The 72,089-nt window shown below is 40.1% G+C and overlaps 1 protein-coding gene and 1 long non-coding RNA gene across 2 annotated transcripts in view; both read left to right on the top strand.

Annotated features, from left to right (window-relative positions):
• The first annotated feature begins 36,348 nt into the window (after positions 1-36,348).
• LOC113902493 lies at positions 36,349-52,108 on the top strand. The gene is made up of 2 exons (XR_003513844.1): positions 36,349-36,462; positions 50,316-52,108. It is a non-coding gene; the product is annotated as an uncharacterized LOC113902493 (long non-coding RNA).
• Positions 52,109-69,767: 17,659 nt separating this feature from the next.
• Positions 69,768-72,089, top strand: part of LOC113902492 (multidrug resistance-associated protein 4-like) — a 276,118-nt gene continuing 273,796 nt past the window's right edge. The window contains 1 exon segment of the mRNA XM_027557827.1: positions 69,768-70,175. Coding sequence (XP_027413628.1) covers positions 70,120-70,175 — 56 coding nt within the window. The 5' untranslated portion in view covers positions 69,768-70,119.

Below are 72,089 nucleotides of genomic sequence, written 5' to 3'. Positions count from 1 at the left end.
TAAGGTATGCATCCGTACATTGTTTTTTAGACATAAGGCTACTACATTATAGTATAAAGATAACTTTACTATGCATGGAGAAATAAAAATATTTCTATGACTCACCTTATTTTGTGATGTTCACTTTTCTGAGGTGGTCTGGAACCAAATTCACAATATCTTTGAAATCTGCCTATAAAAAGAACATATAAGTCACATATATACACATTAAAACCTCAAAATGGATTAAAGATCTAAACATAAGACCAGAAACTATAAAACTCCTAGAGGAGAACATAGGCAAAACACTCTCCGACATACATCACAGCAGGATCCTCTATGACCCACCTCCCAGAATATTGGAAATAAAAGCAAAAATATACAAATGGGACCTAATTAACCTTAAAAGCTTCTGCACAACAAAGGAAACTGTTAGCAAGGTGAAAAGGCAGCCTTCAGAATGGGAGAAAATAATAGCATATGAAGCAACTGACAAACAACTAATCTCAAAAATATACAAGCAACTCCTACAGTTCAACTCCAGAAAAATAAATGACCCAATCAAAAAATGGGCCAAAGAACTAAATAGACATTTCTCCAAAGAAGACATACAGATGGCTAACAAACACATGAAAAGATGCTCAACATCACTCAGTATCAGAGAAATGCAAATCAAAACCACTATGAGGTACCATTTCACACCAGTCAGAATGGCTGCTATCCAAAAGTCTATAAGCAATAAATGCTGGGGAGGGTGTGGAGAAAAGGGAATCCTCTTACACTGTAGGTGGGAATGCAAACTAGTACAGCCACTATGGAGACCTGTGTGGCAATTCCTTAAAAAACTGGAAATAGAACTGCCTTATGATCCAGCAATCCCATTGCTGGGCATACACACTGAGGAAAACAGAAGGGAAAGAGACACGTGTACCCCAATGTTCATCGCAGCACTGTTTATAATAGCCAGGACATGGAAGCCACCTAGATGTCCATCAGCAGATGAATGGATAAGAAAGCTGTGGTACATATACACAATGTAGTATTACTCAGCCATTAAAAAGAATACATTTGAATCAGTTCTAATGAGGTGGATGAAACTGGAACCTATTATACAGAGTGAAGTAAGCCAGAAAGAAAAACACCAATACAGTATACTAACGCATATATATGGAATTTAGAAAGATGGTAACAATAACCCTGTGTTCGAGACAGCAAAAGAGACACTGATGTATAGAACAGTCTTATGGACTCTGTGGGAGATGGAGAGGGTGGGATGATTTGGGAGAGTGGCATTGAAACATGTATAATATCATGTATGAAACGAGTCGCCAATCCAGGTTCGATGCATGATATTGGATGCTTGGGGCTGGTGCACTGGGAATGACCCAGAGGGATGGTATGGGTAGGGAGGAGGGTTCAGGATGGGGAACACATGTATACCTGTGCCAGATTCATTTCTATATTTGGCAAAACCAATACAATATTGTAAAGTTAAAAAAAAAAAAAACTTACTTGTATGGAGAAAATGGACCGTTTAATTTACGTAAATTACAGTTTACCATAAGGTACAAAGTGAAGTCAAGTGGGCCTTAGGAAGCATCACTACGAACAAAGCTAGTGGAGGTGATCAAGTACAAGTTGAGCTATTTCAAATCCTGAAAGATGATGTTGTGAAAGTGCTGCACTCAATATGCCAGCAAATTGGAAAACTCAGCAGTGGCCACAGGACTGGAAAAGGTCACTTTTCATTCTAACCCCAAAGAAATTCAATGCCAAAGAATGCTCAAACTACTGCACAATTGAACTCCTGTCTCACACTTGTACAGTAATGTTTAAATTCTCCAAGCCAGGCTTCAGCAATACATGAATTGCGAACTTCCAGATGTTCAAGCTGGTTTTAGAAAAGGCAGAGGAACCAGAGATCAAATTGCCAACATCTGCTAGATCATCAAAAAAGCAAAAGAGTTCCAAAAAAAACATCTATTTCTGCTTTATTGACTATGCCAAAGCCTTTGACTGTGTGGATCACAATAAACTGTGGAAAATTCTAAAAGAGATGGGAATACCAGATCACCTGACCTGCCTCTTGAGAAACCTATATGCAGGTCAGGAAGCAACAGTCAGAACTGGACATAGAACAACAGACTGGTTCCAAATAGGAAAAGGAGTACATCAAGGCTTTATATTGTCACCCTGCTTATTTAACTTCTATGCAGAGTACATCATGAGAAACGCTGGACTGCAGGAAGCACAAGCTGGAATCAAGATTGCTAGGAGAAATGTCAATAACCCCAGATATGCAGATGACACCACCCTTATGGCAGAAAGTGAAGAAGAATTAAAGAGCCTCTCGATGAAAGTGAAAGAGGAGAGAGAAAAAGTTGGCTTAAAGCTCAACATTCAAAAAACGAAGATCGTGGCATCTGGCCCCATCACTTCATGGCAAATAGATGGGGAAACAGTGGACACAGTGGCTGACTTTATTTTTCTGGGCTGGAAAATCACTGCATATGGCCATGAAATTAAAAGATGCTTACTCCTTGGAAGGAAAGTTATTACCAACCTAGACAGCATATTAAAAAGCAGAGACATTACTTTGCCAATAAAGGTCCATCTAGTCAAGGCTATGGTTTTTTCAGTGGTCATGTATGCATATGATATTTGGACTATAAAGAAAGCTGAGCGCTGAAGAATTGATGGTTTTGAACTGTGGTGTTGGAGAAGACTCTTGAGAGTCCCTTGGACTGCAAGGAGATCCAACCAGTCCATCCTAAAGGAGATCAGTCCTGAGTCTTCATTGGAAGGACTGATGTTGAAGCTGGAACTCTAATACTTTGGCCATCTGATGCGAAGATCTGACTCATTTGAAAAGACCCTGATGCTGGGAAAGATTGAGAGCAGGAGGAAAAGGGGATGACAGAGAATGAGATGTTTGGATGGCATCACCAACTCGATGGATATGGGTTTGGGTGAACTCTGGGAGCTGGTGATGGATAGGGAGGCCTGGCGTGCTGCTTTTCATGGGGTTGCAAAGCATCGGACAAGAGTGACCAACCGAACTGAACTGATAAGGTACAAAATGGCTACCAAAATAAATCAATTGATGCCCCTATTCTTTTTTAAAAAATTAACTAATTAATTTTATTTTACAATATTTTATTGGTTTTGCCATACATTGACTTGAATCCACCATGAGTGTACATGTGTTCCCCATCCTGAACCCCCCTCCCACCTTCCGCCCCGTACCATCCCTCTGGGTCATCCCAGTGCAGCAACCCCGAGCACTCTGTTTCATGCATCAAACCTTGACTAGTGATTCATTTCATATGATATTTTACGTGTTTCAATGCCAATCTCCCATATCATCCCACCCTCGCCCTCTCCCATAGAGTCCAAAAGACTGTTCAATACATCTGTGTCTCTTTTGCTGTCTCTCATGCAGGGTTATCATTACCTTCTTTCTAAATTCCATATATATGCATTAGTATACTGTATTGGTTTTTCTTTCTGGCTTACTTCACTCTATATAATAGGCTCCAGTTTCATCCACCTCTTTAGAATGGATTCAAATGTATTCTTTTTAATGGCTGAGTAATATTCCATTGTGTATAAGTACCACAGCTTTCTTTCTTTCATTTTTTCTTTGTAAATTAAAAAAAAAAAAATTTTAACTTTACAGTATTGTATTGGTTTTGCCATATATCAAAATGAATCCGCCACAGGTATACATGTGTTCCCCATCCTGAACCCTCCTTCCTCCTCCCATACCATCCTTCTGGGTCGTCCCAGTGCACCAGCCCCAAGCATCCAGTATCATGCATCGAATCCATTCACCTGCTGACGGACATCTAGGTCGCTTCCATGTCCTGGCTATTATAAACAGTACTGTGATGAACATTGGGGTATACGTGTCTCTTTCAATTCTGGTTTCCTCAATGTGTATGCTCAGCAGTGGGATTGCTGGGTCATATGGCAGCTCTATTTCCATTTTTTTAAGGAATCTCCACACTGTTCTCCATAGCGTCTGTACTAGTTTGCTTTCCCACCAACAGTGTAAGAGGGTTCCCTTTTCTCCACACCCTCTCCAGCATTTATTGCTTGTAGACTTTTGGATCGCAGCCATTCTGACTGGCGTGAAATGGTACCTCATAGTGGTTTTGATTTGCATTTCTCTGATAATGAGTGATGTTGAGCATCTTTTTATATGTTTATTAGCCATCCGTATGTCTTCTTTGGAGAAATGTCTGTTTAGTTCTTTGGCCCACTTTTTGATTGGGTCATTTATTTTTCTGGAATTGAGCTGCAGGTGTTGCTTGTATATTTTTGAGATTAATTCTTTGTCTGTTGTGAAGTGAAGCCCCTATTCTTATGTGTGTGTTTGTTAGCCCCTCAGTCGTCTGACTTCTATATTTAATCTCTATAAAGATAAATTCTTTTCTTAATGTCATTATTGATTTTACAGATTATATGTGAGATTCCCAACATATAATCTGTCCTCAGAAAGTTCTAAGTTCCCTGTTTAAAGGCTTGAGGTTTTAAAATTTACTGAATTAACTTACAAATGATTGAAAGCATATCTTACATCCCTCACTGATTCCAGATTCTTAAATAGAAAAGAAATTATCTCTTGGGAAGCTTCCACCAGGATTCATCAGTTGGGCAAACTCATTGATTTAAAAAAAAATTTTAAAAAGCCAGTTTCTGCATACATGCTTGAATGTAGTCAGTTAAAAGCTAGCTTTTGCAACATAGTTTCATTCCTCACCAGCATTTTACCTGCTTTCTTTTTTTTTAAATTTTATTTTTAAACTTTACATAATTGTATTAGTTTTGCCAAATATCAAAATGAATACCTGCTTTCTTATCTCTTATACCTGCCTAGTGTGTTTGACTTTTTACAACCTCAAGGACTGTAGCCTGCCAGGCTCCTCTGTCTATGCTTTATGTTGATCTTTGAATATACTGTTAGTGCACTTAATTTCTTTTTGTTTTGGTTTTAATAAATTGATACTTCACATGTGTCTTTCTAAGATATGATTGTAGGTATCAACTGGTTTTTAAAATCCCTTTTGAAGTGCTGAGATGAAAGTTTCCATATAAATAGCAAATGTTAATTGTATTATTAATCTCATTATGTGAATTTTGCCTATTGGCTGATGCCCATTAAGACAATGAGACCCACGTTTTACAATTGTAAGATGTTTTATTCAAGGACAGAACATAATTAAGGCATTTAATGTTAGGAAATGACTTAGTTTTTCTACCAAAAACATTCCTCTCAAATAATAGAACCCTCAAAAAATGAATAGCTATTTGTGTATAACACTTCTGACTTGTTGACATTGCTGTAAAATTATCCACATAATTCTCAATGTAGAAATACCCCAGCATTAGGAATAAAGATAATTTAAACTTAATTTTTATGAATCACTTAGGAAACTGCTGGCTTTTCACTGCCTATAGATTGATTCTATTATTTTTAACTCTTCTTTGAACCATGGGGTCTCAACTAGGGGACATTTGTCAATGTCTGACATTTTTGATTGCCACAATGTGGGGAATGTTTCTGGTTTCTAGTGGTTAGGCTCTGACATACTACTGAAAATCCTACAATATACAGGATATTGGGCATATATCCAGACAAAACCAACTATAATTAATCATCCCCCAATAATGAATTATCTGGCCCCAAATTTCAACAGTTGCCATGACTGAGAAATGTTTAGACTGCATTCTACGTAGAACCTTTAAAATTCTTCCTCAACTGGCAGGGTTTCTCCTAGGTTTGTTGCATGTCGTTAATTCTTAATCCCTTCTGGATCTCATTACAGGTTGGCATTGTGGGAAGAACAGGAGCCAGAAAAAGTTCTATTTTTTCCTGCAGTTTTTCGATTGTCAGAACCTGAAGGCTCACTTTATGTTGATCGTTGTTGGATAGGAGATGCTGGACTTCACAATTTAAGGAAGAAAATGTCAATCATATTACAGGTTTGCACATCAGAGCATTCTCACATGTTATTTTTATAAGCACCTGTTTGATTGATTTTAATTTGATTTTTTGTTTGTTTTCAAATTGGATGAAAATGTTAATCCTTTTGCCCCCAATAGAGCATATTTTTAGCAGCAGGTATTTTCAACAGATATTCTCATCACATACAAGATTTTGTTTTAATTATTTTATATTGAAATATAGTTGATGTACAATGTTGTGTTAGTTTCTGGTGTATAGCAAAGTGACTCAGTTGATTTAGTTGATATATCTATATATGTATATACATATATATACATTTTCATATTCTTTTCCATTATGAGTTATTTCAGTTTACAGTTCAGTTCAGTCACCCAGTTATGTCCAACTCTTTGTGACCCTAAGGACTGCCACATGCCAGGCTTCCCTGTCCATCACCAACTCCCAGAGCTTGGTCAAACTCATATCCATCGAGTCGGTGATGCCATCCACCCATCTCATCTTCTGTCATCCCTTCTCTTCCTGCCTTCAATCTTTCCCAGTCTCACATCCATACATGACTACTGGAAAACTATAGCTCTGACTATACAGAACAGACCTTTGTTGGCAAAGCAATGTCTCTACTTTTTAATATGCTGTCTAGGTTGGTAATAACTTTTCTTTAAAGGAGCAAATGTCTTTTAATTTCATGGCTGTAGTCACTATGTGCAGTGATTTTGGAGACCAAAAAGATAAAATCTGTCACTGTTTCCATTGTTTCCCCATCTGTTTGGGGACTAGAAGCCATGATCTTAGTTTTCTGAATGTTGAGTTTTAAGTCAACTTTGTCACTCTCTTCTTTCACTTTCATCAAAAGGCTCTTTAGTTCCTCTTCAATTTCTGCCATAAGGGTGGTGTCATCTGCATATCTAAGGTGACTGATATTTCTCCTGGAAATCTTGATTCCAGCTTGTGCTTCATCCAGCCCTGCCTTTTGCATGATGTACTCTGCATATAAGTTATATAAGCAGGGTGACAATATACAGCCTTGATGTACTCCTTTCCTGATTTAGAACCAGTCTTTATTTTCCATGTCCAGTTCTAACTGTGGCAAATAGATGGGGAAACAGTGGAAACAGTGACTGACTTTATTATTTGGGGCTCCAAAATCACTGTAGATGGTGATTGCAGCTATGAAATTAAAAGATGCTTACTCCTTAGAAGGAAAGTTATGACCAACCTAGACAACATATTAAAAAGCAGAGACATTACTTTGTCAATAAAGGTCCATACTTGTCAATACTAATCAAGGCTATGGGTTTTCCAGTAGTCATGTATGGATGTGAGAGTTAGACTATAAAGAAAGCTGAGCACAGAAGAATTGATGCTTTTGAACTGTGGTGTTGAAGAAAACTCTTGAGAGTCCCTTGGACTGCAAGGACATCCAAACAGTGCATCCTAAAGGAGATCAGTCCTGGGTGTTCATTGGAAGGACTGATGACCTAGAGGGATGGTATGGGGAGGGAGGTGGGAGAGGGGTTCAGGACGGGGAACACGTGTACACCCGTGGAGGATTCATGTTGATGTATGGCAAAACCAATACAATATTGTAAAGTAATTAGCCTCCAATTAAATAAATTTATATTTAAAAAAAAGAAACTGAAACTCCAATATTTTGGCCACCAGATGCGAAGATCTGAGTCTTTTGAAAAGACCCTAATGTTTGGAAAGTTTGAAGGGAGGATGAGAAGGGGACGACAGAGGATGAGATGGTTGGATGGCATCACCTACTCAATGGTCATGAGTTTGGGTAAACTCTGGAAGTTGGTGATGGACAGGGAGGCCTGGCATGCTGCGGTTCATGGGGTCACAAAGAGTCAGACACGAGTTAGCGACTGAATTGATACTGGGTATTAGATTCATAACTTAGTGATTATAGTAGGAAATAATAGATGATCAAAACCATGCACAGGAAAAAGAAATACAAAAAAGCAAAATGGTTGTCGGAGGAGGCCTTACAAATAACTGAGAAAAGAAGAGAAGCTAAAAGCAAAGGAGAAAAGGAAAGATATACCCATTTTATTGCAGAGTTCCAGAGCATAGCAAGGAGAGATAAGAGAGCCTTTTTAAGAACACATTGCAAAGAAATAGAGGAAAACAACAGAATGGGAAAGACTAGATATCTCTTCAAGAAAATTAGAGATATCAAGGGAATATTTCATGCAAAGATAGGCACAATAAAGGATAGAAATCGTATGGACCTAACAGAAGCAAAAGATATTAAGAAGAGGTGGCAAGAATACACAGAAGAATGGACCTAACAGAAGCAAAAGATATTAAGAAGAAGTGGCAAGAATACACAGAAGAATGGACCTAACAGAAGCAAAAGATATTAAGAAGAAGTGGCAAGAATACACAGAAGAACTATACAAAAAAGACCTTAATTACCTGGATAATTGTGATGATATGATCACTCACCTAGAGCCAGAAATCCTGAAGTGTGAAGTCAAGTGAGCCTTAGGAAGAATCACTATGAAAAAAAGTAGTGGAGGTGATGGAATTCCAGCTGAGCTATATCAAAGCCTCAAAGACAATGCTGTAAAAGTGCGACACTCAATATGCCAGCAAATTTGGAAACTCAGCAGTGGCCACAGGACTGGAAAAGGTCAGTTTTCATTCCAATCACAAAGAAGGGCAATGCCAAGAAATGTTCAAACTAATGCACAATTTTACTCGTTTCACATGCTAGCAAAATAATGCTCAAAACCCTTCAAGTACATGAACCAAAACCTTCTATATGTCCAAGCTGGATTTAGAAAAGGCGAGTAACCAGAGATCAAATTGCTAACATCCATTGGATCATAGAGAAGCAAGAGAATTCCAGGGAAACATCTGCTTCACTGATGATACTAAAGACTATGTAGATCACAACAAACTGTGGAAAATTCTTAAGGAGACGGGAATGCCAGGCCACCTTACCTGCCACCTGAGAAACCTATATGCAGGTCCAGAAGCAACAGTTAGAACTGGACATGGAACAACAGACTGGTTCCAAATAGGAAAAGGAGTATGTCAAGGCTGTATATTGTCACCCTGCTTATTCAACTTATATAAAGGGTACATCATGTGAAATGCCAGACTGGATGAAGCACAAGCTGACATCAAGATTGCTAGGAGAAATATCAATAATCTCTGATATGCAGGTGACACCACCCTTATGGTAGAAAGCGAAGAGGAACTAAAGAGCCTCTTGATGAAGCCAAGAGTGGAAGTGAAAGAGGAGAGTGAAAAAGCTGGCTTAAAACTCAACATTCAAAACACAAAGATCATGGCATCTGGTCCCATCACTTCATGGCAAATAGATAGGGAAACAATGGAAACAGTGACAGGCTTTAGTTTTTTGGGCTCCAAAATCACTGCAGATGGTGACTGCAGCCATGAAATTAAAAGAAGTTTGCTCCTTGGAAGAAAAGCTATGACTAACCTAGACAGCATATTAAAAAGCAGAGACATTGTCTACAAAGGTCTGTGTAGTCAAAGCTCTAATTTCTCCAGTAGTCATGTATGGATGTGAGAGCTGAACAGCAAAAAACGCTGAGCACCAAATAACTAATGCCTTCCAACTGTGGAGGTAGAGAAGACTGTTGAGAGTCCCTTGAACAGCAAGGAGATCAAACCAGTCAATCCTAAAGGCAATCGGTCCTTAATATTCATTGGAAGGACTAATGCTGAAGCTGAAGCTACAGTACTTTGGCCACCGAATGCGAAGAGCTGACTCATTGGAAAAGACCCTGATGCTGAGAAAGATTGAAGACAGAAGGAGAAGGAGACAACAGAGGATGAGATGGTTGGATAACATCACCGACTCAGTGGAGTTTGAGCAAACTCTGGGAGATGGTGAAGGACAGGGAAAGATGGCATGCTGCAGTCCATGGGGTGGCAGAATCAGACATGACTGCATGACTGAAGAATAACAAGAGAAAAATGAAGTTAAATTCCCAAGATTTATGTTTTGATTGTACCCATCTCTGAAATGGGCCAGATGAAATTAGTTTTAGAAATAATTAGCATGTCTGCAAATTACTTTTATGTCCATGGATGAAAGTATCTATAAATGTGCCCTGTTAATGCTTCTTGATAAGAAAACGTTGTGTGCTTGTGTACGTAAAAGTACTCTCTATATAAAGATATAACACTGGATGATTCTTGGCTCTGCATGTAATGTTTTGGCAGTACATCTGAGCAAAGACTAAACATCCCTTGACATCACCAGGTTTTGGATTTGCCCTATCAGTTTCCATTCTACCTTTGTGCCTGCTTTATGTACACACTCCAGAGAGTTTACTTACAGAACATTATTAAGCTTTGTATCCATGTAGATAATAATCGCCAACCATTGTAAATACAGAACCTTTATTTATTTTTGTCTCACTTTATATGCACTTTATATTCACTCCAATGCACAGTATTGGTTGACTCAAGAGAGAGAGTCTGAAGAGATCCTGCAATATGTAAAAGGTCCAAGGAAGTCATTCAGGAGGCAGCCAGTGATTGAATGTTTAAGAGTGGAGACCAAGTATCAACATGACTCACATTTTTATTTCTACTCTGCCTCATCTGACTATGGGGCCTTGGTGAAGTCATTGAGCTTCTAAGGTTCATAGTCCTGGTCCTTAAACAAGTTCTAGAGATTACTGCTGCACAGATTTGTTGTGAAGATATAACTGGATAAGAAAACAGTTGTGGCCCATTTCTAGTTCTTAGGAATCCTCACTCAGTAGTTGCTATTACTATCCTTAAGGATCAGGGCTTTGACCTTTCCAGTAACTTCTAGTTAAGTAGAAAGAGTAACACATTCTGCACTGATTTTGCTGTTTAATTTCTGTTTATATTTTTGTGGTTTTGGGTGATTTTCTTTACCTGTATTTTTTATATTGTAAAGCACATTGTTTATATAAATTTAAAGAGTGAAGGGAAAACAGATTAGCAAATTAGGAGTTTTAAGGAAAGGCAAGACAGAAAAATCTGTCTTTCCAATACGAAACAACAGGAGAGAATATCACTTCCCTTTTATCTTTTGATATCTGGCTCCCATCCCATAACGTTCTTTCCAGCCCCTCACTCTGTACCCACTAATACTTTCCAGCCCTCCATGAAGATTTCTGGCATTTTTTTGCCCTCCCCACATTCTTGACTATTTTCTTCCTCTCCTTGAGGACAGGGCCTTTGTGTCTCATTTCTGTTTCTCTAGTGTTTGTTGAAGGCCCTGACAAGTTACACAGGTATTAATAATAATCCCTAACATTTGTGGAATCCTTAGCTCTGGGAGTTGGTGATGGACAGGGAAGCCTGGTGTGATGCAGTCCATGGAGTCACAAAGAGTTGGACATGACTGAGTGACTGAACTGAACTGTACTGAACTAACACGTTTTAACATGTTCCCTGGTTCTCAGTTGGTAAATAATCTGCCTACAGTGTGGGATACCTGGGTTCTATCCCTGGGTTGGGAAGATTCCCCTGGAGAAGGGAAAGGCTACTTACTCCTGTATTCTGACCTGAAGAATTCCATGGACTTCTCCATGGGGTCACAAAGAGTTGGATACAACTGAGTGATTTTCACTTTAACATGTTTTACCCTCTTACCATCTCCCACTTTTTGCTCACAAGAATTCTATGGTTATCTCATCTTACAGATTTAAAAACTGGGGTAATAGAAACTTAACTTACCACGGGGCAAAGCCTGGACTTTAATTTAGAGAGATTCCCAACTCCAGAATCCAGCAGGAGAAAATCTGATACTGTATTTACTTGAAGTTACTTGTCTCAGAGTAGAAAACTTAGAATCCTCTTTCCCCAAACAAATAGGAAGCAGTGATGCTTGTTTTCTCAACACGTTGATTTAGGAGTCCTAGGAAGCTGAGCTCAGGCTCTGCCAAGGGGGAGCCTAGTGCTGTTTCTTTGAGTTGCCCCACTTAGGTGATCCAGGTCTGCATCAACTTCCCTGACTCCCTCTGCCCCATGATCCTGTCAGCAGCAGCAGCTTCCAGGATGGTCTCTCTCTCCCCCATCACTATTGACCCCACCATGAACAGGTCAGAAATGGGGAGATGTGATAGCAAGAAGGACTTGCCTAGGAACCAGAGGCAGGGGAGTGGTGACATAGACCATCAGTCCTGGAGTCCTAGGGGGAACTTTCAAAGACAAATACTATATAATCTTAGGAAGGTACTCCTCAATTGGTGTTCAAACTTTCAGGAAAAAGCAAAATACAAAAGTACTTCCTAGATAATTTCCTTAAGTGGAACAGGTATCTGAAGTCTGTGCATCCTTTGTGCTCAGAATGTGAAGTAGTTAAGTATATTCCCCAGAAAGAACACCAAGGTGAGATTATATTCAGGGAGTAGCTGCTTATCTGAAAGGACCTGGAAAATGAATTTCAAAACTTCTTTAGATGATACTCTACGCATAGAACCCTTTATTCTATTGGCACAAAGAAGATGTTTTCAATTGAAGAGAGATTGCATGTGAATTCAATATTTATGATTGTAGTCTAAAGGTTGGCACAGATCAACAGCATCTTTATCATGGTTAAATAGATTCATTTTTATATTTGGTAGTTTTTTTTTTTTTTTTCTTTTTCTTTTAAATCAAAGCAAAAGCTAAGTATTTTTTACACAGCCCATTCTGCTCTTTGGTATTTCCATTCTCTGAGTTTTTTCCAGTTGTTGAAGAAGGTGAACCAGAGCTGTTCTGACTTCTCTGATATATTCTTGATATGCTTTAGTGGAGGGCATTTTCTTGCTTTGGGACTGAAATGATGAGGATAAAGATTGTGCTTTATCTGCCTCGTTTGTAATCCCTTGTATGGTTTTTGTCTTGGTCCTGAAAAACCAGGAAAGAAAACCTGGTTTTCTTTCTGTTTTTTGTTGTTGGTAAGAACAAATCTCAAAGAGAGAAGAGGTAGATGTGCTGTTACCAGTAAAGAAATGCAACTAGATTCTAGCCTAATGCAATTTGCCCTTTGTTTCCAACACTGAAATCTTAGTTAAAAATCCCTGAAACTGTTCTCTGGAGCTCTTGAGGATTTTACAAGGCTTAAATTCCTTATCCTTTGTTAGTTAACAGTGTGCTTTTCTTCTGAATATGGAAGTTCATTGAGAGGCTAAGGGATTAAAAATGAAAGGTGGTTGGGGGAAACCAAGATTTAAAGTGACGTTAGGTTATCCTCTTTTGCTTGAAACAGGGAGATGAGCTGCTTCTTAAGAAAGGTCCCCAGATTAGAAATGAGAACATAGCCCTTAGGACGTGGGGAAATGCCGGAGTCCAGCTCCAGCAGCCAGGGATTCAACCTGAAGAGATGAATGGTGTTGGCGATGAGACAGCCTCTCAGTTTTCTTGGACTGCCAATTTATTTCAAGTTTAAGATTTTCTTTTATACTTTTTTTTTTTTTTTTTTTACTTTTACAAAAGCATTAGGTTAGAGGTTTGACATTTTCAGTTCCCCCTCACCCAGATTTATTATGTCCATAAATCATTGTTGCTCTTCAAACAGAGTTCCTGCTTCAGTGATTCTCTCTGAATCAGCCTTACCATCTATTATCTACTTCCTCTAATGTGTCCTATAGTTAACCTGTGATTACTTTGTAACTCGTGCTACATTCCTCAGTTTACTACTTATCTTCCTAAATCTTGTTTGCCCCTAACATCCTGAGCTCACTATCTCTTAAAAAGGCTTCTAGCTATAGTATCTCTAAAATTCCTAACCTCTGTAAGCTATAGTAAAATATGCTAACATTACAACATTCCTTAAATCTTTAACTTCTATTTTAATTATTTCTGAGCTCTAAATTCAGGAAACTCCTTTGCCATAAACATTTTCCTCACAAATAGACTTCAGATAGCAATCCCTCCCATGGTCGCAAGCTGCAGCCTATGTGCTCATTCTGGAACACTCTTTTGTAAAAGTCCTTAAACAAATGTCAATGATTAACTTTATGAATTATTCTCTTAGCACAGCTGCAGAAGGCTTTGTGCCTTCTCATGCTCCTCTCAAGAACAATAAGCACCTTAATATTCCTTTTCAGTCAACTCAGCTGAGGAGAGGAAAAAACAAGTCAGAATTACAAGACCTAACTCCTTCATCCCAGGTCCGTGCCTGTGGGACAAGGAAAGGGAGTTGGGGCCATGCCTCCATTTTGTCAGTAATGCCTAACGTGGCTCCCAACAGGGAAACATCAGCAGTAGCTACTCTTTGTATACTTTAGCTGAGGGCAGGTTCTTGCTTTGGGATCGAAATGAGGATAAAGATTGTGCTTTACCTGCCTCATTTGTAACCACTTGTATGGTTTTTGTCTTGGTCCTGGGTCATTTTAAGCTTCAGTTAGTGGGTAGGGTTTCTTTTCAACCTAGTTTATAGTCTTTCTTCCAGCAGCATATGCAAAAGTCCAGTAAGATTGCAGTTTTCAGTCTGCAGTTGTGCTGAAGGTTTATCAATTTATTGCCCTAAATTCTCTGATTCAGAGTGGCTATTTTTGGGTCACACACCTAAAATGACCTTGTATTATGTTTGTAACAAAGGAAAAATCAATACTGAATATGACACAATGAATTACATTTTTAAAAATATAATCTTTAAACTATGATGAAAAAATAGTTTGGAAACTAATGTTTCATTTAAATTGTTACATTGAATAAGCATGCTTATTCCTGACTGTTGTGCCAGGCAACTCCTATTCATTGAGGTTTATTTGTACTGTCAGAAAAAATATACATGGGCCAATAAATGTAGTGTATATTTCCATGAAGGTTGTATGTCCTACTATTGCAGGAAGGTGAACCCCTTCCAGGGCCTGAAACTGGGCTCTTGTCTAACACTCGGAAATGAATTGTCCGAGGAGACACATGTGCTGACAAAGCAAGAGATTTTATTGGGAAAGGGCGCCTGGGTGGAGAGCAGTAAGGTAAGGGAACCCAGGAGAACTGCTCTGCCATGTGGCTTGCAGTCTCGGGTTTTATGGTGATGGGGGATTAGTTTCCAGGTTGTATTTAGCCAATCATTCTGACTCAGAGTCCTTCCTGGTGGTGCACGCCTTGTTCAGCCAAGATGGATGCTAGAGAGAAGAATTCTGGGAGGTGGTCAGACATGTGGTGTCTCCTTTTGACCTTTCCTGAACTCGTCCATTTGGAGGTGGCTTATTAGTTCCATGTTCCTTACCAGAACCTCATGCAAATGGTTACTATGGTGCTCATCCAGGGTAGGCGGTTTCAGTCAGTGTGCTTCCCTTAACACTACCATAAATCTCTACACTGCCGTGTCCTTCAGTATAAACATTTGTACACTTATTTCTAAAATTAGTTTATTTATATGATTACTTATAGGTAGGTACTTTAAATAATATCTACTGAGAAATGATCATTGGGAATTAATTCCCAGGTGCTCCAGTGGTTAGAACTCCATGCTCTCACTGCTGTGGCCCTGGTTCAATCCCTGATTGGGAAACTAGGATCCCACAAGCTACATGGTGCCGCCAACAGAAACAAAAAAGAGCATTAATTTGACCCTTATCTGCCCTTGCAGTATGTGTCTACTGTGAGTATGTGTCTACTTATTAGCTTTTATCTGGTAAGCGATGAATGAAGAATGAGTGGAAACCAAAGTGAACACCACGCATAAAACACATTCACATATTCAAATAAATATTGTTCACAAATGGCCTGCTGATTTCAAGCAAAATAGAGCTTCAATCAGTTACCATTTTTATAAATCATTCTTTTCATTCAACACATTTTCATTAAAGTTTTGTTGATTTTTGAGATATACATTTGGCATGTCACAACAAAGAGAAATACTCTTCCATCTAATAATGCTAAGTAAGCCCACATAATTGCCAAATATATCCTTTTAGACTGACAGTGTAGACTTAAGTGAGAACATGTATTGCAATGGGAAATTGCTGAAGCAGTTTTTTTTTTGTTTTTGTTTTTTTTGAAATGTGTGCCAGTCAGCAGTGGTTTGGTGATAATTAGCAGAATGTGTTTAAGGCCTACAGAGTGTCTAGGGGCTCTGTTTAAAGCTCAGCATGAAGCAGCTGCAGATGCTGGTCAGGGGCTCAGAAGTGAGGGACTCCCTCTGCTGCAAAGAATCCAATTTTAGTCTCCTAGTCTTTGATGAGCTTCGTCTGCTTCAAGGAGTTTCCTAAAGAGAAGGTGAAGGAGGTGAAAATAGAGAGAGACCCTGATTACAAAATAGACCTGATTATAAAATAGACCCTGATTACAAACTAGACCCTGATTGAACTTTTTAAAAGTCTTTATTAAATTTGTTGCTATATTGTTTCTGGTTTATGTTCCTGTTTTTGGCCACAAGGCAAATGGAATCTTAGCTCCCTCACCAGGGATCAAATCTGCAACCCTTGCATTAAAAGGTGAAGTCTTAACCACGGGACCACCAGGGAAGTCCCCCTTATTGAACTTTGAGTGGGGTCTTTATGTCTGTTCTCTTGAACCACCAAATGTATTAATGTGTTGTTGTTGTTCAGTCACTCAGTCATGTCCAGCTTTTTGTGACCCCATGGGCTGTAGCAGGCCAGACTCCTCTGTCCATGAGATTTCCTAAGCAAGAATACAAGAATACTGCCATTTCCTTCTCCAGGGGATCTTCCCAACCCAGGGATCAAATGCTCTCCTGCACTGGAAGGTGGATTCTTTACCACTGAGCAACCAACCTTTTATTATATATTTTTTTAATTTTATTTTATTTTTAAACTTTACAATAATGTATTAGTTTTGGAAAATATTGAAATGGATCTGCCACAGGTATACATGTGTTCCCCATCCTGAACCCTCCTCCCTCCCCATACCATCCCTCTGGGTCATCCCAGTGCACCAGCCCCAAGCTGGATCGTGCATCGAACCTGGACTGGCAACTCATTTCATACATGATACTATACATGTTTCAATGCCATTCTCTCAAATCTTCCTACCCTCTCCATCTCCCACAGAGTCCATAAGACTGTTCTATACATCAGTGTCTCTTCTGCTGTCTCGTACACAGGGTTATTGTTACCATCTTTCTAAATTCCATATATATGCGTTAGTATACTGTATTGGTGTTTTCCCTTCTGGCTTACTTCACTCTGTATAATAGGCTCCAGTTTCATCCACCTCATTAGAACTGATTCAAATGTATTCTTTTTAATGGCTGAGTAATACTCCATTGTGTATATGTACTACAGCTTTCTTATCCATTCATCTGCTGATGGGCATCTAGGTTGCTTCCATGTCCTGGCTATTATAAACAGTGCTGCGATGAACATTGGGGTACACATGTCTCTTTCCTTTCTGGTTTCCTCAGTGTGTATGCCCAGCAGTGGGATTGCTGGATCATAAGGCAGTTCTATTTCCAGTTTTTTAAGGAATCTCCACACTGTTCTCCATAGTGGCTGTACTAGTTTGCATTCCCACCAACAGTGTAAGAGGGTTCCCTTTTCTCCATACCCTCTCCAGCATTTATTGCTTGTAGACTTTTGGATCACAGCCATTCTGACTGGCATGAAATGGTACCTCATAGTGGTTTTGATTTGCATTTCTCTGATACTGAGTGATGTTGAGCATCTTTTCATGTGTTTGTTAGCCATCTGTATGTCTTCTTTGGAGAAATGCCTATTTAGTTCTTTGGCCCATTTTTTGATTGGGTCATTTATTTTTCTGGAGTTGAGCTGTAGGAGTTGCTTGTATATTTTTGAGATTAGTTGTTTGTCAGTTGCTTCATTTGCTATTATTTTCTCCCATTCTGAAGGCTGCCTTTTCACCTTGCTAATAGTTTCCTTTGATGTGCAGAAGCTTTTAAGATTAATTAGGTCCCATTTGTTTATTTTTGCTTTTATTTCCAATATTCTGGGAGGTGGGTCATAGAGGATCCTGCTGTGATGTATGTCAGAGAGTGTTTTGCCTATGTTCTCCTCTAGGAGTTTTATAGTTTCTGGTCTTAGGTTTAGATCTTTAATCCATTTTGAGTTTATTTTTGTGTATGGTGTTAGAAAGTGTTCTAGTTTCATTCTTTTACAAGTGGTTGACCAGAGACATCTCATAACTCATTATTGGACACTTCATTGCACTCCAGAGAGAAGAAATACAGCTCCACCCACCAGAACACCGACACAAGCTTCCCTAACCAGGAAACCTTGACAAGCCACCAACCTTTTAAAAAACAAAGCAATTTAATATTTTTCATAAATTAGCTTAGGTAACACCTCTCTCAGAGAAGGCAATGGCACCCCACTCCAGTACTCTTGCCTAGAAAATCCCATGGATGGAGGAGCCTGGTGGGCTGCAGTCCATGGGGTCGTGAAGAGTCAGACACTACTGAGTGACTTCACTTTCCCTTTTCACTTTCAAGCATTGGAAAAGGAAATGACAACCCAGTCCAGTGTTCTTGCCTGGAGAATCCCAGGGATGGGGGAGCCTGGCAGGCTGCCGTCTCTGGGGTCACACAGAGTTGGACACGACTGAAGCGACTTAGCAGCAGCAACACCTCTCTAGAGTGTGCTTTGAAAACCAGATGGCACTTTATCAAACCCTAGACCTCTTATGGGATGTGAATTTGCCCTTTGAAAGGAGCCTGAAGAAAAAAATGTTCAGGTCACATAAGCTGTGATGGGCAAAGAAACATTCTTGTAGTTATAATCCAAAAGGCCTGGTCTCTCTTCTCCTGACTGGGCTCAAAGCTGGTTCCTTTAGGTGACCTCTTTCAGTCCCTTTCTCTCCTCAAACACTAGTTTTCAGAGAGTCTCTCATCTTGAGCCCAGAGCAGAATACTGTCCATAGTTTAGGTTCCTGGGACAAAGTAGGGGAGAGTCAGAAAAGAGGGATGAATATTGGGCACCAGCCTCCCCTTGTTTGGCCATGTCATTTGTGTAAACCTCATGGAAATAGCTAAAAGAAGAGAAATCATCTGCTTGTTACAATCTTAGAGTTGAAAATTAGAAAGAGTAACAACTTGTTGTTTTTTAAATCTGAGGCAGAATGGTATTCCTCTGATCAGGAACTCTTAGCATGCTTAGACGGTTGTTTATACTTTGACCCTAAATTCAGGTTTTAAAGAAACCTTACATTTGGTCTCAGGATTTTTCAGTTCAAGTCACTAATTTTGACATGTCACATGGCCACTGATTTTCATTGCTTTTTGGGGTATATCAGCCACTTAATCAACCTTCTGTAAATGAAGGTTAAAGTTAAATGTCTTTTTAATATCTTAGATTTTGCTTAGGGATGCATCTTTTTTTTTTGGCGGCACACGGTATGTTTTCTGCATCCATTTCTCTCTCACTAGACTTGAAACAAAGACAACAGGGAAGGAAGGTAGAGGAGGCTATGTCATTCTTCTTCATGGCTGGGGAAAAGAAGTCTGTCTTCTTCATGTTTCTTCTCAGGCTTTTATAAAGTGAGGAGGAACAGTGCAGTTTGAGGCTGGTGATTGTGAGCAGTTCCAGGCACTTGTGGAAGAGTCAGATTTCCTCTTGTTCTCACACCCCCTTGTTCTGTGTCATTCACTGAAAGGAGCCAATTGCACTCTTCTCTGTTGCTTGTATTCTGTGGCCTGGCTTATTAGAGCCTTCCAGAAGAAAACTTAAATGGCTTACATGAGCTTATGTATAAGATTCTCTCCTGAAACCCAGAAAGATATTTTATTCCCAGAGTAATTTACTGATGGCTCCTCCTCCTAAAGTAGATGAATAGGAAGAACTATTTACATTAAAATAATTTTATTATGACACAGGTCACAATAGGTTTCAGGTCATCCTGACCTTGCAGTTAGTAATGAGGTTCTGTGAGGCAGGTCATCTGACACATAGGTGAGAGAAGTGGGGACCAGCTGAAGCAGACTCAAAGGTGATCTCTACATGGACAGAGGAGCCTTCAGTTCAGTTCAGTTGCTCAGTTGTGTCTGCCTCTTTGAGACCCCATGGACTGCAGCACACCAGGTTTCCCTGTCCATCACCAACTTCTGAAGCTTGCTCAAACTCATGTCCATTGAGCTGGTGATGCCCTCCAACCATCTGATCCTCTGTCATCTCCTTCTCCTCTTGCCTTCAATCTTTCCCAGCTCTTTTCCCAGATCTTTTCCAAGGAGATCTTCGCATCAGGTGGCCAAAATATTGGTTTCAGTTTCAGCATCGGTACTTCCAATGAACATTCAGGACTGATTTCCCTTAGGATGGACTGGTTTGATCTCCTTGCAGTCCAAAGGACTCTCAAGAGTCTTCTCTAACACCACAGTTCAAAAGCATCAATTCTTTGGCCCTAAGAGAAGACTTGTTGCTGCTGCTGCTGCTGCTAAGTCGCTTCAGTCGTGTCCGACTCTGTGTGACCCCCATAGACGGCAGCAATCCCAGGGGCAGGAACCCCTGTCCCTGGGATTCTCCAGGCAAGAACACTGGAATGGGTTGCCATTTCCTTTTCCAAAGCATGAAAGTGAAAAGTGAAAGTGAAGGCACTCAGTCATGTCTGACTCTGTGTGACCCCATTGGCAGCAGCCCACCAGGCTCCCCCGTCCATGGGATTTTCCAGGCAAGAACACTGGAGTGGGGTGCCATTGCCTTCTCCAAAGAGAAGCTTTAGGCCCCAGTAATTGACATTCTCTTTGCATGTGTGGAGATGTTTCATTCACAGATGTGGAAAGATTCCTGATCCTGGAAAGACTGTTTACCAGTAGAGAAAATAGCCTGATCTTTATTCTTCAGTGCCAATGTGAAACTATTTAATAGTTCTGCTTTGAGACACAAACCTGAAAGGTTATGGCTGTGAGCTGTGAACAGTGCCAGTATTCTTGGTCTCCAGAGGAGAGAATTTCAATCCAGGACCAAAGACGACCACTTTTGACCACTGTGAGCTTTTGTGTAGCAAAGTTGTTTTTCTTTTTTTTTTTTTTTAACATAACAGGGATAGAGAAAGCTTCCAGCAAAAGTTGCTGGAAGGGCGGGCCTAGGAGAGTAAGTACGCCCTTGCTAGTATTTAGCAAGGCATTATATATTGTTCAGTTGAGTTCAGTTCAGTCACTCAGTCATGTCCGACTCTTTGCGACCCCATGAATCGTGGCACACCAGGCCTCCCTGTCCATCACCAACTCCCGGAATTCACTCAGACTCACGTCCATCGAGTCAGTGATGCCATCCAGTCATCTCATCCTCTGTTGTCCCCTTCTCCTCCTGCCCCCAATCCCTCCCAGCATCAGAGTCTTTTCCAATGAGTCAACTCTTCTCATGAGGTAGCCAAAGTACTGGAGTTTCAGCTTTAGCATCATTCCTTCCAAAGAAATCCCAGGGCTGATTTCCTTCAGAATGGACTGGTTGGATCTCCTTGCAGTCCAAGGGACTCTCAAGAGTCTTCTCCAACACCACAGTTCAAAAGCATCAATTCTTCGGCACTCAGCCTTCTTCACAGTCCAACTCTCACATCCATACATGACCACAGGAAAAACCATGAGATGCTAATCATAGATAAAAGAAACACAAGGCTGGCTGATAGAACTGCACCAGGCTCCTCTCCCATAACATACATTCTGAGATAGCATCTGCAGGAGGGGAGCAGTGTCCCACTGAAGTATATCTGGGTGAGATAAATTATATCCATAAATCAGCTGACATTAGTTTTTAAAGAAAAGCAGGTTTCTGAGAAAGATAGATTGTCTCATTAACATAGCTTAAGACAGGATATTTCCTTGAGCAAGATATGCAGTTTTGCTGAGCAGATATTAGCTGGAGGTTTGAGAAAGTAAGTTTCCAATAGTCCCCATAGCAACACAGGATGTGAGAAATCTTCTGCTATGCCAAGGAATGTGCCTTTTTGCCTTCTCCCCATCTTTGGGGACCCTGACCTCCATACCTGCCTGACTATTAACCCTTTCAAACCTCAACTAATCATGCTCTTTGTATTTCCTAGTATCACACCAGAATTGACAATTTATCTAGTGCTGTTGGTATAAAATTTCTCAAATAATTATATCCTCATTTTTTTAAAAATTAAGCAGGTATTACCAGTGAGACATTAAAAAAGTCAAATCTTCCTTTCTGTTCTTCAGGTTTTTCTTAAGGTGACACACCTCAGCACTTTCTTTTGTTAGTGTTCAATGGTCCAGAGGATATTTTGCAGCACAGTTTATACAACTGAAAATTATTTTAGAGATACTGTTTTTGTAAATGGGCATTTACAACCTTATTATTAAAGATTACAGTGAATTTTGATTTTGTTCATTTTAATTCTGTAAGTACTGGAATAAAATGGATAAAGTTGACTGATAACATTACTATTTTGGGTTATTTAGGAACCTGTTTTATTCACGGGAACAATGAAGAAAAATCTGGATCCTTTAAATGAACATACAGATAAGGAACTGTGGAATACTTTAGAAGAGGTAATTTGTTAAATGTTATTAGTTTGTTAGCATCAGTATATTTGTGTGTAGATTTATAGCACTGCAGGCAATTAAAGGGGAGCTTATCCATGTAACTGATTTTGTTTACCTCCTAACAGAACATTGATGATCTGTGTATTGATTTTGATGAAAAGCGAGAATATAATGCCTCATATTTCCACTGTAGCTTTTTCCTTAGAATCCAAAGCAACTAAACACATTACTTTGTCTTTGTGTTGTGTTGTGTTCAGTTCCAAAGCCGTGTTTGACTCTTTGGGACTTCATGGACTCCAACATGCTAGGCCTCCCTGTCCTACACTATCTTCCAAAGTTTGTCCAAGTTCATGTCCATTGCATCAATGATGCCATCCAGCCATCTCATCCTCTGATGCCCTCTTCTGCTCTCAGTCTTTCCCAGCATCAGGGACTTTTCCAATGAGTTGGCTGTTTGCATCAAGTGCCCAAAATACTGGGGCATCATCTTCAGCATCAGTCCTTCCAATGAGTATTCAGGGTTGATTTCCCTTAAGATTGACTGGTTTGATCTCCTTGCTGTCCAAGGAGTCTTCTCTAGTACCACAGTTTGAAGACATTGATTCTTTGGTGCTCTGCTTTCCTTACAGTCCAGCTCTCACAACCATATGTGACCACTGGGAAGACCATAGCTTTGACTATAGCAGAGCACTAAACTAGATTTTTAAATTATGGGTTCAAATTCTATTGGTTACCTTGTGAATTTATTACCCTAATTACCCTGTAATATTCATTTTATTCCTCAGATATTAGTGAACATCTACTAAGTAAACACAATAATAGCTTTTCATGATTAACTGAGAGATAAATGAGATCATACTACTAAAATAGTGTGATGTTTCATAAGTGTTTATAAGGGTAAATTATACAGTTGGAATGTGATAATAATTATATATTGACAGCTATTTTAACCCTGCAGAGTAAATGCAAGTAACAGAACCCTGGAGATTTTGTGACATTTTTTATAGTTTTAAGTTCATTTCTAGAAGATGTTCTGTTTGTGTAGTGCTTTCCTTTGGACTACTTCTTGGAATCTCCTCACCATTTCATGAAATGGATTTTGAGTGTTAAGATGTTGCTAGTTGGTATATATATTTTTTAATGGTATATTTCTCCATCTATTAGTGTCCTCTTTGATTTCTTTCACCAGTGTTTTATAGTTTTCTATATATAGGTCTTTAGTTTCTTTAGGTAGATATATTCCTAAGTATTTTATTCTTTTCGTTGCAATGGTGAATGGAATTGTTTCCTTAATTTCTCTTTCTGTTTTCTCATTATTAGTGTATAGGAATGCAAGGGATTTCTGTGTGTTGATTTTATATCCTGAAACTTTACTATAATCGTTGATTAGTTCTAGTAATTTTCTGGTGGAGTCTTTAGGGTTTTCTATGTAGAGGATCATGTCATCTGCAAATAGAGTTTTACTTCTTCTTTTCCAATTTGGATTCCTTTTATTTCTTTTTCTGCTCTGATTGCTGTGGCCAAAACTTCCAAAACTATGTTGAATAGTAATGGTGAAAGTGGGCACCCTTGTCTTGTTCCTGACTTTAGAGGAAATGCTTTCAATTTTTCACCATTGAGGATAATGTTTGCTGTGGGTTTGTCATATATAGCTTTTATTATGTTAAGGTATGTTCCTTCTATTCCTGCTTTCTGGAGAGTTTTTATCATAAATGGGTGTTGAATTTTGTCAAAGGCTTTCTCTGCATCTATTGAGATAATCATATGGTTTTTGTTTTTCAATTTGTTAATGTGGTGTATTACATTGATTGATTTGCAGATATTGAAGAATCCTTGCATCCCTGGGATAAAGCCCACTTGGTCATGGTGTATGATCTTTTTAATGTGTTGTTGGATTCTGATTGCTAGAATTTTGTATAGTCTAAACTATAGACAGATTTTAAACCCTCATAGGACTTAGCTCAGTCTTCTGCTTTTAAAAAGTAAGCACTTAATAAATACTTAATGTTTGATTGATCTCTTCAGTTCAGAGAAGCATGGCTTATTTCTCTCAAAACAAAAATGTTTTTTGTTTTATTCCCACAAATCCCAATGACACAGTGTTGTTTTGAATTGGTACTTTTTGTCATTTCGTGTCACCCTTTCAGGGGTAGCTCTCAAATCTGTAGTACACAGATGAATTTGACTGTGAGCAAGCCGACTTGAAGGCCTGACAATCTCCTGCCAATATTTCTGGTTTCTGAAGGATGTCAGCACTGAGTCTCACACACCCACCCTGCTTTCCAGCAACTGTGAGGATTTTATGCTCTTAAATCAGGTCGATTGCTTCACCTTCTACTTGAGAAGCAGTGGACCTCTGATTTCATTTAAATCAGTGAGTCTTTCTACAGTGAAATTCTAGAAGAGAAGAGGTAGAGAAGTTAACCATCAAATGTAAAGAAAGATGGAAGGATCCACTTCTACTGGACTCAGAGGAAAGATTTAATAATGAAATTAGTACACACCTTTCAAAATACTAGAAGTATTGGTAACTTATTTTCCAATTTGTTTCCAAGCCTGAGATCTCTCTTCACAGATCCTCCAGTAGTAAAATTACTATAGAATTTTAGAACACATTGTTCCATGGACAGTGAAGAAACATTAATTGGGAAATAAATCCTTTGAAAAGCTATCTTAGAACTTGGCTCTAGCTTATATTTAATTCATCTGTAGGAGTCAAAATCAAAATAAAATGTAGTGGCCTCTGAATTCTAATAATGATGAAGCACTGGAAGTGGTAGACAATACTAAGATCTACCTTTAAATAAAGTACATTTGGAAATTTCTATAATTGGAAATAAATATGAGTTTATTTCACAAAGTGAAGTGTGTGGTTTCCATATGCCACTTCCAGAAGTGGTCCTGTTACTTTAGTGGTATCTCTTAGGGAGGAATCATCCCATCTTTGTATTTCTCTAGGAATTGTTCCTTTATGACTTTTATGTGATATTCTAATTTTTAGAATATCACTAAATCTTTCATTGATAAACATGCAAATGTCATAAAGAAATACTTCCTATAGTAACAGAGTGATGAGATGATTTGTCAGTCTAAGAAGTATAACTCAAGCAAAGAGATCAATTTTTAGGTGGATTAACACCCCCCAGCTACTGGTTTATAAGTGATGCCAAACAAATGGAAAATGTGAACCCTAACTCAGAGTCTTCCTGAGAGTAGGAGGCACCACTACGTTTTCTTCTTTAAGAACTTCAGTTAAAAGTAAAAGAAGATTTTTAAATTTATTTTTAAATCCTTAGTTTTGTCTACTCCTTCCTCCTTGACTGATTTGGACACTCAGAAGGGAGACAGTTTTATGAATGCTGCCCAACTCATCTTAGTTATTTTTTTCAAGGTATTCTGAAAATAAATTTTTTCATGTAATGATAAATAGCTTACTGTAAATTGAGGAAAATTCATCAGAAATTAATGCTGACTGGGACACCTAAAAAGCAAGGGCAGCTCTACCAATATAACATGAGTAGTGCCTGAAGATGAAGCATTTTATCTCTCAAAGGTTAAGGAATCATGGTAAATAAAACTCTGGAAAAGAAAGGAATATATATATATATATATATTTAATATACATATATATTTAAAATAGTGACCAATTCACATTGATGCATCAAAGAGACAACTGCAACATTATAAAACAATTATCCTCCAGTTAAAAAAAAAAAAAAACAACCAAGAACTCTTGAAAATAATCAGCAATATGTTGCTTCTGTTAAAAAAAGAAAACAGCTTTAATCCTAGAATAGACAACTAAGGATGGTGTGCCTTATGAAAACTGTGAAGAAATAACCCAGTTATGTTAGATGTTGATAGTATCTCTATTCGGACACAAGTGTGTCTCATCACACAGGAAACCAAGATTCAGAAATCTGGGTGTCAGCAACCTGTACATCAGGAATCACGTGATTCAATCCTGGCTGTGGAGACAGCTCATATGTCCATTTCCCAGGACCTTGTATTTAGGTGAACGGGCTCCCCGCTTACTTCCTTAACTGCTGGTCCTGCTCTAGTAAAAGCTCTTCTCCATCTGTTGATTGCATTTCAGTGTCTCTTCCAGCCCACACCAGCCTTTCTTTTTGAAAAGTAGGAAGGTTCTACAAAATATGGAGACCATCTGACATTTCACAATCTCCTGTGAGAGGCATTGGCACCTAGCTAGTAGATACAGTATATATAGTAGGTTACTCTGAAATCATGATAATAGAAATGGTTGTCTTATAAATTCAGATTATTACTTTCAGTTTTGCTGTAGCTTATTACTTTCCCAAGCTCAAAAACAATCTCAAGCATTTTATACTGAGATATATAGTTTTCAATAGTATTATTCTCTCTGTTTTCCTTAAATTATACCTTTTAAAATGCCTTCCACAGTTTACATTATGATGTTATGGTATCTTGGAGCCAGTTAATTGTTAGAAGAATATATTTTTTTACACTTCCATTTAGTAAGAAAATAGTACTATATATAAATTATCTGTATGAATTTGTTTCCTAATTTATAGGAACAGATGTCACAAGATAAGATGCACTTATAGCTTCATTCATACATCCAACAAATATTTATTGAGAGACCTTTAGACAGACATAGTTGCAGATTCTAGGATCATCACAGTCATAAAAATTGATCAAGTCTCTACCATTTAGCTTAAACTCTTGTGGAGAAGATGGAAAACCAGTCAATGCATGTGTAATAAATTCTCAGTGCTGATACATGTGAAGAAGAAAATAAAGCAGAACATGAAGAGAGGCTAGCTGACAGCATTATTAATAATGGGCAATATCTGTTGATTTCTTTGTATCAACCACTACAAACTCTACACATACTGACTCATTTTATACTCTGATGATGTTAGCAACTACATACCTTTATTATTTCATCTTCATGTTAGTCTCATTCTCACAGTCTCACAAAGCAGTGTTTACTGGAAAACATTGCCACCTCACAAAAGCCTCAGTCCTTGTAGGCCAAAGTGGAAAACCTGAAGGAAAGTAAAAACAAACAAACAAACAAAAACAACAACAAACAAAAAACAGCTTAGTGATGAGATATCATCCAAATTGAGAGCAAGTGTGAGATTATTTCTTTAAAGTTAAGACATCAGTCTTATGAAAGACCAATTTGATGTACAAAGATTACAATGTCAGCTCAGAAGGAAAAGTGATAAAAGCTTTGCCGCTGTCACACCTTGGATTAGTCCCATCACTGGGTGCAGATGTCTGAATTTGTTTCATAGATATAACACTAAGTCCTCTTCCTTGTAATGGAGGAAAGTGGGTGACTAAGCTGACATCTTCCATTTTATAATTTTCACCACAAGCACTTGCATCACAATCCAAATCTTACCCTTTAGATTCTGGAAATATCAATACCATACTTAATCCTAAATCAGAATTCCCTCTTTCTGAGCTTGAACACCATCAGGAGCATAATTCAGGATCATGTTCATAGAAATACTCCAGCATTTAGGATACCATGAAAATGTTGCCCTTTCACCCCTGGTGTTTTGTTATTTGACACTGTAATTCTGGGTCCCTGCTCACTGGCCATCACTCATCAATCTGTTAGTCTCTTAATCTGAAGTATATTGACTTTTTGTTCTTTAACTTCAAGCATAGTATGGGTTTGTTCTTATTCCATAATATTTCTCCAAAACAAATATTCATTGAAATGACTCCTACCAACCAGTGACTTTCAGATTATCTCTGGCAGTTAACAGTTTGTTTTATTTAATCTTATGATTACAGTTTAAAAATTTTTTTTTTTTTTTTTACTGAAGGATAATTGCTTTACAGAATTTTGTGGTTTTCTGTCATACATCTACAAGAATCAGCCATAGGCACACTCATGTCCCCTCCCTCTGGAACCTCTCTCCCATCTCCCTCCCCAACCCACCCTTCAGCCTATTACAGAACCCCTGTTTGAGTTCCCTGAGTCATACAGCAAATTCCTGTTGGTTATCTATTTTACATATGGTATTGCAAACTTCTATGTTACTCTCTCCATACAACTCCCCTTCTGCTTCCTCCCCTCCCGCCATGTCCATAGGTCTGTTCTCTATGTCTGTTTCTCTGAAACTGGAGCCTATTACACAGAATGATTGCAATTTTTTCAGAGTAGATTCATATAAACACCACCCATACCCATGGTCTGGGGGAAATAAGATGTTATGTTGTGTGCTCGTTTTCCTGAGTTTTCTCACTGCAAAACATTTATGATATTGAAGAAAATCCAGTTGACTGGTAAAACAGATATGGGATTAAGTTTGGGAAGGAACCAAAGCCAAAGTAGGTTCCAGGTTTAATAATATATGAGGTACAGTTTTCCATTGTTTGAATTTGTATTTTTTTAAACCTTTAGCTCGTCCAAAATGGTAAAGTATTAATAAGATTATATCTTTAGAGAACCATACTTCCTACAATAATGTTGTTAAAAATTTTTTTTCCCTTAGTGTAGTAACACCTAGGCAAAATATACTTTGGGAAAACTGTAAAGATCCTTTTAACTTTTCTGTTTAGATCAGATTGGGAGAAATAGCTTAATTTCTTGAGAGACTTCTTTAACTAATCCCTGGTGGGGTTTCTGGTGGATGTCCTATGGCAGGGATAGGGAACACTGAGATCTTTCTGTCCTGAGTTGACTCCACCATCTTAGCGAACACTCCTTGGAAGGAGCTCTCCCCATCAGGCTGAACATGTAAGAGACATAAGAAGTCCTGAGGATGTCAAAACTCTAATGTATGAGGTTTATATCCTTCAGCAGAAATTTGTGTAGGAAAATGTTCTTCTTTCTGTATCCACAGGTACAACTTAAAGAAACCATCGAAGGTCTTCCTGGTAAAATGGATGCTGCCTTAGCAGAAACAGGATCAAATTTGAGTGTTGGACAGAGACAACTGGTGTGTCTTGCCAGGGTTATTCTCAAGAAAAATCATATATTGTTTATTGACAAAGCCATATCGAATGTGGATCCAAGGTAAGGGGCTGAGGTCCATGAAACCTGGAATCTGAATTTTAAATGTGGTAAATGGAAAATGCTTGATGATGCTTAAAAACGTCTTCAAGTGTTCTTTTTGTCCCAAAGATATCTCTTGATAATATTAATCCTAGAAACTAATGTTATATGGTATTAATATTGTTATGAGATGTACTAAGAGAGCAAAATTTCTAAATCTAGCTTTTGATAATTTCAAGCTTTCAAGGGAAGAATATTTCCCATTGCTATATGAAAAATGATAAATTTGTAAGTAGACTTTTTTTTTTTTTTTTAGGATGAAAATTTAAGTTTATTTATTTATTTATTTTTTTTGGCGTTTGAACCTTACTTTTAATTAGTGAATATAAGGAAAATAATACAAGTGTTATTCACGGAAGAACCCTTATTTCAATACCAGCTTTCAGTAAGTCCACACATCTAAGATATTCACCTTTCTCATGTTTTATCCCTTTAAAGATACTCTTTGTCATCATCATTTAGTCACTAAATCATGCCTGACTCTTTGTGACTCCATGGACTGCAGTCCACCAGGCTCCTGCATCCGTGTATTTCTCCAGGCAAGAATACTGGAGTGGGCTGCCACCTCCTTCTCCAAAAGATGCTCTTATGGGTGGATATATATTTATAATTGTTATATCTTCTTCTTGGATTGATCCTTTGATCATTATGTAGTGACCTTCTTTGTCTCTTTTCACAGCCTTTGTTTTAAAGTCTAATTTATCTGATACGAGTATTGTGACTCCTGCTTTCTTTTGGTCCCAATTTGCATGGAAAATCTTTTTCCAGTCCTTCACTTTCAGTCTGTATGTGTCCCCTGTTTTGAGGTGGGTCTCTTGTAGACAACATATGTAGGGGTCTTGTTTTTGTATCCATTCAGCCAGTCTTTGTCTTTTGGTTGGGGCATTCAACCCATTTACGTTTAAGGTAATTACTGATAAGTATGATCCCGTTGCCATTTACTTTATTGTTTTGGGTTCGAGTTTATACACCATTTTTGTGTTTCCTGTCTAGAGAATATCCTTTAGTATTTTTGGAGAGCTGGTTTGGTGGTGCAGAATTCTCTCAGCTTTTGCTTGTCTGAAAAGCTTTTGATTTCTCCTTCATACTTGAATGAGATCCTTGCTGGGTACAATAATCTGGGCTGTAGGTTATTTTCTTTCATCATTTTAAGTATGTCTTGCCATTCCCTCCTGGCTTGAAGAGTTTCTATTGAAAAATCAGCAGTTATCCTTATGGGAATTCCCTTGTGTGTTATTTGTTGTTTTTCCCTTGCTGCTTTTAATATTTGTTCTTTGTGTTTGATCTTTGTTAATTTGATTAATATGTGTCTTGGGGTGTTTCTCCTTGGGTTTATCCTGTTTGGGACTCTCTGAGTTTCTTGAACTTGGGTGATTATTTCCTTCCCCATTTTAGGGAAGTTTTCAACTATTATCTCCTCAAGTATTTTCTCATGGTCTTTCTTTTTGTCTTGTTCTTCTGGAACCCCTATGATTCGAATGTTGTAGCGTTTAATATTGTCCTGGAGGTCTCTGAGATTGTCCTCATTTTTTTTAATTCGTTTTTCTTTTATCCTCTCTGATTCATTTATTTCTACCATTCTATCTTCTAATTCACTAATCCTATCTTCTGCCTCTGTTATTCTACTATTTGTTGGCTCCAGAGTGTTTTTAATTTCGTTTATTGCATTATTCATTATATATTGACTCTTTTTTATTTCTTCTAGGTCCTTGTTAAACTTTTCTTGCATCTTCTCAATCCTTGTCTCCAGGCTATTTATCTGTGATTCCATTTTAATTTCAAGATTTTGGATCAATTTCACTATCATTATTTGGAATTCTTTATCAGATAGATTCCCTGTCTCTTCCTCTTTTGTTTGGTTTGGTGGGCATTTATCCTGTTCCGTTATCTGCTGGGTATTCCTCTGTCTCTTCATCTTGTTTAAATTGCTGAGTTTGGGAGTCCTTTCTGTATTCTGGCAGTTTGTGGAGTTCTCTTTATTGCGGCGTTTCCTCGCTGTGTGTGGGTATGTAGAGGTGGCTTGTCAAGGTTTCCTGGTTAGGGAAGCTTGTGTCGGTGTTCTGGTGGGTGGAGCTGTATTTCTTCTCTTTGTTCAGTCGCGCTATGGGGAGGGAGGGAGGGATGCTGCAAACAAATGACACTGGCGTGCGCTCGCAGTGCCTCAGCCACACTGGGTCTGCCCCCGCTCATGGCACGTGTAGCCTCCCTGCCCACACTGCTCAGGCTCTAGGTTGTTCCGCCGGGAACAATCCGAGGCTGGCCCTGGGTTGCATGCACCTCCCAGGTCCAAGCAGCTCAGGTTCAGGCACTCAGGTAGTCCTCAGAGGCGCAGACTCAGTTGGGGCTGCGTTTTGTGCTCTTCCCAGGTCCGAGCAGCTCAGGTGATGAGGTGTTTGGCGAGCGCCAGTGCTGCGACTTATCGCCTCCCCGCCACTTGGTTATCTGGGTGTAAAACCGGCGCACCTTCTCAGGCATATGTTGACCGTCCAGACCCCCAAGAAGTTTTAGTTAGCAAAGAAGCCAGTTTTATAGATAATGTCTCTCTGGGGCTGCGATTGCCCCCTTCCGGCTCTGGCTGCCTGTCACCGGAGGGGGAAGGTTTGCAGCCGGCTACCTCTGTTTAGTCCTTTGTTCCGTGTGCGGGCTGGCGGTGTCTTAAGTTAGGGCTGGCTTTTCGCATGGTAGATATCCCACAGTCTGGTTTGCTAGCCCAAATTATTTCGCTCAGATAGTGCTCAGGGTATTCAGGCCAGATTCTTACTCTCAGCGATGCAGCCCGCGCCGCGCCTCCCTGCCCAGCCCCCGCTTGCTAATGGCGGATGCAGGCGTCTACGCTGCTTCTCCGCTGGAGGAGTTACCGTAGGGCTCGCAATCTGCGAGTTTTAATTGTTTATTTATTTTTTCTCCCTGTTATGTTGTCCTCTGTGCTTCCAAAGCTCGGCACGGATTCGGCAGTGAGAAGGTTTCCTGGTGTTTGGAAACTTCTCTCTTTTTAAGACTCCCTTCCCGGGACGGAACTCCGTCCCTCCCTCTTTTGTCTCTTTTATTGTCTTTAATATTTTTTCCTACCTCCTTTCGAGGAGTTGGGTTGCTTTTCTGGGTGCCTGATGTCCTCTGCCGGCATTCAGAAGTTGTTTTGTGGAATTTACTCGACGTTTAAATGCTCTTTTGATGAATTTGTGGGGGAGAAAGTGTTTTCCCCGTCCTACTCCTCCGCCATCTTGGTGCCTTCCCTCAAATTTGAATAAAGTAGAAAGTTGCACAAGGACAAAATACTAATAATATTTTCATTAAAATATATAAAGTCTTTATAGTCAGAGAACTCATTTTCACCAACTCTGAAGTGGTGATTTTTAAAAGTTGTTGTTTTTGCAGAATGTAAAGTTGTTCATTGTATGAAGTTATGAACCTTTTGATCTCAGGCAACTCAGCCTGCAGCAGCTTAGGATTTTGGTTCCCTGGACAGAGATTGAAGTCAGGCTGAGGCATAGAAAGCTCTGAATCCAAGGCACCAGGCCTCAAGGGTCAGTAGCCAGTGACAAGGCCCTGGACTTCTGACTTTGTATAAATGGATTTACACAAGCAGATGGACAGTAGTGAAACAAAGTGCTCGGTAGGAGGGAAAATGATAACGTGTAGATAGTCACATGGGCAGGCTCAGAAAAAGAGTGGTACACTTGTGATAGGTAAAATCACTTATATGGGGCATTTTTTTCTGGGTTTCCTTTGGACAATCATCTTGTTTTATCTGACTCGGAGTCTGTACTTGGTTTATCTCAAGGTCCTCCCATGTGTGTGCATACATCCCTTAGGCAAGATGGATCCTAGAGAAGAGACTTATGGGTAGGTTGACATCACCTACAGTGGCGTGGTGACCCCTCCCTTTTTGACCCTCAAGGAACATTTCTGCACACGTGTAGGTAGGAAGGTCTTCTTAACCTTGAGAATGAGAAAATGTGGCCTGTTTATCTTTTATCTGGGCAGAGCTCAGCTTCTCCTCCCTCCTGCTATTGTCTTCTTCTTGGAGTATCTGTCCAGAGAGGACAAACTCCAGCTGGGCAGCCTGGGGCCCATCTGTCTGCTGCCCCAATTTCATACTTATTTACTTAGTCTTTGGCATGGGATAGACCTGTGTTTTAAAATTGTGTGTGTGTGTGTGTGTGTTTTTTTTTCTTCTTCAAAGTCAAGAGGAATAGTTATATGTTCTATGTTTAAGTAAAATTGCACATTGAGGGCATCTAAATTGGCATGCCAAATTATAGGACATTTTAATAATTAGGTGGATGTGACAGATTCAATTATTCTTCAATTCTTTTGAGAAAGATGCCTTTAGCAGTGATGCACAGTAGTTAAAAAAGGTTAGTGGGAAAATGGCCTTTATGAGACTTGATGAACAATTCCCACTAAATGACATAGGATGGATTAAGTACAATACCTAGATGTGAAACACAACCTGTGCCTTGCTTAGAGTTTCAGGGTATTTTCTTAAGATACATTTACTCTAGTAGTGGTAGTGGTAGTAGTCACTCAGTCATGCCTGATTCTTTGCAACCACATGGACTGTAGCTCGCCAGGTTCCTCTGTCCATGGGATTTCTCCAAGCAAGAATACTGGAGTGGGTAGGTATTCTCTTCTCTGGGGGATCTTCTTAACCCAGGGATGGAACCTGGGTCTCCTACATTGGAAGCATTTTCTTTACTGTCTAAGCTACCAGGAAACCACTTCACATCAAAACTGTTTTCCTGGGTACATCATGTAGGTCAATTGTTTCAGACTCTTCCTTCCCTTTGAAACTATTAAGCAAAGCCACCAACAGTTAGAAAGGCAGAGTTAAGAGCCCCCTCCTCTTCCTTTCAGCATCCAATTAGTGCACATATTAATGAGCAATAAAGTGGCTGAAAAGTAGGCAGTTGGATAAAGGAAAGAAACAAGGAAAGATAATTTGTGACAAAAGAGATTTAGAGCCTCAGCAATTCAGACTGGGCTTCCCTGTGTGCTATGCCAGGCTGTGATCACTGGAATTTGGAGCCCAATTTCTTTCTTGCTTCTTTGGTCTTATCCAAAGAGAAAACTGGATTTCTACAAATTTATTCTATACAAAGCAGCTCTGCTAAAGCTGCTTAAGTAGGAGCTCTTTTTGCCAGCCTTTCACTCTCAGAATAATAAACTACAACCACAGCCAAATTCAAGAAGCATCTTAACCTCTCTGACAAGAGATTCAGTGCTCTTTTCAGTTCAGTTCAGTCCAACTCTTTGCAATACCATGAACTGCAGCACGCAGGCCTCCTTGTGCATCACCAACTCCCGGAGTTTACTCAAACTCTTGTCCATTGAGTCAGTGATGCCATCCAACCATCCCATCCTCTGTCATCCCCTTCTAATTCCACGTTCAATCTTTCCCAGCATCAGGGTCTTTTCAAATGAGTCAGTTCTTTGCATCAGATAGCCGAAGTTCAACTTCAGCATCAGTCCTTCCAATGAATATTCAGGGCTTATTTCCTTTAGGTTGGACTTGTTGGAGCTCCTTGCAGTCCCAAGGGACTCTCAAAAGTCTCCTCCAACAACACAGTTCAAAAGCATCGATTCTTTGGCGCTTAGCTTTCTTTATAGTCCAACTCTCACATCCATACATGACTACTGGGAAAACAGTATCTTGGACTAGATGGACCTTTGTTGCAAAGTAATATCTCTGCTTTTAAATATGCTGTCAAGATTGCCCATAACTTTTATTCCAAGGAGCAAGTGTCTTTTAATTTCATGGCTGCAGTCACCATCTGCAGTGATTTTGGAGGCCCCCAAAATTAAGTCTGTCACAATTTCCATTGTTTCCCCATCTATTTGCCATGAAGTGATGGGACCAGATGCTATGATCTTAATTTTATGAATGTTGGGTTTTAAGTCAACTTTTTCACTCTTCTCATTCACTTTCATCAAGAAGCTCTTTAGGTCTTCATTTACTGCCACAAGGGTGGTGTCATCTGCATATCTGAGGTTATTGATATTTCTCTCAGCAATCTTGACAACAGCTTGTGCTTCATCCATCCCAGCATTTCTCATGATGTATACTGCATATAAGTTAAATAATCAGAGGCCTCTCACCTTCTGAGATGATCCACACTCTGTCCCTTGAGTGTGTTTCTGCTATAGCCACTCTTGCCTTTTGAGATGGCCTGCAGTCTGTCTATAGAATCTGTATGTGTGTGTTCAGTCGCTCAGTCATGTCCAACTCTTTCTGACCCCAAGGACTGTGGCCTGCCAGGCTCCTCTGTCCATGGGATTTTCCAGGCAAGAATACTGGAGTGGGTTGTCATTTCCTTCTCCAGGGAAACAAAACATAGTAATAGCTAAATCAGTGAATTCTTTGAAAATGAGGACTTCATAACATTTAGCTGAAATAGAAGAATCTGTCATGAAAACACTGTAAGAAGGTAGTTTTCCTAAGATTTTGTGATTCTTGCTACAGTAAGGTGAAGAAATCTGGGGACCAATATTCTAGAACATATTCTTAAGGCTTCCATACCATATAAGTAGTGAGAGTGAAGTTTTTGACTAATAACTGTTTTATTGGAACACATTCTTATCAAGTATACAACAAAGATACAATAGAATCTTTATCTCTCTAAATAAATCCACTTCTTCACCATCACTTTGTCTCTCACTGAATTCTTTCTGAGCTGAGACATAAAGCAGCTGAACTTCGGTACGTTCAGACACCAGGTGAGTGATTCTAATTTAAAGACCATGGATTCAAGTCCCAGTCGGAGGTTGCACAGTTTTATTAGGATTTTGCCTGGTAAAACAAGGTAATCAAACCATTTACACACCACAAGGCCTACCACCTAAATAGATTCTCTCCATTTTTCTCCTCCTGCCCCTTTCCAAAATATTGTGTGAGTTACGATATGTTACTGGGATACATTGCATGCTGCTAATGGGTTTCTTTCAGGGACAGTGAAAGAATACAGTCCACCACATGATTTGCTGCAAAACAGTAAGAGCCTATTTTACAAGATGATGCAACAACTGGGTGAGGCTGAGGCCACTGCCCACACTGAAAGAGCCAAACAGGTGAGGCTGCTGCAGGGAGTTGTAATTGAAGTTTGTCTCCGGGGTTCACACTCTTCACCTGATCTCCAACAGGCATCTGGTAACAAGCACTCAGTGCCTTTTTCAGTCAGAAGCCTCTGGAGACTAAGCATCATGACTGAGTCTTAATAATACTTTGCAGGCTGAAGGCAGGTCTGCTGAGAATCTGAAGCAGTGCTGGGGGTGGGGTCAGAATGTGTGCAGTCATGTGTGCATGAGAGAGATTTTGTATTGCAGAGTACAGGTGGTTGAACTCTGGCTTTAGATTCTTACAGAGTATAGAACACTCTGCAGATCCTTTACATATCATTCTGATAGGTGTTCAGTACATTTTTTTCAAATTTAAATTTATTTTTAATTGGATGATAATTGCTTTACAATATTGTGTTGATTTCTGCTGTATATCAACATGAATCAGCCATGGTATGCATATGTTCCCTCTCTCTTGAATCTCCCTCCCACCACATTCCATCATGCTAAGTTGTCACAGAGCAGCGGATTTGAGCTCCCTGCATGATAGTGCAAATTTCCACTGGCTATGTCTGCATCTCCATTGCTGCTCTGCAGATAGGTTTATCAATACCATCTTTATAGAGTCCATATATATGCACTAATATATATTTGTTTTTCTCTTTCTGACTTACTTCACTCTGTTTAATGTTCTTGGTTCATCCACCTCATTAGAACTGAGTCAAATGCATTCTTTTTATGGCTGAGTAATATTGTGTATTACTCACACATCATGAGAGTACATCATGAGAAACACCGGGCTTGAACAAGAAGCACAAGCTGGAATCAAGATTGCCGGGAGAGATATCAATAACCTCAGATATACAGATGACACCACCCTTACGGTAGAAAGTGAAGAGGAACTAAAAAGCCTCTTGATGAAAGTGAAAGAGGAGAGTGAAAAAGTTGGCTTAAAGCTCAACATTCAGAAAACTAAGATCATGGCATCCGGTCCCATCTCTGCATGGGAAATGGATGGGGAAACAGAGGAAACAGTATCAGACTTTATTTTTTTGGGCTCCAAAATCACTGAAGATGGTGATTGCAGCCATGAAATTAAAAGACACTTACTCCTTGGAAGGAAAGTTATGACCAACCTAGACAGCATATTAAAAGCAGAGACCTTACTTTGTCAACAAAGTTCCGTCTAGTCAAGGCTATGGTTTTTCTAGTAGTCGTGTATGGGTGTGAGATTTGGACTGTGAAGAAAGCTGAGTGCTGAAGAATTGATGCTTTTGAACTGTGGTGTTGGAGAGGACTCTTGAGAGTCCCTTGGACTGCAAGGAGATCCAACCAGTCCATCCTGAAGGAGATCAGTCCAGGGTGTTCATTGGAAGGACTGATGTTGAAGTTGAAACTCCAGTACTTTGGCTACCTCATGCGAAGAGTTGACTCATTGGAAAAGACCCTGATGCTGGGAGGGATTGAGAGCAGGAGGTGAAGGGGACGACAGAGGATGCGATGGCTGGATGGCATCACTGACTCGATGGACATGAGTTTCAGTAAACTCCTGGAGTTGGTGATGGACATGGAGGCCTGGCGTGCTGCAGTTTATAGGGTTGCAAAGAGTCAGACATGACTGAGCAACTAAACTGAACTGAATATTGTGTATATGTACCACAATCTCTGTATTCATTCATCTGTATTCATTCATTCATTCATCTGTTGACATCTAGGTTGCTTTCATGTCCTAGCTATTGTAAATAGTGCTGCAGTGAACATTGGGGTACATGTGTCTTTTTCAATGATGAAACCATACCTCAGGGTGTATATCCAGTGGTGGGATTGTTGGGTCATATGGTAGTTTATTCCTAGTTTTTGAGGAATCTCCATACTGTTCTCCATAGTGGCCATATCAGTTTACATTCCCACCAAGAGTACAAGAGAGTTCTCTTTGGTTCACACCTTCTCCAGCATTTGTTTGTAGATTTTTTGATGCTGGCCATTCTGAACAGTATGATGTGATACCTGATTGTACTTTTGATTTGCATTTCTCTAATAATGAGAGATGTTAAGCATCTCTTTATATGTTTATTAGCCATTTGTATATCTTCTTAGGGAAGTGTCTGTTGAGGTTTTCTGCCCAATTTTTGATTGGGTAGTTTATTTTTTTGTTATTGAGCTGAATGAGCTGCTTATATATTTTGGAGGATAATCCTTTGTTAGTTGTTTCATTTGTTATTATTTTCTCCCATTCTGAGGGTTGTCTTTTCACCTTGCTTATAGTTTTCTTCACTGTGCAAAAGCTTTTAAGTAGGTGCCATTTGTTTATTTTTGCTTTTATTTCCATTACTCGAAGAGGCAGGTCATAGAGGATCTTGTCAAAGAGTGTTCTGCCTATGTTTTTCTCTAAGAGTTTTTATAGTTTCTGGTCCTACATTTAGATCTTTAATCCAATTTGAGTTTCTTTTTAATGTATGGTGTTAGGGAGTGTTCTAATTTCATTCTTTTATACGTAGATGTCCAGTTTTCCCAGCACCACTTATTGAAGAAACTGTCTCTTCTCCACTGTATGTTCCTGACTCCTTTGTTAAAAATAAAGTGCCCACAGGTGCCTGGGTTTATCTCTGAGCTTTCTATCCTCTTCCACTGGTCTGCATTTCTGTTTTTGTGCCAGTACTCTGCTGTCTGAAGACTTTAGCTTTATAGACTGAAGTCAGGAAGGTTGATCCCTCCAGTTTCATTCTTCTTTCTCAAGATTGTTTTGGCTTTCAGTACATTTTGGATGTAAGTGCTATCAAGGAACAGCTAGTTGACAAGTCTAGACAGCATATGGAAAAACAGAGACATCTTTTTGCCCACAAAAATCCATATAGTCAAAGTGATAGCTTTTCCAATTGTCATGTATGGATGTGAGAGTTAGTCTATAAAGAAGGCTGAGCCTTAAAGAATTAATGCTTTTGAACTGTGGTGCTGGAGAAGACTTTAGAGAGCTCCTTGGCCTACAAAGAGATTAAACCAGTCAATCCTAAAGGAGATCAATCCTGAATATTCATTGGAAAGACTGATGTTGAAGCTGAAGCTCCAATAATTTGGCCATCTGATGTGAAGATCCAACTCTTTGGAAAAGACTGATGCTGGGAAAGATTGAATGCAAGAGGAGAAGAGAGGAAGATTACATGATGGTTAGATAGCATCACTGACACAATTGATTGAGCAAACTCCAGGAGATAGTGGACAGAGGAGCCTGGCATGCTATAGTCCATGCGGTCACAAAGAGTCAGACATAACCTAGCAACTGAACAACAACAACACACAAATGTAGCTCACCAATAAATATTGTTAAATTAGTTGCAAGATTGTTAGGCCAGGAATCAACAAGCTTTCTAATTCTATGACCTATGCCTCTTTCTACACGAATATTACAGTTGATTTTAAACATTTACTGAAAGAACAGATTTCTAATTCTGTGTCTGCTACAAACTAGCATAACATTAATTATGTGTATAGAGCCACTATATATGTGACTTTTGTGGGCAAAGTGATGTCTCTGCTTTTCCATATGCTGTCTAGGTTTGTCATATCTTTCCTTCCAAGGAGCAAGCATCTTTTAATTTCCTGGGTGTAGTCACTGTCCACAGTGATTTTTGAGCCTAAGAAAATAAAGTCTGTCACTGCTTCCACTTTTACTCTTTCTATTTGCAATGAAGTGATGGGACAGGATGCTATGATCTTAGTGTTTTAATGATGAGTGGCAATGTATATGGTTATGTATATAGGGCCACCTTCCTCTTAAGGGACTTACTCATCTATTAAATATGGGTGTTGAAGCCAATATCTTACGATATCTGGACCCATCTAGAATTCAGTAATCTATTTCTCACTACTCAATGTTTGATTATATGTAATGAAAACACATTTTTAAATTGAGGATTTTGACACATAGTTGGGGATATATCCCTCTGATGTGAAATGCCTAAGGTCAAAAGAACAAAAGGGTTTGTGGGATTTCTGGCTGTTTTGTGACTAGCTTTACAGGGTCTCACAAATGCTTGTCATATCTTAGGAGGGAAGATCTAAATGGGAGACACTATAGTGGATGAAAGTGCTCTGTGAATTTCAGGCATAAAAAATATAGGGCTCCAAGTGCAGTTTCCCTACATTTGCATAAAATGTAAGTACTTCCAAAAAGCTCAGAACACAACTTTATTGTCCCCAGTCTAGGCTTGAACAAGCCAAATTTGTCAACTCTTCCAACAGCTCTGTGATCATGGACAATTTCCTACCCTCTGAACAGTGGAAAGTACAGGTCTTCTTCTAAGGAGAAAGAATAAGAAGAAACATTGACAGAGGGAATATAGGCCATTTTCTATTTATTTTTGTGTTTTTAGGCTGTCACCTCAGTTATCACATTTGTACAGTGAGACCTCAGTTATCACATTTGTACAGTCAATTACTATCACCTCACCTTTGCTAGAAAGATTCTACGTGACCTGAATGTTACTCTTTGAGTACCTTTCTCACATCATATACAGTACTTAGTGCTCTCACACACCTCATCTCTGAGAAAATGCTTTGTATACCTTTAAACACCACCCAGACTATAGAATTAAGGTATTGTGAATTCATGACTTATTCTCGTGACAACTTCCATCTTCCAGAAGATACGAGAAGCATAAGGGGGTAACTGGAACTAATTCTTTTTGTTTGTTTTGGGAGTTGAATCTGAACTTTACTGGTGGGACACAAATTTAAAATCAGAGCAGCACATTTGAGGAACAAGTCACTGTATACAATGTTAAAGAGTAGAAATGCAATTGTAGAGGCATTTCACACGCAGAAAGTAATAAAGCAAAGACTGAGCAAGCAGATGGTATCATCACAGGAAAGGAGATCTCTAGAGTGCTAAATTGAGGTTTTGGTAGAGCAAACAGACCAACGCTCTAACTGGACGTAATACTAAACAACAAAGACTTATGGAGAACATGATATTAGTATCATGTAGGATTTTTCTTCACAAATTAGAAAACAGAGGTGACCTACATTTTTTCTCAGTAGATCTTTCTAGATCCAATGAACAATATTCCACCTTTTTCCCCTCCAACTCTCATATTTCATAGCTTTCCTTCCAAGGAGCAAGCGTCTTAATTTCTTGACTGTAGTCATTGTCCACAGTGAATTTGAAACTCAAGAAAATCTGTCACTGCTTCCACTGTTACCCTGTCTATTTGCAATGAAGTGATGGGACAGGATGTAATTATCTTACTGTTTTTAATGTTGAGTGGCAAGCCAGGTTTTCACTCTCCTTTTTCACCCTTATCAAGAGGCTCTTTTAGCTTCTCTCCGCTTACTACCATTAGACTGGTATCATCTGCCTATCTGAGATTGTTGTTATTTTTCCTGGCATTCTTGATTCCAACTCGTGACTCACCCAACCTGGCATTTCACATGATCTACCCTGCATTTAAGTTAAATAAACAGAGTGACAATATACAGCCTTGATGTACTCCTTTCCCAGTTTTGAACCAGTCCATTTTTCCATGTCTGGTTCTAACTGATTCTTCTGGACCTGCCTACAGGTTTCTCAGGAGGCAGGTAAAGTGGATTGGTACTTCCATCTTTTAAAGAATTTTCTACAGTTTGTTGTGATCCACACAGTCAAAGGCTTTAGCGTAGTCAATGAAGCAGAAGTAGATGTTTTACTGGGACCCCTTGCTTTCTCCATGATCCAACAAATATTGGCAATTTGATCTCCGGTTCCTCTGCCTTTTCTAAACTCATCTTGTATGTCTGTAAGTTCTTGGTTTATGTACTGCAGAAGCCTAGCTTAAAGGATTTTGAACATAACCTCGCTAGCATGGGAAATGAGCGCAACTGTGCATTAATTTGAACATTCTTTGGCATTGCTGTACTTTGGAATTAGAATGAAAATTGACCTTTCCAAGTCCTGTGGCAGCTGCTGTTTTCCAAATTTGCTCTATTGAGTGCAGTACTTTAGCAGCAGTATCTTTTAAGATTTTAAATAGCTCAGCTGGAATTCCATCACCTTCACTGGTTTTGGTCATAGTAATGCTTCCTAAAACCTACCGACTTCACACTCTAGGATATCCAGTTCTAGGTGAGTGACCACATCATTGTGATTATCTGGATTGTTAAGACCTTTCTTGTATAGTTCTTCTGTGTATTCTTGCCACTTCTTAATCTCTTCTGCTTCTGTTAGGTCCTTGAGTTTTCTGTCCCTTATCATGCCCATCCTTGCATGAAATGTTTCCTTGATAGCTCCAGTTTTCTTTTTTCTTTTTTTATGTCCCAGTGCCTTAATTTTTTTTCTTTTTTTTAAATTTTATTTTATTTTTAAACTTTACAATATTGTATTAGTTTTGCCAAATATCGAAATGAATCCGCCACAGGTATACCTAGGCTCCCCATCCTGAACCCTCCTCCCTCCTCCCTGATGGTCACTACATAATGACCAATTTTCTTGAAAGAGATCTCTAGTCTTTCCCATTCTATTCTTTTCCTCCATTTCTTTGCATTGTTCATTTAAGAAGACCTTCTTTTCTCTCCTTGTTATTCTGTGGAAACTCTGCATTCAGTTATGTATATCTTTCCCTTTCTCCTTTGCCTTTTGCTTCTCTTCTTTCCTTGGATATTTGTGAAGCCTCCTCAGACAACCACTTTGCCTTCTTGCATTTCTTTTTCTTTGGGATGGTTTTGGTCACTGCCTCCCATACACTGTTACAGACTTCCGTTCATAGTTCTTCAGATGCTCTGTCTACCAGATCTTATCCTTGGAATCTATTCATCACCTCCACTTATAATTATAAGAGATTTGCTTTAGGTCATAGCTGAATTGCCTAGTGACTTTCTCTATTTCCTTCTATTTAAGTTTGAATTTTGCAATAAGCAGCTGATGACCTGGGTCACAGTCAGCTCCAGTTCTTGTTTTGCTGACCATGTAGAGTTTCTCCATCTTTGGCTGCAAAGAACATAATCATCTGATTTCAATTTTGACCAGCTGGTGATGTCCATGTGCACAGTCATCTGCTGGGCTGTTGGAAAAGGATGTTTGCTATGACCAATATGTTCTCTTGGCAAAACTTTGTTAGCCTTTGTCCTGCTTCATTTTGTACTCCAAGGCCAAACTTGGCTATTACTTTAGGTATCTCTTGACTTCCTATCTTTGCATTCCAATCCCCTATGATGAAAAGGATATATATATATATATATATATATATATATATATATATTTTTTTTCTTTTAATGTTAGTTCTAGGTCTTGTAGGTCTTCATAGAACCAGTCAGCTTCAGCTTCTTTGGCATCAGTGGTTGGGTCATAGACTTGGATTACATGTTGAATGGTTTGCTTTGGAAATGAACCAAGATCATTGTTATTTTTGAGATTGCACCCAAGTACTACATTTTGGACTCTTCTGTTGACCACGAGGGCTACTATATTTCTTTTAAGGGATTCTTGTCCACAGTTGTAGATATAGTGGTCATCTGAGTTAGATTCACCTGTTCCTTTCCAGTTTAGTTCACTGACTTCTAAAATGTTGATGTTCACTCTTGCCATCTCCTGTTTGGTCACTTTGAATTTACCTTGATTTTTGGACCTAACATGCCAGGTTCCTATGCAATATTGTTCTTTATAGCATCAAACTTCACTTTCCCCAGCAGATGCATCCACTACTGAGCATCGTTTCCACTTTGGCCCAGTACTTAATTCATTCTGGAGCTATTAGCAATTGTCTTCCCCTCTTCCCCAGTAGCTTATTGGACAGCTTCCAACCTGAGGGGCTCATCTTCTGGTGTCATACTTTTTGCCTCTTCGTACTGTTCATGAGGTTCTCCAGGCAAGAATATTGGAGTGGGTTGCCATTTCCTTCTCCAGGAAATATACACAAACTACATTTGTGTGTTGTTGTTGTTGTTCAATCAATCAGTCATGACCGACTATTTGTGTAGTTCTTTATAATTTATTTTACATAGTTCTTACATGTATGATTTCACTTTATTCTCATGATGGTCTTTTATTTTAAGCCCACATCATGGATGAGGTGATTGGGTCAAGGGTTCACTGACGGTCAGAGAGCTGGTCCAGGGAGCATATTATTTGTGTATTTTATAGATCCTATACTACTTTATTATTATTGTTATTCCTTCTGCTTTCCTTTGGATTAAGTGATTTTTTTCTAGGTCATATATTAATATTTGCAGGGCATCACTTCAAGCTAGAGGGGATTCACTCTATTTAGTACAGAAGCTTCTTATAACCAAAAGAGAGAGAGAGAGACAGAGAGGATAAGCAAGCTAGGGAGAAATTGAGAATGAATATTCCCTAGCCTGCAGAGATGGGTGGTTACAATGATGCTTGCGTTTCAGAATTTCTCTTCTCCAAGGTCCTTGACAGTGTATATGCATCACACAAACACAGTGGTTTTTATGATACCTCATTAAATACCTTAGAATTCACCAGTTAGTTGGAGAACTGCTCACTCATGATAGCTGAGATCTGTTTCCCTTAGGTAGCCTCTGTTTGTCTTGCCACAGCTGATTGTATCCTGTTGTCTAAGGCAGCCTATTGAGATTTTTTTGTCTTTTGAAGTTTCAAATAACTCCTGATTTCATCAAGGATTACCCTTATTTTTTATCTACCAATATTCTTGCTGTTTAGGGTGATTTCTGAGAGGATAAGGGGAGAGAAAATTCACTATTCAGTTAATCAAAAAGCAGAAATCTTAACTCTCTAGTACTCTTTAACTTTGATAATATACCTGCCAATATGTACACAAAGTTGCATGCATATTAAGTTGCTTCAGTTGTGTCCAACTCTTTGTAATGCCATGGACTATAATCGGCCAGGCTCCTCTGTCTATGGGATTTTCCAGGCAAGACTACTGGAGTGGATTGCCATTTCCTTCTACAGGGGAATTTTCCAGACTCAAGGATTGAACCCACATCTCCTGAGGCTCCTGCATTGGCAGCAGATTCTTTATCATTAGCGATACCAGGGAAGACTGTACACAAAGTTAGACTTGCTTTAAAGATGAGAAATTTAACCTAGAGTAATGGAAGCAAAAGTAAAAAAGTGAGACCTAAGCAACTTAAAAACTTTTGCAGAGCAAAGGAAACCATAAACAGAGTGAAGAGACAATCTGTGGAGTGGGAGAAAATAGTTGTAAACTATGAGACTGACGAAAGCTTAATTTCCAAAATATATGAAAAGTTCTTACAACTCATAAACAAACAAACAAAAAAAAAATACAACTCGATAGAAAAACGGGCATAAGAACTAAACAGACATTTCTTCAAAGAAGACGTACAGATGGCCAACAGCCACATGAAAAGATGCTCAATATCATTAATGATTAGGAAATCCAGTTCAAAACTATAATGAGGTATCACCTCACACTGGTCAGAATGGACATCATTTAGAAGTCTACAAATAATAAATGATGAAGAGGGTATGGAAACAAAGGTACCTCCTTATATTGTTGATGTGATTACAAATTGGTGCAGTCACAGTATGGAATTGCAGAACAGTATGGAAATTCCTCAAAAAAACTAAAAATAGAGTTGCCATTTTATCCAGCAATCCCATTCCTGGGAATATCCCCAGACAAAACTATAATTCAAAAAGATACATGCATCCTTGTGTTCATAGCAGCAGTACTAAGAATAGCCAAGATGTGAAAGCAACCTAAATGCCTGCTGGCAGATGAACGGGTAAAGAAGATACAGTATGTGTATATACATATACATACATCTTCTTTATCCATTCATCTAGGTTTGTGATACATACATATATAGACACATGCATATACTGTATATACACATACAATGGAATATTATTCAGCCATGAAAGAGAATGAAATAATGCCATTTGCAGTAACATGGATGGACCTAGAGATTATCATACTGTGTGAAGCAGAGAAAGACAAAAATCATATAGCACTTATATGTGGAATTAATAAAAAAAATGAACTTATTTATAAAACTCACAGAAATAGAAAACAAACTTAAGGTTAATAAAAGGGAAAGGAGAGGGAGGGATAAATTAGAAGTTTAGGATTATCAAATACATACTTTCACATATAAAAGAGACAATGACCTACTGTATAACATCAGGAACTATATTCAATATGTTGTAATAACGTACAATGGAAAAAGAATCTGAAAAAGAATGTGTGTGTATAACTGAATCACTTTGCTGTACGCTAGAAACTGCTACTGCTGCTGCTGCTGCTGCTGCTGCTAAGTCGCTTCAGTCGTGTCCGACTCTGTGCGACCCAATGGACGGCAGCTCACCAGGCATCCCCGTCCCTGGTATTCTCCAGGCAAGAACACTGGAGTGGGTTGCCATTTCCTTCTTCAATGCATGAAAGTGAAAAGTGAAAGTGAAGTCGCTCAGTCGTTTCCGACTCTAGCGACCCCATGGACTGCAGCCCACCAGGCTCCTCCGTCCATGGGATTTTCCAGGCAAAAGTATTGGAGTGGGGTGCCATTGCCTTCTCCGACGCTAGAAACTAAAACACTCTAAATCAGCTATATACTTCAATGAAATAATTATTTAGCCAATTAATTAAAAGGAGAGGAGTTTGAGGATTATTGGGATTGAACTAGGGCCATGTGGCTCAGTAAGAATGAACGGTCAGAGTCTTGAGCCATAATTCTCTATATATTGAACCACTGATTCAGTATATTCAATATATTGATTCCTTTATCCATGCAGGAAAGCTTTTATTGCTCTATTGCTTTTAGTGATATCTAATTCCATGATGGTAGCTTTGTTTACAAGCTGGAGTATAAATACTTAATTTCAACCTATACTGGAGGAACTATAATGAACTAAACCCAAAAGAAGAACCGAAAATGACTCAAGAAACCCAATATTGGGTCCTTTGATATACTTGCCTTGAATTTGAACTTTTTTGACATCATCTTTTTTAATCTTCACAACCATGCTGAGCTGCCAGTATTATCCTTTAGATGGAGAAACTGAGGTAGGAGAACCTAAATGACTTCTTAAAGTCCCATGTTAGAAAGTGTTAGTAATCTTTTACCATATTAAGTGAATTAATTGTGTCTTAACTTCTACTCTGGGCTTCTGTAAAGATAAAATCAAATGATTAACAAAGGGCTTCCCAGATGTTTTCCTTTCATGCCATAAATCATGTGATATTGCTACGTTCTGTGGACTAAGGGGCCACATCTCTGAGCAGCATTGTAATCACACCCAACCCTTAGCTCAGCCTGTTTTCAACCTGCAGTTTGTAGCCATCTCTTAGTTCCTATGAGGTAGGTCACTGTCTTGTTTCACCAATGAGGCAGCTGGTGCAGAGTGAGCTTAAGTGATCTTTCTAGGGTCAGCAGTGGTCCCAGGGAGAGAGGTGAGACTGGGCTTCTCCATCCCAGGCTCAGCAGAGACCATGAGGTCTCTGCTAACAAGTGTTCAGTCGCCTCAACTCCCTTCATAACCTGCTCTTGGAAAAGATGCCTTCTCTCACTCCTGCTGTCAGCCAGAGTGTGGTCTACACCAGGACAACAGATGGGAGAGAGGAAGATCAAATCAAGGATTTTATGCACAGGAAGCTTGTTTTCATTATTTAGTTTCAAGTATTTTAGACCATGAAGTGAAGATCATTTTGGTTAAAAGTTGCTGCTGATAACATTTTTTAAAATAAAAAATTATGTTGAGAAGGGCTATAGGGAAAGGAGCCAGCCAATTTTGGGAGGACTGTCAACCGGGAGAAAATGAATTATATTTCCATGTGTTCTTTTGGCTGTTTTTAGTTTCACAAAGACAGTACATAAATATATAACCATACAAGCATGGCTAGCTTAAAAAAATCAAGGCGAGAGATGATATGCAATTAGCCCCCAAAAGCCTGACTTTTAAATCCTTGCATTTTGAATCAATATAGTCTCAGATTTTACCCAGTGGAATCCAAGTACTTTTGGAGAATTTTATTTTTCTCCTTAAGTGGTCTTTTAATATATAGACCACTTAAGTGGTCTTTTAATATATAATTTCATATACAGTTCTGTTTTGAGGATAGCAAGTATGCAAGCAAGAAGTGGAAAAGAAAGTACACCTAATATGAAGGTAGGGGTTTCAGAACTTTTGTATTCATGTATGAAGTCCATTATCTCTCATGATAACTTTGTTAACAACATCCACAAATGAACTTGGAGTCCTCTTTTGTAAAACAGATCTGGAATCATATGACAAGAATGAGTCTCACATAGATGGTATATTTTCTGCTTTAAAGACAAAAGTTTTCACATTCTTCTTTGGAGAAAAATTACTTTTGAAATCTTTTCTTCACCCAGACACTTTTAGAGATAAGAGCTCACAAGTCTTGATATTATTTCATTTTTGTTATGTGCATTTGTCAAGAAACTGAGATAGGATACAGCTACTCACAAGTGATGGTTGTGAAACAGTGAAACTTGACAGCATTTCATTTCCTTTGTGTTCTGATTATACATTCATCAGAAAGCCTGTCTCTTCAAGTTCAGCTAGAAATTGGTAGAATTCAAAAAATCAAGCTGGCAAAGAACTGTCCTATTTTGGGTATCATCTTACATTTTAGAGAAGTTGCTTGGTTGAGTCATTGTTAAAGCTTTAGATTCTTCTTTCATTCTTGGGACCAATTATTCACAGATCACATTTCTATAGGCCCTCTAATAGCTTTTGCCACACAAATTAAATGCCAGGATATTTCATATATATATGTGTCAATATATTTCATATATATGTATAAATATATTTCATATATCAGAGAAGGCAATGGTGACCCAACTCCAGTGCTCTTGCCTGGAAAATCCCATGGACAGAGGAGCCTGGTAAGCTGCAGTCCATGGGGTTGCTGAGTCAGACACGACTTAACGACTTCACTTTCACTTTTCACTTTCATGCACTGGAGAAGGAAACGGCAACCCACTCCAGTATTCTTGCCTGGAGAATCCCAGGGTTTGGAGAGCCTGGTGGGCTGCCGTCTATGGGGTCGCACAGAGTTGGACACAACTGAAACAACTCAGCAGCAGCAGCATATTTCATATATATAAATTCTGATTGACAAACATTGAAATGCTGGATATGTATATATATATATATTTATTTATATATATATTTATATATATATATATTTCATATATATAAATTCTGATTGACAAACATTGAAATGCTGGATATATCAGAATTTATAAAATACAGAGATTACAACTGGATGCTAACATCCAGATTTATTGAGCTCATTTTATGTGTGAAAATGAGAAACCCTTGTGCAGATGCTGGATTTCCTAGCGTCTTTGTCACTCTGTTTTTAATTTATCTCCAGGTTTTGAGTCAGTAAAATGATTTTGCTTTTTAATTTACTATAGTAACAAAGCATATCTGTGAATTAGAATGATCAGAACTCTAGTGAATCTACAGGTTATTTGGCATTAAGCCCAGCCCCACTGAGGATTCTAATGGGACTACTTCCTCCATAGAATAAGCACATCCCTGGTTTTTAAAATTTTGCCTCCAGTAGCTATGTGATTGTTTAATATGAAGATGCGGACATCTTCCACATGTATTCCAAATGTGTTGCCTTAGAAAGGAAGAATTAAAAAAAATTTTTTTTTTAACTTGTTCTTTTCCCCCTTCAGGCACGTCCCTGGTGGCTCAGATGGTAAAGCGTCTGTCTACAATGTGAGAGACCTGGGTTCGATCCCTGGGTTGGGAAGATTCCCTGGAGAAGGAAATGGCAACTCACTCCAGTACTCTTGCCTTGAAAATCCCATGGATGGGGGAGCTTGGTGCAGGTTACTATCCATGGGGTAACAAAGAGTCAGGCACAACTAATCGACTTCACTTCACTTCACTTCCCCTTCAGGCACACACCAAAAAGAAATAACCAGATGTTACTCACAGTGGCCATGTGGTTATGAATGTTTCCAATGGACAGCCCTCAGCCTTAATGATTGTTGAGTCAGCACTGTGATTCTACCATGATGTCAAGTCTATTCCAAAGGTGTTTTTCCAATAGTTTTTGTACTGCAAAAACTATATTATACTTTTTTTACACTAGTCCCAAATATTTACACATAGATGATAGTTTATTTGGACTTCTTTTCTCCAATTTTACCCAATGGTTTCAAGCTCTAACAAAATGATTTATTATTTTTATTTATATATTATACTATTTTTTCTTATCCAAATCAGAGGTGAAGTCCACCAGTGAAAGCTGTCTACAAGGTTTAGTGCCTTGAAAGACTCCAGAACCAAAACTCATTTTATGAGGTATAAAGAAAGTTGTCACAGATGTCTTTTACTGTTCCTAAAATTACATATTACTTTCCAATTTTATCAGGGGTTCTATTTACTTGAAGACCATATGAAGTCATTATTTGTTTTACCACTTTCTTTAACAGTGCTAGGATCCATTATTGCACATAAATATCTCTGATTAAAATAGAGATATACAAAAGAAAAAACAAAAAATATATACTTTAGTTTATGTGAGATAGGAAAGAAAGGTATCCTCTGCCCAAATTTAAAAGACACTTGATTTAAAATATGTAAAGATAATATTTGATTATATGTTCTAAAACAGAAGGAACAGAAAATATGCTTTCTCAAAATAGGAGCCCTTCTAGGTGATCACTGTCTTCTACATGGAGAATTGTATTGTATTCTATATTTTACACTTTTTAAATTTATAGCATAAAATTTTCTATGATAACCATTTTAACATACAATTCACTGCATTAGCCACATTCACAGTGTCATGAAACCATCGCCATCTAGTTTATTTTTAGTGATTATTTTAGACCACTCAGTATTAGACCACTATTATTTCTACAGTCATTTTTGGTAAGTTTCATTCTTTATGAATTAGTCTATTTCATATGAGTTTTCAGCTTGATTGGCTTAAAATTATTCATAAAATCTTATATGTTTAATATCTAAGTAGCTATAATTGGGTTCTATTTTGCTTTTTAATTTTCTTTGAGCCTTGTTTTTTTTCTTGAATAATCTTGCTTGATTTTTTCCTATTAATTTTCAAAGAATCAAATTCTGTGCTTGATTGATTCTGATTTTATGTTTTCTAGCTCATCATATTCTTCCATTCCTTCAACTTCATTTGAGTTTTTTTTTCTCTAAATTCTTCAATTGGAAACATATTAATTTTTAAACTTTTTTCCCCCTATGCAAGTACATAAAACCTACTTTTTTATTCCACCTAAAGGCCCACTTTAGCTGTAGCCTACATGTTTTGGTACTGAGCACTGATCAATAATCATAGTGTTATGTATTTTCCAATTATTAATTTGATTCATTATTATATATTTCACTCATGAGTTATTCATCAGTGTAATCTTCTCTAAACTCCAAATACTAATAGCTATTTTTCTCTTATATTAGCCATGTAAATTGCTAACAGTCAACCTGTATTAGCTCATAAAAATAGCAGTTTCTTATGATTTGATGTAATAGTTTTCTTTTGATATTAATATATAACTTAACTTCATTTTGGTCAGAGAACATTAGAGTGAGATTTTAAACCAAAGGTTTAAGATATTGACACACAAAGTCCTTGTTTCCACCATTTTTGTTTTCTATTTGTGGGATTTTAAAATGTTATGTGTATAACCAGAAATTTTCAAATAAAAATCCTTCTCAAATTCTGGAATGTTTTTGATGTATGTTACAGATTGGTTCTTTGAGATATAGACTCAGATGGAGTTTAGTGTTGGGATGTTTATTAGGGGTGTTGTTGGAATTAGCACTCATGGAATTAAGAGTGAAGAAACTGGATAGAGCAGAGGGAAAAAACAAAGCTGGATCATGGGCCAGATGACCTTAGCTGACCCTTGAGGGCTCTGGAGTGAAGATGGCCCTTCAGGGTTGTCCTGACATGTCCACTGGCCAGGCCTTTTTGCCTCCACCTGGATGGGTTATTGCTCACAGGCTGCCCCCCAGAAGCTCTGGAGGCTGAAGATTGCCCACTAGCAGCACTTCCAGCAACTAGGGGGAGAGTCCTTGAAGAGAGGTCAGGACAGCACATCTCCAGGTCTTCATGGCCTGTGTCACAGCTCCAGAGGTAGGTGATGAGGATGTACTGTGGGCGAAACTCTTGGTGACTGATGTGTAAGTCAGAATGATGACTTGGTGATTCTCCTCAGTGCCCTGTGGTGTGAAAAAGAGCAGGAGCCCCATGTAGGGGAGATACTTCATTCTCTAGGATCAAACCAGTTGTTATTTCTCTGGAAATCTCTGTCCTCATCCTAGCTAACTCATATTTCTCTAATACCCTCTCATAGGTGGTCGGTTTTCTTAGTAAATCATGAGCTTCTCAAGACTTGGAACTAGATCCTATTCACTTTTTAGTTACATCCTCCAGCACGGTGTCTGTTACATAAAGGTGCTCAGTAAATGTTTTCTGAATGAATGATGACAAAGAAGAAACCTTCTTTCTAAACATTATAATTCTGAAATGTTAAGAGGTAGCCTAGGATAACACAAAACCCCACTTTTGGAGTCAGTCACACTGATCTGCATGCCAGTTCTTTCTGTGCCACGCACTAGAAATGTGAGTGCCCAAAGAATGTACTGTCCAGAGTGGGATAATTGAGAGTGAAAGGAAAGAAATAACCAGCAAGATGCCAGAACAATACACTGGTATCGTCCTTCACAAAATGGGCTACGGTCCCCTTAGTTACTTGCCTTTGTGTCTCAACCTCTGAATCTTAGCTTCTTCATCTGGAAAATGAATATAATTCCTGCCCTTGAACCATTGCTTTGGTTGGGATGATGGATGGACTTTGGGTGTCTTTCCACCCAAAGTCCCAGGGTGGAATCATTGACCTTGGTGATTCTTAAACACCAGGAAAGGAAAGCAGGATAGGCATGGATAAAGGAAGGTTGGCCACCTGACACGAAGAGCTGATTTATTAGAAAAGACTCTGATGCTGGGAAAGATTGAAGGCAGGAGGAGAAGGGGACGACGATGGGAAGATGGTTGGATGGCATCACCGACTCAGTGGACGTGACTTTGAGCAAACTCCAGAAAATGTTGAAGAGCAGGGAAGCCTGTAGTTCTTCAGTCCATGGTGTCACAAAGAGTGGGACACAACTGAGCAACTGAACAACAACAGCAACAACAACAAAGGTAGGTTGGAGACTGTAGAAGGTGTATTTGAGAAGGTCCTCATCCAATGGCCTAAACTGTTCTTCCTTCACATGTGGTTAAAATGACACAAGCATAGAGGGTGGAGTTCAAGCTCTGGAAGAACCAAGATGAAGACTTTGATACACATAGAATGTTTTACAGAAAGCTTACATTGGACAGTTCTAACTAAAATCACTCTTTCACTCAGCAACCATGCTCATAAACCAACTCAGAATTATCTACCCTGATAGGTAGAAGCTTTGGGTATTCCAAAACACTGCTTGATCCAAAGCTAATCATATTTAATTTTGGGAAATGCTACATGAAAAACATTTTTAAAATTAAATTTTGCAGACTAGACAAAAAAGAAAAAAATGAAACAGACTTTATATCTTAGCTTCCACCTATTGAGGTAGATAATTATGAGCATGGTTGCTTATCTCAGTTAAATCAGAATCTTGGGGAAGGGGAGGCAGGAGTCAACACTTTTTAACACCCCACAGGTGATTCCACCCTGCAGCCAAGTGAGAACCACTCTTGGAGGCAAAAGATCTCATTTCTTCATAAGTTTCAGCTTCTTTCATTGCTAGAGGCTTCCTCCAAGAAGCCCTCCTAACTAATTACATATTCTCTTCCATCTGTCCATAGGTCTTTCTGTAGCTGGGGTCGGCACTTTCCATATTTGATCGTGCCTACAGGTCACCTGCTGCTGCTAAATTGCTTCAGTCGTGTCCGACTCTGTGCGACCCCATAGACGGCAGCCCACCAGGCTCTCCAGACCCTGGGATTCTCCAGGCAAGAACACTGGAGTGAGTTGCCATTTCCTTCTCCAATATGTGTAAGTGAAAATTGAAAATGAAGTCGCTCAGTCGTCTCTGACTCTTAGCGACCCCATGGACCGCAGCCTACCAGGCTCCTCCGTCCAGGGATTTTCTAGGCAAGAGTACTGGAGTGGCTTGCCATTGCCTTCTCCGCAGGTCACCTGGGGACACTGTTAACCTGCAGATTCAGACTCAAGAGGTCCAGGTGGGCGGAAGTCCCGCATCACTAGGACGCTCCCAGGTGCTGCCCCCTGCTGGTGGGGGCCCCACGTGCAGGGTCTACAGGAGAGGCTCATCTGTGCAGGCGCATTTGAGATTGTCCTGATGCTGTTCAGGCTCCTTTTCTGCCTTTCCTGCACAAGAGGGAGGGCGGCTGGTCTCCAGCTCCTTCTTGTCCTGGCTCTCATCCCACTCGGTCCTCACTACACTGCCCACGGTGTGGACACAGACCTATACACGCAGAAAGCTCCCCAATGAGTAAATGAACAACTGTGGTGAGAACCTCTATGGTGTTGTTAACATACATGATAGTCTTAGGAAGGTCGAGAGGAGAAACTCAATATCCAGGGAGCCCTGGATTCCAAGCACCGTGTGCAGTCAGGCTCCACACTGTGGTTGTGGTACCCAAGTCTAAAGACTAAAACATTTTATTGAAAACAAACAAACGAAAAACCTCAGCAAAACCTAATTCATAGATACAAAGAACAGATTGGTGGTTCCAAAGGCAGGGGGTGGGTGGTGGGTGAAATTGAAGAGGGTGGTGGAAAGGTACAAACTTCCTGTTAATAAGGTCTGAGGCCAAGAGAAGCCCTTGGACTTCCCCCAACCTCTATTCAGGACTCCCCAGAGTTCTGTCTCAGAACTGAAATCTTTCTCCAGCTAACTTCCCAGCTGTTTAAAAGCTTATCTCTTGATATTTGAGCGGCCTCACTCAGAAGGACAAAGTGGGAGGGTGAGGGTAGAAAAGGCCAGAGGGTCTGAGGTGCTGATTGGTTTCTTCTCTTGGCTTTTAAACTAGGGTGTGGGCATGTAAAAGGCAGCCGAGGCAAACATCACAGCATTTTCACCAAAACCAGGTCCCTTAGCAACTGTGATAGGGAGGAAAAGTTATCTTTGTTAGCCATGACCTCTATGTGGCAGCACCTCCCGCCACTCCAGGCCTTTGGTAAATTCCTACCTCTCCTCAGAATAATTTTTAATTTCTGACTCCACTTCTTGGGTGGAAAATTATCTCATTAGGTTATTATACTATAATGATGAAAGAGAAGGAGTGGTATCAAGATGAGATGGAATCTTTTTATCCAAATATTTCAAAGGGAAGAAATGAATCATTCCAGAAACTGCTGCCATGTAAAATTCCAAAGTGCAGTATTAAATTGATGGTTTGTAATGATTTAGAAAAGGAATCAGTGGTCACTAGGACAACCTCTAAGATTGTTAAGTAAAGAAATGTAATGCCGAATTAAATGCGTATACTTATAATGACTGAAGGAACAGAAGAAAACTCCAGTGAAATCCTAATATTAAAATTTTAGCAGGCATCTGACAAAGTTTCTCAAGATGCTCTTGAGATGTAGTACTGAATGTGAGCATATATATATATATATATACACAAACATACACATATATGTAGACACACACACATATATATATGTTAATGTTAAGGTGGTTATTAAATGGAAATGGACTGTGTTTATCTTTCTTAAGTCTTTATCTCTCAGAGGTGTGTACTGGAGTATCTATGGGTGAAATTGTATGTATTTAGGAGTTGTGTTAAATGCTGGAAGTACCCCAGCTTAATGAACCAAGATGTACATGTTAATAATTGTGCAGATCCCCCCACCAACAAAGAATTATCTAATCCTAGATGTCAGTAGGCCTGAGGTTGAGAAAGCCTGCTTCCAGTCCCCCTGCAGCTCCTTAAATACATATCCATGCTTAAAACCAGTCTCCAAGTCTCAAGTCTAAATCATTCTGTTGAACAAGGACCTATGGTATAGCACAGGGAACTCTTCTCAATGTTATGTGGCAGCCTGGATGGGAGAGGAATTTGGGGGAGAATGGATACCTGTATATGTATGGCTACGTCCCTTTGCCATGCACCTCAATTATCACAACATTGTTGATTGGCTATACTCAAATATAGAATAAAAAGATAAATAAATCACTCACTTGATTTATAGGGGTGTTTCTTGCTTCCCTGGTGGCTCAGAGGTTAAAGCATCTGCTTGCAATGCAGGAGACCCAGGTTAGATCCCTGGGTTGGGAAGATCCCCTGGAGAAGGAAATGGCAACCCACTCCAGTACTCTTGCCTGGAGAATCCCATGGATGGAGGAGCCTGGCAGGCTACAGTCCATGGGGTCGCAAAGAGTTGGACAAGACTTAGCAACTTCACCCACTCACTTGGGGCTCTGGTCAGAAGGGTGGGTATGACTAAAGGAGAAAATGCTCAGTATTGTTGGCTTCTGGCTCTAGCATGAGCCTGAGCCTCCCAGACAATGGATTTCCTTCAAGAATCCCACTCTGAGAGGTTAAGTCTTTGACCTGATAGAACAAGTAGGCCTACAAACCTCACCTGGGTGGGGTGGGGGGTGGGAGGGACAATGAATTTCCTAGGCTAAACATCACTTTTCATCACTAGTGATGCAGATCACACTAGTATTTAAGAATCAAATAATTTTGTAGGCTAGTCTAGTGCTTCTCCCTTATCTAGGTTTCTAGGAGAATCATACTCCATTGTTGGGCAGAAGAGTGTTTGATTTCTTCCTGTTTGGTTACCTAGACTCCCGAGTCAGACTCCAGCAAGGGTCCTTCTGCCAAGTGTCCCTTGCACCCATAGAAGGAGAAATTTGATTCAGAATGAGAGGAGAGCTTTATTCCCATTAAAATGTGAGAGGTAGAAGCTTGTGGTCTAGAACACATGCTCTCCCCGACACCAGCAGGACTGTTTTATATGATTTATATGATATAAGTATAAATTTATATGATTTATATGACAGCAGGGCTGTCATCTGGGAGGGGGGGAGATTCTCATGGGAGGGCTTAGCTGTGCTGCTTGTAGCTCCAGATCACAGTGCTGGGTGCTGTGTCTCTGCACACGACCCTTTGAACTGAGGTGTGGCCATTTTGCACCAGGGACTCTGGTCTGCACCAGACCTTTGCACAACAAACACTGTGAGCAAATGAAACTCTACCGAACACAAAGGAAAAAAAAGGCTTAGACTTTATGAGCAGATTCGATGTTTCACCCCCGGGAACTGTTGATGGGCTTTGTGGGTGACACACCCCTCCCCTGTCCCTATCCTGCTCCTCATCCTGAGGGTGCTGAGGGCATAGGCTCAGCTCCTGGAGCTGCTTCCTGCTGAGTGTGGGGTCCTCAGGCCCTGGGGAGGAGCAGGACTTCTCCTGCTGCCTGTGGACATGTCTGGTGCTCCCGGGCCTCGGCCTTAACTGCTCTGCCTCTGGGCCACCACTGTCTGGAGTTTTCCAGATTCTGAGGGTCATGAAGGGGCCCAGGAAAGCACAAACCCAGGGGTGCTCCAGTGGCCCCATCACCCCGGCCTCAAATTGTTTCCTGGATCAGGCGGCCTGGTGTATGCAGTCCAGCGGCTCTCTCAGTGGTCCGTCTGCACCTTCTTATTTTTCTTTTCTTTTCTTTTCTTTTTTTTGACTTTTATGTATGTTTATTTTTTTAAATTTTATTTTATTTTTTAACTTTACAATATTGTATTGGTTTTGCCATATATCAACATGAATCCACTACAGGTATACACGTGTTCCCCATCCTGAACCCTCCTTTCTCCTCCCTCCCTGTACCATCCCTCTGGGTCGTCCCAGTGCACCAGCCCCAAGCATCCAGTATCGTGCATCGAACCTGGACTGGCAACTTGTTTCATATATGATATTATACATGTTTCAATGCCACGCCTTTTTCTGTGACACCACATGCATCCATGTGAAAACATCTCCACATGCCGCCCGGTGCATAGACCCCTCCCTGGGCATGAACGGGTGTTCAAGGTTAACTTGGTGCCCCAGGATCATCCCGGTCTGGGAGGCAGTGGGCTTGCGTCACAGTTGGAAGCCCCGGCTGTTCTGGTTGGTCACTGTTGCAAGGGTGACTGTTCCCTTTTTTATGGTGACAGGGTTGTATTTGTTCCCCCAACCAAGGTCACTAGCTCTCCTCTGAACACAGTGATTACCCAAATTAGTCATTTGCTCTTTGGGGACACACTTTTGTTGTTTTTTGGAAGAGAAACTTCAGGTCAGAGAGAGGTTCACATGAGTACTCAAGGGGATCTGTTGACCTAGGTTGTCTTTCCAAAGGATGGGGCTCAAGGCCCCCTTCACTTGAGTGTGATGTCCCCACGGAGTGACCCCTTGCAACTTTGGGGCAGATGGGTGGTTGGCATCACCAAGTGGGGTCCATTCCTCTCAGGAGTGACTGGGATTGAGGGCTGCTGTTTTCCATGTTTTCAGAGCCACCTGGGCCTCTGGCTGGAAAGAGTGGCAGGTAAGTCAGTAGGTACAGGCATCAACTGGTTACCTTGGTTTCTCCTACAGTGAGGGCACACTTGAGTTGTCCCACTTTAAGGGAACTAAAGGGTCCCTTCTCTTGGCTTAGGAGTGGGCCTACCATGAGCTCAAACACACTTGACTCTAACTTACCCTTGGGGCTAACAGCATGCAGATCAGGGCAAGTGGGAGTAATGTAACATTTTCTCCTGGCATAGCTTGGCTAAGGTGTCTTTGAAGGTGTGATTGGATCTCTCTTCTTTCCCTCATGATTGGGTCTCCAGGCTTAGTGAAAAGTCCATTTTATGTCTAGGGCACTTGTTATCCCCTTTGTCACTTGAGATGCTAATGCTATGCCATTATCACTTTATAAGGATCCTGGGAGCCCAAACCTGGGAATTATGTCTCTTTAGCCACTTTGTCTGCCATTTTAGTTCTAGTGTGGAGCCTTTCTACCCACCTTGAAAATATGTCCACTAGTACCTAGAGATACTTGAAGTTTCCCTGTGCTGTTGGCATGACAGTAAAGTCTATCTACCAGTCTTCTCCAGGATATATCCCTCTGGTCTGAATGGGTTTTGTCTGGAGGACTTGGGGGTCTGGTGTTGGGGGTGTTCACTATGTAGATGGTACATGTCTCCACTATTGGACTGGCTATACTTTCATGCCACAAGTTATTCTGAGCTCAACTAACCAATTATACAGAGCTTCCCTCCTGTAGTGAGTTCCTATAAGTCTGCCTAGTGGCTTGACAAACTGAAGTTTGGAGAAAAAACTATTGCTCATGTTCATTAACTAGCCTTCCATGACCTCCTTGGAATAGGAAATGGCAACCCACTGCAATATTCTTGCCTGTAGAATTCCAAGGACAGAGGATCCTGATGGATTACTGTCTATGGAGTCGCAAAGAGTTACAACTATTGTCCATGGGGTCACTTAGTTACAACTGGTAACTGAGCATTCATGCACCTACACATGGCCTCGTAGGTGTCTGTCTGTTACCAAACTGACTTAGGGTCAGCTTACCCTCTCATGTTGGGCTTCCCTGATAGCTCAGCTGGTAAAGAATCCATCTGCAATACAGGAAACCCTGGTTCAATTCCTGGGTCAGGAAGATTCACTGAAGAAGAGATAGGCTCCCCACTCCAGCGTTCTTGGGCTTCCTTTGTGGTTGAGCTGGTAAAGGATCTGCCTGCAATGCAGGAGACCTGGGTTCAATCCCTGGGTTGGGAAGATCCCCTGGAGAAGGGAAAGGCTACCCACTCCAGTATTCTTGCCTGGAGAATCACATGGACAGAGGAGCCTGGCAGGCTACAGTCCATGGGGTTACAAAGAGTTGGACATAACTGAGCAATTTTGGCATAAACAGGTTGCCAAAGAAACCCAGGACAGCAGCTCCTCACCTGTGTGCCTGCTCTTCCTCTGGGAGGGTATTCTTGCTTAAATAAACTCTGTAGGAATTACAGGCAGGGTGTAGGAATTAGGGACAACTGGATGTGTGTCCTTGGCTTTGTTGACTGCCCTGAGGTCCTGGACCATTTGGGTTTCTCTCTCTCTCTTTAAAATGCTGCATTTACTAAGTTATCACAAACCTCTGCTTTGCCAGATCCAATCATTACTGTTTCGTCTTCATCTTACCCACCTCTCAGAAGCATGGTCTCCAGCTTCTCCTTCTAGAGACATTTTCTTCACTTCTGTGACTGCTCATTCTCTCCCACCTCAGTCTCCTTGGGTGAGCCTTTACCTGTGAATGTTGGAGGGCTGCAGGGCTCAGTCTGACTTCTCTCACTCTTGATGGTACTTCCTCTTTTTCATTTCCATAAGTCTTATTTCTTTAACAAAAATTCTTAAATAAGTAGGCAAATATCAGTATTTTATGTAATCTGCTTGGGATGTATATACTGCTAAAATATAAAAATTTGTATTTTTAGAAATCTTTAAATATTTCATATTAAAGAAAATAGAAATTTACTAACCATTTGGGGACACTATAAAACCATTAGCAAAGCAGAGCATCCGATAACAGTCACTTCTCCAGCTATCATTCTCTAGACAGTTTCAGTCTCATAGAAGACAACTGAGACCAAGAGGCATCTAGGTCTTCATTTGTCAACGAAGTTGACAAAATTATATGTCCAAAGTCATCATTATTATTCCTAGTGGGGACCCTCAGATGCTTACTTTAAAGCCTTTTAAATCTTACTTTACAAACAAGTTTAAAAGTAGTAAAAGTAAAATATTATTAGAAATGTGAGAAGAAAATATATTTTAAAAACAGACATGAAAATTTAAAAGTTAAATCATAGCTATTAAAAGTGTATTAGTAAATCCATAAATCCCTATATCTATGTTTTGTTAGCCTCTAAGACTATTGAAAGTGAAAGTCGCTCAGTAGTGTCTGAGTCTTTGCTACCCCATGGACTATGAAGTCCATGGAATTCTCCAGGCCAGAATATGGAGTGGGTAGTCTTTCCCTTCTCCAGGGGATCTTTCCAACCCAGAGATTGAACCCAGGTCTCCTGCATTGCAGGCAGATTCTTTACCAGCTGAGCCACAAGGGAAAACTTTTGTACTAAAGGGAAGACTACTGTACTAAGTGACACAACATTACATGTTGGCCATGGTACAAAATAATATTTGTCATTATGTTCTGCAAACTCTTAAGAATGGAGGGACATCAGCAACACATTTTAGGAAAATGCCCATCAAAAACGTTAACATTTTTTGTTTTAGTATTGAAACATAATGGACTTCATTTCTGTTGTCCTCATTATAATAAAAGCCTTCATGAGAAGGTGTGACTCTAAGGATGGGAATTGCACACTCAGTATCTGTTGTAAGTTCTGTGAGGGTAGGAAACATGCATTTCATTTAGATTCAGTTTGCTACTTTTATAGCAGCTTCCCTGAGAGTGCAGTTGAAAGGAGACCATCTAAAAGGAATGAAGGGAAGTCTCTTCTCAGAAAACAAAAAAACAAAAAAATGCCTGAAGTTCTTTATGTTCAGGAACAGCACTTCAGTTTTAACCCTGAATATCATGTAGCATACCTATGAATATTAAAAACAGAGATTAAATGTGAAAGTATGCAATGCAAATTAATTTTATAAATGCATTTCTTAAATTCTGCTTCTCTTAATTAAGTGGAAGCCATTTAATAAACACAAAAATATTTTAATGAAGAAAAACTGGATTCTCCTGATGGTGATTTGCATGGGATGGAAAGAAGGTTATGATGATAACTCTGGTAGTGTTTTATAAATTACTTAAAAAAAAATAACAACAGAAAGGCCAAGTCTGGACTTCTAAGTTTCTTGATTGAGTTGAAGAAAGCTGTATCTGTATCAGATAATGAGTAAGCCTGTGAAATCCTCTATGATATCAATGGGATATATTAGTACTATAGAATCTATAACTATTAGGTCTATAACTTAAAAGGAAACCTCTATATTTATTCTATTATAACATTTCACCATTTGGATATATAAGTAAGTAAAGTCGCTCTGTCACGTCTGACTCTTTGCGACCCCATGGACGGTAGCCTACCAGGCTCCTCTGTCCATGGGATTTTCCAGGCAAGGGTACTAGAGTAGGTTGCCATTTCCTTCTCCAGGGGATCTTCCCAATCCAGGGATCAAACCCAGGTCTCCATCATTTTCATCAATATCTTGTCAGTATTTCATTGACTTTTTTTCTTTTATGCGGGGTTGCAACTGCAGAGGTGTCTCATATACCCCCTGCCCTCACACTCCAGAGCCTCCCCACAACCAACATCCCTTCTTTTGCTACAACTGATGAATCTAGAATGACACATCATAGTCACCCACAGTCCATAGTTTACATGAGGATTCACTCTTGGTGTGCATTCTATGAGTTTAGACAAGTGTATGACATTTTCATTATCATGTATCATACAGAGTATTTCCATTGTCCTAAAAATCATCTATGCTCCACCTATTCATCCCTTACTCCCATCTCCACCCTCTGGCAACCACTGATCATTTTACTGTCTCCACAGTTTGCCTTTTTGTCATACAGTTAGCATTATACAGCATGTAACCTTTTCAGCGGAGAAGACAATGGCACCCCAATCCAGTACTCTTGCCTGGAAAATCCCATGGATGGAGGAGCCTGGTAGGCTGCAGTCCATGGGGTCGCTAAGAGTCAGACATGACTGAGCGACTTTACTTTCACTTTTCACTGAAGTGACTTAGCAGCAGTAGCAGCAGCAGCCTTTTCAGACTGACTACTTTCACTTAGTAATGAACATTTATGATTCTTCCATGTTGTTTCATGGGTTGGTAGCACATTGTGTGTGTGTGTGTGTGTGTGTGTGTGTGTGTGTGTGTGTGTGTGTGTGTGCTGAATAATTCTCCATAGTCTGGATGAACTAGGTTAATTATTCATTCACCTATTGAAGGACATCTTGGTTGCTTCCAAGTTTTGGTAATTATAAATAAACCTGCTATATGTACTTTACAGGTTTAAAATTTTTGTTTCTCTTCCTTCAAAGTTAAACATATAATGAACCATTACTTCTAATATGCATGCAAACCAGACTGAATAGGTACCTCCTTTCATTTACTTTATGCTTTCTCTATATTTACATTAGTTACATTATTTTTAATATTAACATATTCATTTTTTCCAACTTCCATTTACTTTGAACAATTCAGGGAAGTGTAATAAAACACAAATAGATCTACAAAGAAGTGCCATCACAATACAGAGATGGTTGTTCTGTGGAAACTGAACAAGTTGACTGATAGGCAGAGATGGATGGCAATGCTTGATAGTTGCTGGATGAAAGTCTAAATTTGAAATAAGAATAGTGATTTCATGGTAGCTGAGGAAAAGCTGCAGTCCCATAGGACACACACATGTGTACTAGAAATAGTCTGGCTGTTTGTTTAAACAGTAAAGACTTGTCACCTGGACATTGAAAAATGATAACTGACACACACATATTTATCACTTGGTAAAAGGGAGAAAACGTTTGGCCCAGAATTTGGTCTTTGTTTACAGAGTGGCATTTCTCACAGGATACAAGCAAGTTGACCGTATAGTTTAATTCTGAACTTTGCATGGGTTCACGACATGGGGTTAAATGTACCCTTGCAGATAAGCTCATTTGAAGAGGAGGCACCTCAGGCTTTCTGACCAAAACTCCCAGCTTTGGGCCAAAGGCCAGCTGCCCTTTCTCATTTGCTTCTTATCCAAAGCTACTGCCTTATCTTGCAGCCACAGAAATATGACATGAACTACAACTTAAAATTTTTGTAATAGTCATGGTAAAAAAGTAAAAAGGAACAGGTGAAATGGATAATAGTAAGATATTTTTAAACCAGTATGTTCACAATAATATGGTTTCAACATGTAATCAATGTGACAAATCAATAATGAGAGAAAAATATTTTTACACTGTCTTTGACATCTATTGTGTTTTGTATACATATAGCACACCTCTGTTTTGACCAGATGCATTTGAAGTCCTCAAATGCGTTGGACAACCCAAAGTTTACAGTATTATTAGTTAGGACTTCTATGGATGCAAGGGAGTGAATACATTTCTCAGTAATTAGAAGGATGGTTTTGGTAGGTGTCTTGGTTTGGGTTCCCCAGTAGCAGACCCTGAGACAAGGATTTGAGTGGAAGTAGTTTATTTTGGAAGTGATCTCAGGAAAACACATTTAGGGAGTGGAAAAGTGATATACAGAAGGAAGGAAGTCAATAAAGAGTGTGTTAACAAACAAGTTACAGCTTGGACTACTGGATTCCTTCTTGCTGGGTCACCATGGGAGAGAGAATTGCTTCAACCGATTGGCAACACACTAGGGCATTTATTTACCAACTCCCCATTGATTGGTGGCTGAGGGTTGAATCCAGGGGTTTTGGCTAGTCTTGCATGTGGCCCCAATATGCTCTATAAGCATAGAGCTCCCAAAACAGTGAGCTGCCTTAATTCTGGAGGAATGTCAGAGGATAGGAGCTGGAACGTGACAGTTTCTGCCCCAGCAGTCACACTGTCCAAGGAGGGATCCTGCTAGTCTCAGGAGCTCTGGAGGCCTGATGCCAAGCCTCTCCTTTACATCACTCATCTTACTTATGTATCCTATCCCTGGCTTCTGGATCAGTCTTGCCACACAGTGGGTGTTTAATAAATAGCTCTTCACTTTCCTTTGGGTACCAGCTTTATTCTTTTAGGCATGTGTGATCATGCTAAGTCACTTCAGTCATGTCCGACTCTTTGCGACCCTATGGACAGTTGCCTGCCAGGCTCCTCTGTCCATGGGATTCTCCAGGCAAGAATACTGGAGTGGGTTGCCATACCCTCCTTCAGGGGACCTGCTCAACCCAGGGACCGAACCTCCATCTCTTATGTCTCCTGCATTGGCAGGTGGTTTGTTTAACACCAGCGCCACATGGGAAGTTTTTTTATTCTTTCAGGCTGCTCCATGTAAATGGGGCACATAGCTACCAGCAATCATGGGTCATGTCCTTATAACTCCCTCACTAGAAAGGAAAGTGAAGTTTTCCCCTTTCTAACTCCAGGAAATACAAAACCAAAAAAGAACAGCCACAAAAATATCCTCAAGGAAGAAAGCCAATTGGCCTAACATGGGCCTTTACTTTATTAAGTAAATAAATAATAGTATGGGTCATGTCCTTATAACTCCTTTGAACAGAGACATAGCATACTATTATTGGCTAGATCTGAGTGAGATGTCCATTCCTGAGGTTATGGTGGTGGATATATTATGGGAATGTGGAGTGACAATGAAATTTTAACCATATTCAGAATATGGTTACTCACTGGAGTGTATTTAAATTGTGAATCCTTATTGAACAGAGACATAGCATACTATTATTGGCTAGATCTGAGTGAGATGTCCATTCCTGAGGTTATGGCGGTGGATATATTATGGGAAGGTGGAGTGACAATGAAATTTTAACCATATTCAGAATATGGTTACTCACTGGAGTGTATTTAAATTGTGAATCCTTATTGTCTTGATAGAAAAATGCTTGAAGACCAGCACTGTCTCAGCTGAGCCATTTTAGTACTGCTCTTATATCTGCTGCAGATTTAATGTTTGATGCTTTGACTATTTGACAGAGATACCATAGATCATTTAATAATTTATACTTCTGTTCAGTTCAGTCGCTCAGTCGTGTCCGACTCTTTGCAACCCCGTGAATCACAGCACGCCAGGCCTGCCTGTCAATCACCAACTCCTGGAGTCTACACAAACCCATGTCCATCAAGTAGGTGATGCCATCCAGCCATCTCATCCTCTGTTGTCCCCTTCTCCTTCTGCCCCCAATCCTTCCCAGCATTAGGGTCTTTTCCAATGAGTCAACTCTTCGCATGAGGTGGCCAAAGTATTGGAGTTTCAGCTTCAACATCAGTTTTCACACAGTTATAAATTTGCATCATATGTCCCTGAGGTTTTTCTGGGAATGAATCAAGTCCAACAAGATTGAATCCCTCATTAGATGCTGTCTCATCATTTCCACTAGAATCAGTGGCTGGCTGCATTAACTCAGCATAATGTATTCAGTGTTCATCCATGTTATAGCATGCATCAGTATTTTATAAAATGCCAAATAATATTCCATAGCCCGTAATACCATGTTTTATTTGTCTATTTATCAGTTTATGTACCCTTGGATTGCCCTGCCTCCAATTCACTTTTTCCTTTTATGAATAGTGCCACTATGACATTCATATGTAAGTTTTCATGTGTACATGGGCTTCATTTATCTGCCTAGGAGTAGAATTGCTGGATTATGTGGTAACTTTGTGGCTGTACCCCCTTACGTTCCCACTAGCAATGTACGAGAGTTCCAATTTCTCTACATCCTTTCCAACACTTGTTATTATTGCCTTTAGTTATAGTACTGAACATTTAAGATCAGAAAACACATGCAAATATAGACCTTAATACATCTTCTCTGTTTGTAACCTCCACGCCTGGCTTTGTGGTCATGTAGCTAAACATGAATGGAATGGTTGGAATTTCCATTCCAGTGAATGGAAACCTTTGGTTTGTATGTTTCTTTAGGTTTTAAAAAGTACATTTACACATTATGAGACTCACAATAAACCTACAGGGAATACAAAGAGTGGCAATTTCCCATTTTAGACCTTAGATGGGCTAGGTCAGAAAGGTTAAGTAATAAGTGAAGCATCTAAAGCTCTGGTCCCCTGGCTTCATGTTGAGTCTTCTCTATACAGTTCAAAGCTGGATTTTAACATCTCTTCTAAGTATCATATTAATGTTCAGAAAAGAATGCTGAGAAGTTTCAAAAGATCTTAGTTAAAGCAAAAAAGACAGCAGAAGCTGAAGGGACAGAGTGTATTTGACAGTTTGCAGATGCTAATTATGGTTCTGAGATAGTTGTGGGGACTGGAGAGAATAGTCTGGGGAAGCCTGATACGGGAAGTCACTAGGCTTCCAACTTCAGCAAGAGATTTAAGAGGACTGTAAATCAGGTGAAGTCGGGTTATGTAAACTGTAGATTGCATTATCTCAGAAAGAGCTAACACCAGAAAGTAGGTAACTGTTATAAATTTCAGCTCTGTTTTCATTTTTTTGCAACAGAAAATTTTAAACATGCATGGAATATAAAAAAATAGTATAATAAATCCTCACAATGCCCATTGATAGAACATAATCAACATTCTGTCATTCTTACAAGTTGACTTATAAAAATATTTGAATACATTAAGGCTTTCCTTAAAATCATTTTCCCTCCAGCTTTATTGAGGTATAAATGACAATTAACAAAGTAAATATTGAAGATACAACCTAATGACTTGATACACATATATGCTCAGTTGCTAAGTTGTGTCCAACTCTTTGCAACCTATGGACTATAGAAAATACTCACCACAGCCAAGGCAATCAACATAGCAGTCAATTCACACCTTAACCATTTTCCTTTTTTGTTTTTAATGTTGAGAACTTCCAAGATCTCTTCTCGTAGAAAATTGAAATTTCACATTACATAATTGTTGACTGGAGCCACATTTCTGTATACCAGTTCTCCAGAACTTACTTGTATTTTGTAATTGAAGCCAAAAGTCATTATTAAAAAGGGAAATTATCAAAGAATAGCAACATGATCTTGTGATAAGCGCCACAAACTTTGATCTTTCTTCATTTAGGGTGGAAGGGAAGAAAACTGCTGAGCTGGTAAGATGGCCACACAAATAGCTACATACTTATGGGTGGGAGCCCAACATTTTGTTCATTCAGTCCTGCAGTCATTCGTTCATGCAAATAACACATTCTAGGCAGTTTTGCTGCACACTGTCCATCCACCAGTGAGACTGTCATGCTGGACTTGGGCTTGAGTCCAAATCAGGAGTCATCATTTAATGCATCTTTGAAGACTGAGCATAAGTGCTGTCCTTGAGCCTCATCTTTCTCATCCATAAAATAGGGATAATATATTGCTGAATAGGGTGTTGTTAGAGTTAAAGGTGAGGGAAGTTCCTCAGAAATATGCATGACCTGTGTTCTGTAACATATGCCACTGTTACTTGTCTAGGCCCTGAGCTCATGATGAAAGAAATCATGAGACAGCCTCTCTCTCCTCAGATTTCCCTTTCCCAGTCTAAGAGGGCAGCAACAAGTTCACAGAGGTTCCCCTGCACAATGCAGCATGTAAAATGCCAGAAAGCTGCCCCCATTAACACCAGGCATTCATCTTCCAAAATCATCTGAGTTCCTCTAACTTCCTGTTACTTTTCATTAGGTCTTGCAGCTCTACAAACATAATCTGTGCTAAACCCTGTTGTCCGAGGTAAAAAAAAAAAAAAACAAAAAAACTGTTAGAGTTTGGAGCAAAGAAAGGTTTATTGAAAGAGTCAAGCAAGGAGTTCATGCTCAAAAAAATCCATACTCCCTGATGGATTTCAGGGGAGAGTTTTTACAGGGAAGGTGAGGGAGAAAGTGCAGTGTAGGCGATCACCTCCATCATTATTCTCTGATTGGTTGATGATGAGGTAACAGTGTCCTGTCAAGTGTTTAACATCTTCGGTCCTCAGGCTCCAGCTGGTGTGGGGCTCCCTGCTCGTGGTCATCATGCAGTTAACTTCTTCCATCTGGTGAGGGTTTTAGTATCTGTAGAACAACTCAGGAATGTGCATCAGACACTGTCATCTATATGATCTAAATCCTTCAGGGAAGGACTAAAGATTTTGTAATTGCTATATGGCTGAGCTATTGCTTAATATTTTTTTGTTGTTGTTACTACACATTCACATTCTTTCAATCATTAATTCTTGAGCCAGCCTCCTGTGGCTCAGAGGAGGCCTGGGAGATTAAAGCTTTTCTCCAAGCAAGAGGGGCTTCCCAGGTGGTTCAGTGGTAAAGAATCCACCTGCCAATGCAAAGAGAAGCAGGATTCAGGCTAGATCCATGGTCCAGGAAGATTCCCTGGAGGAGGAAATGGCAACCCACTCCAGTGTTCTTGGGTAGATAATCCCACAGACAGAGGAGTCTGGTGGGCTACAGTCCATGGGGTCGCAAACAGTCGGACAGGACTGAGTGAGCACTGCATGCACAAACAAGAGGCAGGTAGAGGGCATGGGGTGGGATCTAGCCCAGGAAGGTCCCTGCTCCATTACAACTGGACACCCTCCTATAGCACCCTTATTTGGTCTTGATGAGGGCAGAGTGCCCAGAGCAAGGGCTGCTATCTCCTTGTGCCAGCTTTCTCTGGGTCTTCATCACAGCTGAGGGAACGTTTCTGATGCAGCCTGCCCCTCCCTCTCCGTCTTCTGGGTGGGGGCCCGGGCTCAGAGCGCGCCCTTTGGTAGAATTTGCAGCCCGGTGCCCAAACGTAGGCGCCTCTGTCCGGTGCCTTGGGTGCCGCAGTTTCCCTAAGTGGCTCCATCAAGCGCGCCTGCAGCCTCGCCTCACCTGCGCGGCCCCCGGCAGAGCCCGGCTGGCTGCCCCTTGGTCCTGCTGCCCCTACCGCTCCCAACTCCAGGCCCCAGGGGCAGAGGCACTGAGCGGGCGGCCCGCCCTGTGCTCCACTCCCTGAAGCAGGTGGTTCTACCTCCCTAAGAGAGGACCGCGCTGTGTCTGAGCCTCCAGCCTCCCCGCCGGCGCCTCCAGGAGCAGCTCCATCACCAGAGCAGCGCGATCCCGGCCCGCGGCCGCCTCCACCTGCAAGATGCGGAAGCCCAACCCGCTGCAGGACGCGAACTTCTGCTCGCGCCTGTTCTTCTGGTGAGAGCCCGCCTGGGCTGTGGCACCTCCGCCGTCGTGGGGCGGGTGCTTGACGCCGCCCCTGCGCTTTTGGGGACCGAGGAGGGGGGTGGTCGGGGCGAGGGAGCGCTTTCCGCTGGCGCCCTGGGCACCTGGCTGCTTGTAGCCCGTGGGGCCACGTGGTCCCTGGCATCTGGTGAGCCCGGGAGAGGGAACTCGTGGTGGGGCTTCCTGACTTGTAGCTCGCTGCCCCACCAGCAAACTCCTTAGGCCCTAGTAGGACGGGGAAGCGGGTGAAGTAGGAGGGACGGCGAGTGAAGCAGGAGGCAGGGAAGCTGAGAACCCAGGCTGCCCAAAGGGAGTCTCCTGCCAAGTAGGAGAAGGACTGGACCACCTCCTCCACCACTCCCCACACACCCAATACCACACACCCACACTCCATCCTTAGCCGGCTTCCCCAGTACTGCTCAGGAATTCGCAGTTCTGAACTAAAGCGGCATCCTTATTTTTCCCCTAAGCAAGCAGTTTATGAACAGCTTACTTTATCCAATTAGTGTCCTGCACTGTTACCATCTTCCAAGAACGTCCCCATTTCCCCCATATTCCTTAGGTGACAGCTGAGTTCCGCCTGCACCAGGCTCCCTCATCACTGTGCCTATGACAATGTCTCCCTTCCTCCCTCCCTCTCTCCCTGTACATCTCTCATTGCATTTTCTGGTATCTATTTGTGACAAGTTTCGTGTGTGTAAAAACACTTGTTTTTAATGTAATGAATGGGGATACTATTCTTGAACACGTTTTGCTTTTGCCTGGGACACACAGCCAGGACTGGAGTATGTATTTGAACAGCCCCTTTCTCTATTGTGAATATCTCCACTTCCACATTTGAGGACTAAACCTTGCAGATGTAGTCCCTGAAACCTGTGGGATCTTATGCAGATCTTTAGCCTTCAGAGAATCAGTGCATGGTCTTGATGCAGGTGGTCCTGCCCAGGAGTCATTTGGTCCTGAAACCGCTGAAGGGTCCCTGAACTGTGAGGAAACACCAATAAAAAACGCTGCAGAGAGCTGAAGCTCTTACCTGAAGTCTTCATCTGATAGCTGGGACCTTTATTTTTTTGGGCTCCAAAATCACTGAAAATGGTGATTGCAGCCATGAAATTAAAAGATGCTTACTCCTTGGAAGGAAAGTTATGACCAACCTAGATAGCATATTAAAAAGCAGAGACATTACTTTGCCAACAGAGGTCCATCTAGTCAAGGCTATGGTTTTTCCAGTGGTCATGTATGGATGTGAGAGTTGGACTGTGAAGAAAGCTGAGCACCAAAGAATTGATGCTTTTGAACTGTGGTGTTGGAGAAGACTCTTGAGAGTCCCTTGGACTGCAAGGAGATCCAACCAGTCCATCCTAAAGGAGGTCAGTCCTGGGTGTTCATTGGAAGGACTGATGCTAAAGCTGAAACTCCAATGCTTTATTTTGGCCACCTCATGAGAAGAGTTGACTCATTGGAAAAGACCCTGATGCTGGGAGGGATTGGGGGCAAGAGGAGAAGGGGACAACAGAGGATGAGATGGCTGGATGGCATCACCAACTCAATGGGCATGAGTTTGAGTAAACTCTGGGAGTTGGTGATGGACAGGGAGGCCTGGCATGCTGCGATTCATGGGGTCGCAAAGAGCTGGACACGACTGAGCAACTGAACTAACTAGGCAGGCCTGAACCTCTGGATTTTAATCCCTCTTTGGTGATTATTAGGTCTTTTGTTTCTGGAACCTAACCCATTCATCTTTTCCACAAAGTCTGATACTTCTTTTATGGGACAGCCTAAGGGATCCCCAGGGAATGGGAGCTCCTATGCTTGTTCTGATGGTGGTGTATTCAGTGTATAGTTACGTCTCTTGGTCATTTGGTGGCCCTTAAGGAAAGAGGGGCT

Source organism: Bos indicus x Bos taurus, chromosome 12 (assembly GCF_003369695.1).
Source record: "Bos indicus x Bos taurus breed Angus x Brahman F1 hybrid chromosome 12, Bos_hybrid_MaternalHap_v2.0, whole genome shotgun sequence".
Classification (NCBI taxonomy): Eukaryota; Metazoa; Chordata; class Mammalia; order Artiodactyla; family Bovidae; genus Bos; species Bos indicus x Bos taurus.
The sequence above is the reverse complement of the archived record's forward strand: the minus strand, read 5'-3'. Positions and strand labels throughout refer to the sequence as shown.